This window comes from Battus philenor, unplaced genomic scaffold, assembly GCF_028537555.1.
Source record: "Battus philenor isolate CCGP_79_NKW_IND1 unplaced genomic scaffold, ilBatPhil1.0.hap1 SCAF_21, whole genome shotgun sequence".
In the NCBI taxonomy this organism is placed as follows: domain Eukaryota; kingdom Metazoa; phylum Arthropoda; class Insecta; order Lepidoptera; family Papilionidae; genus Battus; species Battus philenor.
This window is the reverse complement of record NW_027181684.1, coordinates 2,152,789-2,224,877: the sequence shown is the minus strand read 5'-3', so window position 1 is coordinate 2,224,877 and position 72,089 is coordinate 2,152,789. Positions and strand designations below refer to the sequence as shown.

At 35.0% G+C, this 72,089-nt stretch overlaps 1 non-coding gene across 1 annotated transcript; it reads left to right on the top strand.

The window, feature by feature from the left end:
• The first annotated feature begins 51,473 nt into the window (after positions 1 to 51,473).
• LOC137923526 (U4 spliceosomal RNA) lies at positions 51,474 to 51,599 on the top strand. The gene has a single exon (XR_011107559.1). It is a non-coding gene; the product is annotated as a U4 spliceosomal RNA (small nuclear RNA).
• The last annotated feature ends 20,490 nt before the right edge of the window (positions 51,600 to 72,089 follow it).

Below are 72,089 nucleotides of genomic sequence, written 5' to 3'. Positions count from 1 at the left end.
GGTCAAACTAAGTACGTGAGTAGTGGTAGCCCAACGGTGGACAACTGAGACTTGCGATCATAGGTCGCGAGTTCGATCCTCGCGATACAATGTTAAATAAATCACAATTTGTGCGCTGAATACGATTTCCACTGCCCACAGACTAGGTTCCAGAGGATATACAGCAGCAGACTTTTAAACACATTATTGTTTATATGACCATGTTCAGCTGAAATCAGTGGTAGGCTATTGATATACTGAAACTTGAAAATCGCAGGTTTGATTCTCCGGAAACAATTTACATAATTCACAATTTGTGCATAAATTATATAGGATTGCTATTGATCACTAACAAGTTTCCTGAGGTTTGGCAGAAGCATTCTCTCCATACCATAATACCATACTGCGACCGCCTGCAAAACGTGGTGATTATGGTAAATCCCCCCATAGATATCTTAGGAGGAAGCCTATACCTTGAAGGAAAGATGATATTGTAGTAAATAAAGTCAAATATGCCTTTGCTATTTTATTCCCTTGTTACAATAATTTATTTTAATTCATATACATTTTTACTGTAGAACAGTTGGAATATTGAAGGCTTAGACAAGAGTTAGCTGTGGTTTTCAAACTATAAATGGCAGAGCGATGATGGACAAAGCTCACTCGATGTTTGGCACTGGTCCGTCTAACATCTCCTGAGGATGCCCCATAGAGGGGTGAAACACGTGTAGAGTAGATTAACGGTGGTAGTTGTGTTTCGCATTGTTTACCGCACGCGCATTTATCAGCGGGCTAGCGGGCGGTCACTTTATTGCACGACTACTGCTGCATAGCGGAAGTAGCTATATATTAGATTCGTTCTTAGTTTCAAGACGTTTTAGTTTCTATTCTAAACCTTTAATAGAAGATTTAAGGCGAAATATGGATAGTATATAAAAAGTAATATAGTGAGAGAAAAGAGTAAATGATGGAAGAAGAAAAATAGTAGAAATGGAGAAGTTTTAAGGGTGAATACGAAAATAAAAGTCACCATCTTGTTCACGTTAGTTAAACGATAGAGCCAGTACTAGAGTCATAAAAAAACGTTAATGGTATTTACCCAAGTAGGATTTACAACTTCAAGCAAAGTTTACAATATTTTCACATTGAAGGAGAAGATAGAATAAATATATGATATAGAATCTTTGCCAGACGCTATCTAGATGCAAAGAATCGTCTAAAATTACAGGCAAGTAAACAAATTTAAAAAAAACTTTGAAATCATTAACATCACAATTTCATATTACTTTCAACTTAATGGTATAATACAAATAAGATTGATAATTCTTATCTTAGTTCAGACATCTTACTGAGTCCTTACTGATTCCATCTTAAGGTTTTCACAACCACTTTACCGTACCACAACCTCCTCAGTCACACAGAATACTACACACGCAAGCCTCGCCAAGACAAAATCACATCACCTGTGACACATCGAACATAAACACGCGTACGAAGCAATTGAATCAAGAACTATACTTCTCACAATTCACTTCGAACCCGGAGACGCCCGCCCGCCCTCCAATTGCCGAGTACTGGCATCTCAAGACACATACACACACTACTCTACTACACACTCATACCTATACAGTCTGCTACCTTCGTACGATTGTCATCATTCAACTGGCATACCATCTGGCCAGTAGATTTAGTTAAGTTCGAGGATCGTTCAGTTATGCAAACTTAACTCCGATGAAGCTACAAAAGCCCCCTGGGCTAGCAACTATATTAACAGAAACAATAAATGAATCTCTAGGCCCGTGTCTCTCCCGACCGCCAAGTAGTCCTCGCTTCGTGCTACATACTCTACACCCCACTCACTACACTATACACCTACACGGTTATAGTTCTCCGCGTGTGGACGTCTTCGTCTTAACCCATTCGAGACCGTCAGCACACCGTGTGTGCAATGCATTTTCGAGCCAAAACGACCGACTGCACACCGTGTGTGCAATGATATTGAATTGCAATTATCAGTCAGTCTGGAAAAAACAGCCGTATGGACAAGACTGTTTGAAACTAAAAATTATATTAGAACTGTGTAAGAATAAAATTTGATATTGGTTTCAATTTAACCCCTAAAATGAGTAACCCAAAGCCAGGACCATCTGCAGAAGATGAGCAGTGATAGTGAAAGTGATGATTTGTTGTTTGGAGAAAAGAGAAAAAAGAACCGAAATGTTATAATGAATAGTGACAGTGATTCGGAATATGAGAAAGACATCAATATGAATATAGAATAGTTAGATGATACACTAGATGATATTCTTGAGAATAGTGATTGGGATGATTTTAATGAAGATGAAAGAGAGATGATTATATTCTTTTATTCATTACTGAACTTACTCGTAAAATAAGGATTTCATGTTATCCTACTATTTTTAGAATAAATGTTATTCAATTTAATAAGTATTTAAAAATAAGTATTAAAATAAATTTTACATCGCAAACCTGGTGTTCAATCCGTCCCTCGTAATAAAAATATTCAGAGAAGCTACCTGCACACACGTTGTGCAAGCATCTTATTTGTACAAAGGGATTTACAAAGCGACTGATTTCTATTGCCAACATGTTTTTTTAATCAAAAATAGTCAATAAAATAAGAAAGGACCAATATCTAGCCACCTCTGCACATGCAGTGGTTGTCGTGCATGAAAGTGCACCGCCCGCCAGCCCGCTTGTAAATGCGCATGCGACAGACAATGCCAACTACACAACCGCCACCGTAAATTCACTCAACACGTGTTTCACCCCTCCACGGGGCATCTTCAGGAGTTGTTACACAGATTAGTGCTAAACACCGAGTGATCTCGTGTCTCACACGTGTTGAGTGAATTTACACGTGTTAAGTAGTTGGCATTGTCTGTCGCATGCGCATTTACGAGCGGGCTGGCGGGCGGTGCACTTTCATGCACGACAACCACTGCATGTGCGGAGGTGGCTAGATATTGGTCCTTTCTTATTTAGGATGGACTTCCGCAATGTAACGCCTGAATCCATAAAATAGTCAATATAACGCAAAAAAAAATTTTGGATTTTGGGGATGGTCTCCAAAAATATGTGCTGTCTCGAATGGGTTAACTGAGGTACGATCCCCAGCGTAAAATTTTTAGTCCGTGGACCTCTGTTTCCACGGGCTCAATTTCAATAAAGCTGTCCAAAGCCTAGACCTAGCTAGCATCACAACATCTAATACATCAAATAGCAATAGTGAATCTCTTTGTTATGTATAATATCTATATCTGTATCTATCTATACCTAGATGGTCTCTATATATATCTATCCATATCTTTGTTATGTATAATATATGTATATATCATGTATTTATAACCTAATTAATTTCCACGCACTAATTTACCATTTTCGGCAAAAAAAAATAGAGCAAAAACCTCGCGCGCTGTGCTCTGCAAATATGAGGCTCCGTCGAGATTTGTTACAGCGCCCGGAAACCAATTACTCTGATTCTTGAACCACGTCGGTCAATCAATCAATGTCTGCAAACGATTTTTCTTGCTTATTAAAGAGAAAATAACAAATGAAATTTTGTGATCTAAATTTTCTTTTAATTTATATGTAACATAATCTCTTCGGTCGACAAATTAATTTATTTGCTTAAACACTTCACACAATTTATGTATATCTTAATGTATACAGTTAAGCGGTGCATCGATAAATTAATAACAAAGACAACATAGTAATAAAACAAAGACATAAATATATGTATATATACATATATGTACATGTTTGTGTGTGTGTGTGCGTGTGTGCGTGTTTGTGCATATTAATGCACAAAATGTCAATTATATAAAATTGGATCCCGAGAATCGAACTCGCGACCAGCGATCTCCAGTCTGAGTCCTCTACCCCAGGGCTCACTGCTCTTATACTTCATGCTCTAAGTAAAACCTTCTGCTTATTTAAATATCTTTAAAGCCTTTAAAATGTCTTTACCTTTGTGCTATGAACAAAAAATAAGCTTTCTGTCTAAAAATTCGTTTCGAACAAATAATATTTTTTTATCGAACCACAAAATGGAGACTGACTTGTGATTTTCAAATAACAAACCTAAATTCTGTTTCCGTACTTTCGACAGTTATTTAAACTTTATTGAGTCGAAAGAGATATCGAAGAATGAGGTTGAAAGAATGAAATATAATTTATAAATTGAAACCATCAAATTAATAAGGATTCTAAATGAAAATTTCCAAAAATAGATATTGAGATATCGCAGCATTTAATGATTGGACAAAAGGATTCGTTCCCGGCAACCGAATTTTAATTATTTTCCTTCACCCCACAAAGCCTTCAGACGAGAACTTGAAATTCGTTAATGAAAAGCCGGATCAATTAGAAGTAGCAAATTTTTATATTTCGCGAAAAAAAAATCGTGTACAGATAAAAAATATTTTAAATTCATTAGTAGTATTAGATCATATCTTTTTATTTATTGCATAAAGATATACAAAATAAATATTAAATTCGTTTATTCAACATTGGAACAAGAGAACTCTTATTTCATCGTCATTTATTTTTTTAACTTATTTTATTTTTGTCTCTACTCTGCTTCGCAAGGTGCTACAGAGGAGAAGCAAAATAAAACTAAAAACTAAACTTAGACCATAGATCATAATGCACAAGTACAAAAACAGAAGACTGTTTGTTAAAACGTCCACGGCTGGTCAAAAGTCTCCCACAGATATTCCCAAAAGTTTCGGTTGGCAGCAACCTACGTCTAACGTCTTCCGACAAACTTAACAAACTTGTCCACCTTCTCTTTGCTTCTTTGCTAGCAGATCTATGCACTCCATTCCAGAACTTAAAGATCCCAGTACCTTCAACATTTTTGAGTGATTATTTTATATTTAAATGTAAATAAATTAAATAGGTGATTGATAAATCTAAAAACAGTGGGATAGGCACATCGCTCATGGAGGTTGTTGGTGAAGAAAGGTTTTCAGGGTAGACGCGGAGTGGGCAGGCTCCCCACTGGGTGGACCAATAACATAGTCAAGATCGTGGGAAGTAACTCGAAATGGGAAACGCGAGACCGCAATCAGCTAAAAAGAAGACTAAATCTGAAAACGCATAAACCTTTTGCAAAGTATTAAAAATCATGTCTACTGCATAAGTTGTATATATGTAAAATAAAATTCCACAATCAATTTCAGATCTCGTTCTGAAAAAATTTAAAAACCAATTTTAAAAAATTACTATTGATAAATGTATATTATTCTATTCAAGAATACTATACTGATGTTGATGTGTGGAATTATATGTTGTTGATGCTCGCTAAGGAAGCTAATTATTGTCATGGACTCTAAATAAAACTATATTTGTAAAGAGCAACTGTTGAGTTTCTCGGCTCTTAGCAAAATTGCATTCCGAGCTGGTGGTAGCTTCCTGTATGGATAATAATGCCGACCTTTCATGTCGATTGGTGATTTTGATGCAAATTTTGATGTATATTTTGTCTTGATTAAAAAACAAATATTTGTTTTTTTTAAACAATGTGTAATAATACGTTTTAATTACTTTTAGGTTTTTTTTTACATATTTTTATGTATTTCTTTGAATATTCATACGTGGTATTTATTTATAATTGTTAACATAGAAACTTATACAGGATGATTATAAATAGTATAGCTTAAAGGACTTTTTCAGACTAAAGAGCTTTATATTCACTCCATATATGATATTACTGCCTTTTTTTAATCACTCCGTTTAATATATAACCAATACAACATACCCATCTATGACAGTACACTGGTGTAATTCCTATCATATTTTTATTTTATTAAGGTGTATTTTATATTATGATTTGCAGAAAATGAAATTTTGCATTTCCTCTCTTAAAAAACCTTTTGTAATGAACGTGATATTAACACAGAAAACATTTTACATTATTCATTTAAACCGCGGCCATGTTATCGAAATATAAAATATCTCGGTTCATTGAGACGTAAATCTGTTTGTCGATTTAAACTTAATCACATAAATGTGTAATGTGTATCTGATGAGTATTGTATTGCGGGAATACGAATTTATATTTTAATGTAATATAATATTAATAAAATAAAATACAACATTTTATTTATAAATATAAAAAGTTGTATTTCAAAAACTTAATAAATAAGATTAAAATCTATCGTAACTTATAATTCCTAGATTATTAATTTTTTTTTTATTTTTGTTTGCCAGTCGTCAAAGGCTTTCTTAATTCGCTTCCACTTCATACAGTTTTGAGTCATTTGGTCACAGGTCACTCCTGCCACTTGTTTAATGTCATCCCACCGTTTTTGTGGTCCACCTCTAGTCCTTTTATCTTCCGTGTGTTACCATCTCATAACTATTTTGTTACTAAGGTACAAATTAGGAGATTATAGAACTAAAGGAAATAAAATTGTAAAAGTTTGAAGTAAATCCTGGAATGAAAAATAAACAAAACTAAGCACGAATATAAAAATGTGAATAGTACTTAGTATTCTAGAGGTGAAAGCAAAGAAAAGAAGTCAATGTGAGAAAGAAAAATAATGTATAGAAAGTAATGATAGACTACGTGAGGAATAAGAGAAAGATATGTGGAACATAATGATAAGGAGAAAAAATAAGGATGAAAATAGAATTATAAAGTGAAAAACTTAATATTAAAAATTAATTCCGTGTAGAGATAAGAGGTTCCTTATAACAGGAGACCATAAAAAACAAAAGCAATTATTTAGTACATTATCGTTGGCTAGTATTATTGACCCGCCCATCTCCATTTCAGTCCCCTTATTTTTAATGTACTTTTTTTTAGTACATATTTGCCTGTGCCTCTTATATACTGAGCATAATCCTTTTCTTTAGTCGTTGACAAACTTCAAGCTTGCTATTCATTTCCTGTGTGATAAAATATAAGCTTATTCTAATTACTCATAAAACAACTTTAAATTACATTAATCCAAGCAGTCGAAGTTCTACAGCTAATGAAACAGCAAATGATGATGATTACATTTCAAATTCGTATTTTAAATATAGTGATATATTTATTTTCGTTATACTTATATATCAGAAAATATTTACATAGAGCTGTAAAACTAGAACGAGAATTGTTTTTGTATACCACGGTTCGGAGTGTCAGCTCTAATAGATCCACACTGTTTGTTCCACTTCGCACACAGGTGACGGCAGAGATACAGTTGTCACAAAGAGAGCGTCACTTGAATAAACGAGTTACATCTATTGTCTGTTAGTTTAGATTTTCCTATATGTATATAACCTCAACGGTAACAACCTTTTTTCTGATTAAATTTCTTTTCTTACATTCTGTAGAATTGTTTGAAGAAGAGCGTACTATTTATTCATTGGCAAACAAAACATACAAAATTTCACAAAATAAACATCTTCCTAATTTATTTATTCGAGTCTTTGTTTTACGATAAAACTGGAATACAAAATACATATATGTAATATTAAACTGCAAATACACGCGCATTAAAACTCTCTTTCAATCATCACCTTTATTATCATCCTTTCAGCCATTCATACATGGTGAAAGCCTCCCGTATAGATTACCAATAGGACCGGTTGTAAGCAACTTCTAGATTAGCCTATAATTACGGGGCACGAAGGTTTATCTTAATAACAGGTTTAAACTCAAGGAAAATACTTTGTGCATCCATGACCAGAAGGTGAAGCAGGCCATGGTGCATCTTATCACAGACTGTCCCGTGTTTGTAAGGCTTCGCTCTGATGCCGATGTCGAGTTTAGAAAGAAGATAGAAGAAGATAGCATCGCCTGTCTTATGGGTGCTAATAACCAGCTTTCATTACTCCCACAGTTCTGATGAAAACTATTCCAGTCTGCAATAAATAACACAAGACTAGGATAAAATAAATAAAAATAGGATAAAAAGTAGACTAAGGCTCCGAGGAAATAGGAAATAAGATAAAAAGCCTTTAGAGACAAAAGAAAATGGATAAGGTGCTTCTCGTTTTTAAGATCCAAAAATTATTTAAAATCTCAATAATTTAAAGAATGTAAAAACTTTGATAACCCAATAAAAATTGTGATTTAGGAATGAAGATGAGGGAAGAAAGGCGAAGCATGGAAGAAGGTATGTAGGAGGAAAAGATGATTTTGCGAAGGAAGGAGGATGTGGAATAAAAATAACAAATATAAAGAACCTATTTACCCGAATCTTTTACGTTTCTTCCTCAGACATGACAGGGAGGAACGAGATGTCCCCAAAGTGGGGAACCATAGGCTACATCCAGCCATCCATTTGTGACCATGACAGAGTCCTCTTTTCGCCTAGTCCAGTATTTCCCAACCTTTTTATACTCACCTGTGCTTTTATAAAGTTCTTACATACTCCTAAGCAACATACAAAATTTTTATATTAAAGTATTAAACTCGTGTCGAATTTACTTTATGATTGCCCCCTGTGGGTTATGGGTCCAACGTTGGAAAACACTGGCCTAGTCTGTCCAGCGCCTCAAGTGCTGGTCTGTGGTCTCGACTCCAGGATCTTAAGGCTCCAGCGGCTGATCGACCTTTTCAACTATTTATATATTCTTTATTTATATTAGCAAAAAATATGTATATCTCTCTTGGAAGCTCCTGTTAACACGACAAATATATACATATATACAGATTCGTATTTTTTCAGCACTGAATTTTTATACCTAACAAAATAAGTATAATTGGACTACTTGTAACTAAGGGAAAGAATGAAATTTCTGCAAACAAGGGAAAAATGTCATTAGGGTCAACCGAAATTCTGAGCTCGCGGAGCAAAGAGAGCAAATACCCGTGAAAGAAATTACCTTTGATGAATTCAAACTGATTCGACAATTTTCCGTAGGGGCACGATCGATCATAAATCATTTAATTACAATTATTTTTACTGGCGAATTATTAATTTTTGTTTTTATTTTAATATACTATACTTCACAGTTTTAGATGCTAGGTACAATTTAAATATTGAATTTGCTAATAAGCTCGTGTATCTTTGTAATTCACACTTAGTACATTAATAATATGAGATTGCCACATGCTCGCGAACATGTTTTCAGAGGATGACGTCAACCCATCAACAACGTTTATCTTATATATATATATATATATATATATATAAGATAAACATATATAATATATATATATATAAGATATATATACATATATATATATATATATATACATAAATATGTATATATATATATATTAATATTTATAAATATCCTCTTGGGCGAACGCACTACCTGACTGTTCAAGCTGATGATGGATATAGAAAGGTCATTCACTTCCCGTATGTCACCAAGAACTCAATAACGATTCAATTCTCACCCGGGATACCAGTAGACATTGAAAATCATGATCATCAAGTGAAGAAATTGACAGCAAAAGCGCTTCCAAGTGGAGATTGATCAAGTAGAGGTCGTTAGCAGACGTTAGTCGGTTTTAATATATATAATACTTCAATGAAAATTGTAAATTTATCAGAATATTACGGAACAAAAAAGAAACTATTCATTTGGTTTTTTTTTTATTTTAACTATTCGCTTATTTATTTGAGTTTCATTATTGTTTAAAAATCAAAAGAGGGGTTTTAGTGACCTAATATTTCCTGGGAATACACAAAGGCGGGTTACGAAAAGCAAAATTTTAGATGATTTATTTAAAGGCACTTCTGAAATGATTTTGATGAGAGCTTGATCCTCGACTAGGCAATCCTCGTTCTAAATTCCTTTTAAAATTTTAAATAACAAAGGCTATTTTAATAAAAAATATGTGATATTATGACATTGAAAGAAAATAAATGGTTTTCCAGCTAACAAATTTTATAAGCGGAAAATAGGACACAAAGATAATACGTGACGTTTTTACTTAATGCACCCGCTTCCTGGTACACAGAGCGCATAGCTTCCTAACTCTGTTTCCAATTCTTCATCGTGTTTGCCAAACATGTGCCAAGTTTTGTGTAAAATTTGATCTTACGAATTCTCTACATTATGCTATTTGAAAATGTTTATGCTATATAGCGACTATGCTATTCGGTTCGCTTGTTTAGCATTTAAACGGATATTTATAACAAAGTTTGTTTTTGCCGACAATCGAAAAACAGGTCCTGATTCATGTTTGATAGTATTAACAAAAAAATTTTTTTTTTAATTTCCGTGACTTCCGCGTTTACATTAAAACCTATTTCTTCACATAATACTTTTCTACACTAGACGTAGCCTATCTCGAAGAGGAAAACGACATTTAAAGTAACCACTGGCCAGTATTGAAAGTTATGGGAAATAATAATGAAAAGGTTACGATATTATAAGCATTAAAAGCTTTATAGTAAATTTTCAACATTTAAACAGCACTAATTTTACAATATATAATAGTACAACAATATATAATAGTTATTCCTTGGTTCACCGTTTTTGATATACGTACATCAGACGTATATAAATAGTTACTAAAATATCGGAATTTTTAGTTAAATATCCACACATATGAAACACCATCATAAAAATCATATCTGTCAGTTTTTTAGTGTAACAAAACTGATGAGCAATAGACATCGATGAATTAAAGAGATAAGGGCATTTATAACTTCAACACGGTTATATTGCTTCCTATAAAAGAGCAATATGCGACGAGGGCCACTTCGAACGGCTATATTGTGGTATACTGTCGATAAAATCGCTTACATCCCGTGTATACAGCATAACCATAACTCACACACGCCTGTAAGTCAGTGTGTGTTAATAACGCAGTATTCGAAATTCAAATTTTATACAGGGTAGATAAAATATAAACTAAATAATGGCTTTATGCGATCATAATTAATATGTCAACCGGTAGAGGTCCACTGCAAGGTATAGGCCTTCACCGAAGATCAACTAGATGAATGTACTCGCATTGGATGCAGTCAAGCGAGTTACCACGACTTAGACAATGTTTGCGTGCGTACAGGCTTTTGTTCACCGCTTTCGGCCACACCAGTCAGTACAGCAATAATTATTCAAGCTACATCGTTGACCTTGGTTCGATCTCGCAGGGAAACTCCGAGTATAGCTTTCTCCATAGCTTTCTGGGACACCTTGAACCTTCTAGGGCCGACCGTAAGTGACCACTTTTCGGATCCGTATGTCATCACCGGTAATATACACTGGCTAAAGACCTTCGTCTTCAGATATTGAGGTATTTTTGACGAGATTTTTCATAGCTTATTATAGAGTTTGATTTGGAAAGTGAAGTTTTTAAACGGTTTTATTTAGTTCAACCCGTACAGAATTTATTTGGGTCAAAATTAGAAATTGAAATTTAAGCACCTTCCCGTTGTCAGATTGATCTGAAATTTAGTACACATTTAATTTAGATGACAATACAATATAATAATATCAATAACATTATAAATCTAAGATGGCCGCCGATACAAAATGGCGTATTACATATTTTTCCTTAACCCCCTCAATATGGGTATCAAATGAAAAGGCTACACTAGTAAAACACGATGATTATGTCAAAATTTAAAATTCAAGATGGATGCCGTTCCGGATATGGCGGACTAGGTACATATTTTTCCACAACCACCACATTATAGGTATCAAAAAACCGTTTAACTTAAAAGTTTTCTAAATGTATTTTAGTCTAGTTAGTGACCATATGTCAGATCCACAGTTCAAAGACATCACATACTGGTGAAAAACATAAAAAATCTTCTTATGAGCTGATGGACGCCTACTGCATAGCATACGCCTACCACATAGGTCGCCATGATGACTGGTTCTGCGCTGCACGCATTCAGTGACTTGACTGTATTGTCATTCCACCAAGTGTGGACCTGCCCACGCCACGTCTACCAACTCGTGGTCGCCACTCGAGAACCTTTCGACCCCAAGGGCCATCAGTTGCACGAGCTAGGAGCCCCGCACATAGACACAAAATATAATTTTTAAAATTAAGTTAAATTGGAGGCAGTAAAAAAGGCATGTAATACCAATGCGATGGAGTTTAACAGGTTAGGTAAGCAAATTTTTTTTATGGCCCCCGCTATTGGGGGCCTCTCGTACCCCTAATTTGTTGGGATCAGGGACTTTATTTACAAAATAAGTGTTTCATTTATTTTAACTTTATTCTTCACTCACTTTCATACTTCTCAATTTCTTTTATTCTTACCTTTTATCCTTCACAATATCATTCATTCTGTTCTTTTATTCCTTCTTGCTTTCATCGCCTTCCTTCCATCGTCTTATTACTCTTAGGTACATTTTTTATTCTTTATTTTATTACTTATCCTATTTTAATATCACAGTTTGCTTTTTTGGGTTTTACTTTTTTAATACATTTCTTATTCTATTTTTAGTCTATTTTCCTATTATTAAAGGTAGCCAATGTTAGAGTAAACACCTAACGAGCTGAAGCACAAAAATTAGAACGCTTGGATTAAAAATAAACAGTTTATTTTAAAAGTCATCCGCCTACAACTTTAGACACACCAACGCCGTTATAAATTATTTTACATAAAACTTTCACCGCTTATTTGTATTAAACATTGATTCAAAATTAATATAAGATAGTTTTTAATTCCATATACCATCACAGCACTAAAGATTTAATACAAATTCACAAACAACAACACATACGTCACTTGACGCCGTTCGCCATTATTATATTTCATAATATTTTTCGGCGTGAGACGCGGTTTTGACAACCGCCTACAAATCACACGCTGCGCGTCCTTACATTTTGCGCATGCGTAGATCGATGGATTGACAGATAAGCGAAAGCGTTTTGACAACTGTGATTATTTCGCTACAATAATGAGAAATTGTAAAAGATAAGAATCCTATACTCGGAGTGGCATTAACAGTCGAATAAATATGTAATAATTATATAATTATTTTATTTTATTTCCTAATAAGATCAAATCATAAGCAACTAATATATGAAATTTTTATTACTACCTATTCACTGGTAGGAAATTGTTACTCTTATTGTTACTCCGTGCTTAACACTGCTTGACCGAATAAATTAGAAAGCCGTGTTCACATAGCTAATGACATTACTTATTATTACATGTGTTGAGATGCAGGGTAAATCGTTACAGAGAGACCAGGTATCGTGCTGAAGGCTGACGGCCCGCGCAGGACATTTAAGAACCTATTCAAATTCTATAAAATTATATGCTATTTTGTGATTAAAATAGAAAAGAAATAAATTATGTAATAATGGATATAGACGAAATTGGAAAAAGCATAGAACAAAAAATTATAGTGTGTAAAAATGTTACAGGAACCAAATTTTTAATATACAAGAAAATAAAAACTGTAAAATTGCAGTATCCAGAAGGAATCGCGAAGAATGAGAGGTGATGTATGAAAAATAATGTCTACCCATGAATCCCTTATACTAGAGGCTCTAAATACGAGGGAATAAAACCAATGGTTTTCTTACAAGCTTAGCAAACAATTGACCGCTAATATGGCAGAATTTTTGTCATACGTATGGACATTCAAAGACATATAATGAAGGAAGGATATAAATGAAATAGCGTATTTTCTCCTTTTTTATCTATGCTCTAATGGAGCTATGCCAACTTTTTGGCAACAGATATTTATTCTACATTAAATAAAAAGACCGTAATAAGAAAACTTGGTATTGATTATTTAATATATTTAACTAAGCGTTATTGAAACACGTTATTTTTGCTTAATTTTTTTATTTAGTTTAGTAAAAGAGAGCAATGTCCTTATGATTAGCATTGGAAACGAAGATAAACTTGTTGTTATACCTTTCTCTATGTTTGTTACGTTACTAAACTAACATGAATTAAATATAAAATACGAAAAGGATCATGCGGCAAACAATGCGAATTACACAACTGCCACCGTTAATTCACTCTACACGTTGTGTAATTCGCATTGATTGTCGCATACGCATTTATCAGCGGGCTGGCGGGCGGTGCACTTTGTTTCACGACTACCACTGCATGTGCGGAAGTGGCTAAATATTGGTCCTTTTCTTACTTAGGATGGACTTCCGTAAGGTAACGCCTGATTCCATTAAATATTAAATATTTTTATATTTCGCACGGTTCGCGGTTTCGCACGGTCATCTATGAGAGGATATACTATAATCGCCACGCTTGGCAGACGGCTTGGCGATCATAGTGAGACATTATGGTACGCAGAGAATGCTGCTGCCCATCCTCTAGAAAATTGTTTCTGAACAGTGCCAATCTTATATAATTTATGCACATAATGTGAATTCTATATAAGATTGTACCAATTTTCAAGAAAATAGTTAAGAACCATTTACTAGACCTATAATTATATATCTCTTAATTCATTTCTTTTTCTTCTTCTGTTTCTTTCTGAGGCAAGTGCGATCGAACCAATACTGATCGAAGTCAGTTAGATGTTTTTATTTTTTATTGTATTATATTTATAATAGATATTAAACCTTATTTATTACAAGTACATATATATATAGTATGTATGTATGTTTATGTATGTCTATGTTCGTTTGTTTGTAAATATGAATTTTTTGTACACGTAAACTACCCATTATTAGTACTTTTACATTTTCCATACTATGGTTGTCTGTAAGAGATTGCGTTGTGTAATAAGACCGCCCATTGTACTTTTTTTGTATGTTACTGTAAAACTTATTAAATCTTAACGTGTGCAATAAAGAATATTAAATAAATTGTATTTTGGGCATCGTATACGTGACCTACGAACGCAAGTCTTATTCCTCCACCACTAGACTACTACTACTCTTCTAGATATATAATAACAAGATGTTGTTTTTCGAATTTTTGAATGTCTTTATTATTTTGTTATTATAATATTATTTATTATTGTTCAAAAAAAAATACAAGTGGAGTTATCAAAGTTCTTGGCACAAACGCAGGGGACGACCACGGGGGGGGGGAGTATGCTAGTGGGCATAAATTACACTTTCCCCCCCTTTCCCCCGAAGAGCTGGGTATCTAAAACATCAAGGATATTTTCCTCCATAATTATGAACTATACAACTTAGCTGATTTCCTTTCATCATCGTCATAATTTCAGCAGTTCGACATCCACTGCTGAACATAATCCGCCCAGATTCCAGCCTCTTCCAAGCGATTCCTTCTATAGAAGAACATTTAAATACATTTTTAAATTACCGTAATAATCAGTGCAATGAAACAAAGCAAAAAAAAAAGTATCAAAATTTAGTGCCGTCGTATATCAAATTTACCAGGTCTCTAAGCTCTGGTGAAAGTAATTAACCTAGTTTACGAGGCTTTATTGTCGGTACGAATATCCAGTGCTAGCCGATAAATTAAACACGAATAAAGCCACGCAAACCACCTTGAACGCCTCATATTTGGTAAAACATGTTTATAATTTTCTTCAATGATTTATTAATGACACTTTCTTTTATATATAGGGTGTCTGGTTATAAATGTAATAAATTTAAAGGTCTCTTAATATATTATACACCTTGTAATAATATTATCAGTTTCAAAAATAACAAATATAATGTCCATGGTAAATTAGAATAACTACATATTAAAATTAATTATTGTTTAGTATTTTTTCCATGTATTTAGAAACGCGGTGACTTATGATGGGCCTTGGGATGGGAAGGGTATGCCCGGGACTTCGAAGGAAAACAGAAATGAGGAGATCCAAATGAATCAACTTAGCTTTAAGTATAGCCTATCTTAAGTGACAGTGGGCGGGATAATCACTCGTACAACCAAATGTTCATAGGGCAGAAAGGTTCGTACTTTCACTACAATGTAAAACGCTGTCACATGTGATTTTAGGACAACGAATGACAGTGGGCGTCTATCGGCTGACATGACGATGATGATTATTGTAGTGGTGATGGAGATGATGATGATAATGATGATGAAATTAAGTCGATACTGCGGTTTTTATCTATCTAACTTTACACGTGAAACTATAGTAGTTTTACGGACATTTGTAAAAAAAACTCAATTTTATAAAATTGGTCTCTTCTATTATTGTTTTCATGACGTACAGTAGTGATCATTTTTAATCATCTTAAGTGGATGGATGAATGAATGAATGATTTTGCTCTTTCTATAATTACGCTAATCATTTTGTCATCATCATTTGAACTATAGACATTGTCCTCCCACATAGATAATCAAAAAGACGTCTGAAAGGACTTTTATACAGCGTGTTCCAAGCTTCACAAAATCATCTATACCCCTTGTGGCTGGTACATCCTTCATTGCTCATACCGGTACAAGATCTCCACTTCAAAAACTTATTGCACCAGAGGCTATATGTTCTTTGCTATATAGCCTGCGCACTGCTACAACTTGCCAATTCCTTGAAAATAGAACAATACAGCTTCTATATTTGAACTGTGAAAACATTGAGCTGTACAATGGAAAATGTAGGAGTTATTTTCATTCATGTCCCTATGTCGACTAATTTAAAATTGTGCTAAAATGTAAGCCCGCTGCACAAACTTTTGCGACAGCTGCGCTAGAAGTCGGGATCTTGACAAAGTTGTAATGAAAGCTCGCGTATCCGCCAACCGTGACGTCACTCGCTGTTTGTGTTAAGAACTCAAAGCTCGAAAGAGATAACACACCGTTGTGTTTTACATATTACGAATTGTAATGTATCTCTTGTGATATCCACTACCTGAAAGTGTAATGTTTTATTTTAATCAAACTGATTTTTGTAATAAAACTCTATAGAATTAAATTTGATAAGGCATTGTATGCATTTTTTAATGCAATCATATATATATATATATACACACATTAGTTTCAAAATCTCTTGAAGATTCTAGCTTATTTAGAGTGAACTTTTTTTCAGTTTCTATGTTATCAGTTTTTGCGAGGACTTTTCTATTACTAAACTCTTTTATATTTCTCGATAGACAGACATACAAGATCCTATCCATTATTATTTTCACAGATAACTTCGTCAATGATGTTCCAATTTTTAAAAAAATGCACAAAAAAATTAAACAAATTATAAAAACGCACAAAAAAAATACACACATAACACACATACAGCTTCCTCTATCATATGAGGAGCGGGCGCCCGCTACCTAACCACGAACAACTGAGGTTGAATCCAGATCCCTTCTTGACTCGCCTGTGGTTTACGCTGCCGTCCCATGCAAAACACAACATCAACACTACACAGCTCTACTCGGGTAGAGCATTTACAACTTATAAACGTCATCGTAGAACTGATATGCAGCTGTCCAGCTTCTGTTTTATTTTTAAGTTCACGGACCCTTCCGCTCCGTGAAGTTCCAATGAAGCTTTAAAAGCTTCCGGGCTGAAAGCACCAACTTCAACAAACCAAAACAAGCAAACTCTATCATATATGGGTACCTCCGAACGTAACGTTGAAGCGTTCAATAATTGATACGATGATTTACAGTATATGAAAAAAACTTTATTGGAAATAAGAGAATTTATCGAAATAATACCAGGGATAATGGCAATGTTCGATATTTAAAATTTCTGGTTATAAATATAAAAACGGTTGAGTGTAATACTGTGAACAAAAATTAAAGTGAATTTGTGTATAAAATGTAAATTCTTTATTTATTCTTCCAAATCAATTTCATTCCCTTTAAAGTAAACCTCGTCCGATAAAAAACACTTTAGTCAACACTTTTTCCGGTTCTTGAAACAGTCGAAATAGTCTCTTTCCGGTATAGCCATCCAGACTTTCTTCGCTTTTTATCTCATCAATAGTGTCAAAACGACTTCCCTATATTGGCTTTTTGAGTTTGCTGAACAACCAGAACTCGCACAGAGCTAAATCAGGTGAATGCGGTGGTTGTGGAGCAATATGAGTCGAGTTTTAGACGCTTGTTTTTCCAAAAATTTAAGCGATTTTGCACCAATAGAAACTTGACCTGTTTGACAAAATTTAAATATAAAACACGTGTAACTCGGAAATAACTAAAAACTAAAATAACTAAAAGACGCTTCATAAATGTTATAGACAATCCTACCAAAGTAGGAAAAAATACCGGCCTTCCATATTATTAGTTTTAAATGACAAATTGCTAACTTTTGGGAAAAGACAGAAACTAATTTTAGTCAAAGAGAAAAGCATTAAATATCAAAAATGTTATTTTAGGGCAAAGCAAAAGAATATAATGCAAGGTTTATTACGTTGCAAATGAGTTGGAAAAAATTACGGCAACAAGAAGCGTGCGCCGGAGTGTAGCTAACAATGGCGAACGACGGCCGGAGATAGCCGAAGTTGATCGATGCGCCAGCGCAGCCAATAAACGCTCGCGTAATGTAGGTGCGATCTTTGCGTTGAAGGTCGCCATAACTTCATGACTTTTTTGGAATGGTATATTTTTTATTAGGAAAAGTGCATATAACAAACAAAATTATGGATATAAATTTTAAGTTATAAAAATGCAATCTAAAACTAAAAAGCATAGTCAGCGAATCCGCGGCGATATATTTTACTTTTAAATCTCAATAAAACGCCACAATTTGTTCCCGCTTGCTAACGAAGTCGCGTATGTGCGAAATACGACCTTTGACATTTTTATAGCATTCAAAATGGCGTCATCATAATAAAAATTTAAATTGTGTATTTTATTTATAACATTTTTTTATTTGGACATGAAAAATCTTTTTTAATTTAATTTATTTTAACACTTTTTATTGTACACGCTGGAAAATATATACATAGTTGCGTAATAATAAAGAAAGATGTTTAATGGGCGGTCTTATCACACGAGGCAATAGTAGGCTGTTAAGGAATAATACTATTTGTATATTAACAGTTAACATTAGGTAGTAAAATATATCTTATATGTCTAAATTATCTATCTCCATTAAATATATTTTTAAGTCTTTAAATAACTTACGACATCCTTAAAAGAAGTAATCTTTCATAAGATATTTCGGAAAATATAACCTAAGTTATTTATTTGCAATTTTCCTTAAAAAACTGATGTATACTTTGTTAATTTTCTTAGAAAATCAAAATGTTCAACCAGCGTTCAACTTATAAAAGTTTTACAGCTTAACCAAGCTAGTTTCGAACTTGGAAAGTTTTCAGCTATACGTCTAAGCTGTTCGAGTTAGAACTTAATTCGTGAAAGGAGAAAATAGCAAAGTTAAACTGCTTTTTTAAGTTATTTTTGTATCGTTGGAACAAAATTTTATAGATATTAGTTTAAAATATAAAGCTTATTATTATAAACGTTATGTTATTTATAATCTGTGGTAGTGTATCGAGTCTTAAGAAAACTAAAATGCCTAAAGAAAAATGGTAGCAAAACCAAATCCAAGAAGGATTTAATTTATAAAATTTAAAAATTGTTCCTTACGCTTTTCTCTTTATGTTTGTATGACATGATACGTTTTGGTTAACTTGTGTAATACATATTTAATGTAATCAGGCGTTACCTCGCGGAAGTCCATCCTGAGTAAGAAAAGGACCAATATTTAGCCACTTCCGCACATGCAGTGGTAGTTGTGCAATAAAGTGCACCGCCCGCCAGCCCGCTGATAAATGCGTATGCGGCAAACAATGCGAATCACACAACCGCCACCGCCAAATTACTCAACACGTGTTTCACCCCTCCACGGGGCATCTTCAGGAGTTATGTTACACCGATTAGTGTAACTTCACGGAAGTGGCTAATAATTTCTTTTTCTTACTTGTGTAATACAAACATAGCAGAAATGCGGTAAGTATCATCGTCATCATTTCAGTCAAGTCGTCCACTGCTGGGCACACAAAATCCCACCAGCGAACGCAGTGTCCACTACCGCAAGTCCACCTTCAAAGTGAACAGATGACTTTGTTAAGTTCTTTGTAAGATAATGGATTCTGGCTGCTTCCAACTGGTCAATAATTTAGCTTGAAACTCGTATCCCAAATAACAAGATAAAGATTTTTCATTTCAAATGATTGAATATATTTTTATTTAATAATGACAACACTTTAAACGGCGAAAGCGATAATGCCTACCATTCAAGAAAATCCTCTCGGGCTCTGTAATTTCACGCGGTTTGCTCTGTATCAAAGCGCTTCCCGCTGTCGAGTACAAAAAGTTTATTAGTACAATACACAATGCCTTTTAGAGATTTCTTTAAGATAACCCGACTCGCGGTCGGTGTTATTCTTATAAAGAAATTTTACCGTTTATATTTGGTTTCTTAAAAGTATTTTCAACAATTAACTTTAAAATTATGTAATACTTTTCATATTATAATCAACAAAAATATATATTATATATTGAGTGAAATTTTCAATAGAATACCCCATAGTCTATGGGATATGAATATTTCTTGCCACATTCACTATTGTACGACTTATTGTTTTGATACCATAAAAATAAATGCTTTATTTCACATATATTTATGAAAAGATAAAAATCATTTACTTTCCTAGCTATATTCATTATATTTTATAAAAATTCTTTTAAACTTGTGGTATTTGAGTAACTCAGGGGCATTACTACGGACTTTATTTTGAAAAACGTTTCCTTAAAAAATGTTTATATTAAACCAAGAAAAAGGCTTAACGATTTCGTCTTTATTACCAGAACTATTCGTGATTATGTCGCCACTATTACTATGTATGATTAAAACCTTCCGTAGTGTTTATAAAAAGAGTTATGTTAGCTATATTCATACCAATAAAATAATCAGTCTTATTGGATATATATAGGGAAGACATGCCCAGCAGTGGAAAACATTATTGTGCTACCATTTACAGGATTCAAACAGACATTAAAAGTAAATTGAGGGAAAATGCTTATTATTACATATACGAATATTTAAATGACAAGAATCCTTGGCAGTGATGTAGCTTGATTATTTTGATTTAATTTAGGCAATATCTGTTAAAGTGTATAAGTATAAATTTGTATTGTTAAACTATTAAAACTTGTGTTGTGATGTTTCTTCCTACTTCTCCACAACTATATCACCTTGCGAAGCAAAGTAGAGTCAAAAATAAAATATAGATTAAAAAGAAAAAAGTTGACGATCAATAAGAGTTCCGTTAAAAGTTAAAATATTGAATAAATTAATTTTATCTTTATCTTTATCTTTTGTCGGCGTTCTATAATTGAAAATATGATGATAATGTTGAAATACATTTTACGTAACTACGTAATCTATAGTAGTCTAAACAAACAGAATGAGCTATAATTATGAGTATGGAATGAAGAACTAAACAAAATAAAATAGTAAAAATGTGAAGTAAAAACTGGAATGCAAAAATGAATAACAGTAAATATAAAAATAATGACGAATAGATGACGGAGATATATGAAAGGCGATTTAAGATAGTAAAATAAAGTATGGAAAAGAATGATAGATTATGTGACGAATAAAAGAAAAAGAAATCAGATGTATGAATATTGAGAAGGACAAGAGATCAGAGTGAAAATAAAATAATTAAATGAAAAACTAATTAAGAAACATAATGTCCCTGTGTGGGATGTAACAAAAGCCTTTAAATAATTAGAGTAATATAAAAATAAAAAAGTGTATACCAACAATCGAATCTGTGATAATAACAAGTTACGAAGACCACTGAACTAACTTTCCAATTTATTTACGCAAACGAACATTAAAATTATTTTAACCTGATTTTTTTCCCAACAAACTTTCCTCTCCTCTTAATGAAATAACTTTTGATTAATCACTCCACCGTTCCAGAGTCCGCCTCGGCGCTATAAACTGGCTTCACTTCTGATATTTAATAGGACGACAACCTTTTTAAGATATATTAAATACTTCTCTTGGAATTTTAAAATTATTAATTTTTCAGCGTCTAAGGACATTTTTTTCTGTCTCTTTACGTACCTTAATAATAGACGCTGATCATCTTAAACCACTTTGTCTTCTTCATTTGATTTTAAAATTATAATTATAATTTAGTTAATATATAATACAATCAGGCGTTACCTCGCGGAAGTCCATTCTAACTAAGAAAGAGACTAATATATAGCTACTTCCGCTATGCAGCAGTGAGAATCACTCACTCGGTGTTTGGCACTGGTCGGTCTTACATCTCCTGAGGATGCCCCAGTGGAGGGGTGAAACACGTGTAAAGAAGTTTTACGGTGAGAAAGGGCCAATATTTAGCCACTTCCGCACATGCAGTGGTAGTCGTGCAACAAAATGCACCGCCCGCCTGCCCGATGATAAATGCGTATGCGGCAAACAAAGCGAATCACACAACCGCCACCGCCAAATTACTCAACACGTGTTTCACCTCTCCACGGGACATCTTCAGGAGTAATGTTACACCGATTAGTGCCAAACACAGAGTCAGCCCCCTTAGGATAATTACTTACTTAGGATGAACTTCCGCAAGGTAACGCCTGATTCCATTAAATAGATTTACGGTGGTAGCTGTGTTTCGCATTGTTTGCCGCACGCGTATTTATCACACACACAATTTTTAAATCGCTTCTTTGAATAAACAAAAAAATTTGATTGAAACAAACTTTTAAATGGAAATATCCAATCTCTCTCATTGAAATACCTTTGAATTAGAATCTTGTATAAACGAATCCGAAATTGTATAAACTCTGACAATATCTATCGTCTACAAAGTTTTAAAATCTTCTGATAAAGCTTATATGATTTAAGATATTGTTTTCTTAACTGATTTAATACAATCAAAATTTTAAATTTTTTATAGAACTTTTCTATGTGAATATTCTGCTTGTGCAGATACGTATGTATTTTGTAATGTTCAGAGTTTGTGAATGGTCGAAAATCTTTTATTTTACCTACAGACAAATCTAAGACATTTCATATTTAATATCTTTGACCACTAGGTTAGCAATATAGATATTTTAACACCACATACAAATAAAATACTAACAGAAAAATCATACGTATATAAAAGCTTCTAAGATTAAAATATTTATGAATAAAAATGTTTACCGATTACTAGTCTGCCTTTGACTATAATTCGCTCGCCGTAAAGCGACAATGTGGTCGAAGATGTAGCCCATAGATCCGGTAAATACCAGTTAACTTTGACCCTGAAGAAACCCGGGTTATATTTCTCAGGAGATAAGGAAGATTAGTGACTCGGTGTTTGGCACTAATCGGAGTAACATTACTCCTGAGGATGCCCCGTCACGGGGTGAAACACATGTCGAGTGATTTAACAGTGGTAGTTGTGTAATTCGCATTGTTTGCCGTATGCGCATTTATCAGCGGTCTGGCTGGCAGTGCACTTTATTGCACGGCTACTGCTACATAGCGGAAGTAGCTATATATTAGTACATCTCGAAAAGAACTCTACCATGTAAGAGTGGTAGCGCGTCGACCATCTACTCGTTGTATAGAGAAATGGGGATGGTGGAATAAGGTTTTTGTGTTCTGCAGCGCATTCCCCAAAATATATCCCAGAATGACCGCGTTATACTTTCTGTTATAAAACGTAATAACAAACGATACGAAACCAAAAGCTATCGCTTGAACCGAAGCGTTCAGATCTATGAAAAGATCACAATTTTTAAAACAACTACTAATGCAATTTTCCTAACATATATAATACTGTGATCAGAAAGCAATCTGAATTTGTTTGTAAAATTTAAATTCTTTATTTACTCTTCCAAATCAAATCATAAAACGCACTTATTCTGTTTTTTTCTGGTAAACATTCAAGACCTTCGATTTGGTTATGTCAAAGCGACAAATCAGACAAATACGGTGATTGCGGATTGATATGTGTTGGATTTTAGAAGCTTTTTCTTAAAAAAAAATCATTGACAAAAGATTAGATATACTCTAGTTTTTATAGTACAATAGATATAACACAGCTTCTGTAATAAATTAAATATTGCTCGTAAGAAAATGCTCCACGAAAAACATTGTTCTAAAGCAATATTAAAATTTGTACGGATTCCTAGATAATTATAAGTCATCTCATAATTCATTCTAATAACTAATGCTTCTGTATTTTAGTTAATTAAGCAATAAGTCATTAAGTTTAACAAGATTTGACCTTAACGCTTAATAACGGCTATCCTACGAGACAAAGGAGTGAGTTATGCGTTCCGAGATAAATGAGATTTTGCTATTAACAATTTATTTCTAAAAATCTAACTCTATTGTTCAATGCACTCGTAGTATATTTATAGCTGTGAACGGATATATACGGATAATACTTGAAATATTTCTTATGGGTGTATATAGATATTACATTAGTACCTTATTTTTTAAGAAACTCTGACATAGACCTACAAGGTGGTATAGAGTTTTTTTTATATTGACGTAAAATGCTCGATGCGATGAAAATTTATGGAGCCCTATACCCAGCAGTGGGCGTCCAATTGTTAAAATAATAATAAAGAATGAATATTCCTCATAAAAATATTTATAAGAAAAACCACTGAAACGTAATGTATTAGGCAACTTAAATATAAGTTGAGAGCTTAAAAAATATACAAAATATAACAAAACGTTCAACGAAAAGCTGCTGAAAAATTCGCCGGAAAATGGTTGTATGTGTGACATTCAACCAACACGGATGTCATTACCACATTTGAATAAGCTGAAAAAACGAAACTAAGCCAGTGTAAGTTACAATAATTATATATATATATACATATAAATGAATGATTGTATGCATGTCCTTTACAAAAGAAATAATCATTCATTTTGTTGTGTGATAATCTTTAACAAAGTTGTGTATTAGCTCTCAAGTTTTTGAGTTGGTATGACCAATTTTGTATAGATGGCGCCACTACCATTCCAATTTACTTCAAATATTGCCATAAGAGTTCATGCGTTACTATGTAATCTTAATACAAACAGACAATGCATTTTTGTAACGAAACGTTTTAAAGTGGTAAATGTAATACTGTGATCAAAAAGTAAGTTGAAACTCCCAAACGGACGGAAAGGAAAGTGAATAAATTTTTATTTCTAGGTTTGTTGGGTTTGCCAAGCGACTGTTTATAAGAAGGTTTAATTATATCCGTGTTTGTACACGTGTTTTTGTCAAATGTTTAAATTTTATCAAACGCGTCAAATCCGTGTCTAAGTCATCATTTGCTCTTAATTTATATATGGTACACCTTATTCTAAAATCAATGACTTCTGAAATATTAAATACTCCAGTAAAATAAAAAATGTTTTCAAAATACGGATCCTACATATTGAAATGAATTATTGTTTACTGTTTCTGCAGAAATTATATATTTAGGAGTATTTGGTCTGTCGCATTCTAATACAAAAAAGAAATTATTCTTTTATATATCATAGTGATCACGTTTTAAAACGTGATAAGAAATAAATGTAGAAGCTTGAAAACTAACACTCATAACTTTATAGCTTTTACTTATTTATTTATCACTTTTTATACCATATATGTATAACAGTGAACTTAATGCTGAAGGCATTTTCTACCAGTTAATAATTTGGGTGGTAACAAATTAATGAAGGTAGGGGCGAACAAGATAAATCTTAAAAGACAAAACAAATAAATAAAAAAATTAAAACAAGCTGAAAAGGAAAATAATCAATCGCTAACATAAAAAAACACCTTTTATAAATATATTTATGGATACTACTTACTATTATTATATATAAATATATTAAATATCTGCATATCCTGTTTATATAAATATAATAAATAGTAAAATCCAATTGTCTTACAGCTTTTCAAGCAGGAGCTTTCAAACCCTGGCTTCAAATGCGCAACGATTCCTGATCGTCCTGATATCGAGGGGGAGCGCGTCCCAGAGAAGAATAGGTTGTATAGCGAAGAAGTGAGTAAAATCGGTACTATGGGGAGGACATCTAAGTAAACAAGTCCTCGAGGAGCAAAATGTTTTTTCGTGTGTACTAGCTACAAACTATAAGATGTCAAGTAAGCCGGTGAAGTTTACACCTTCAACCAATCAGCTTGTATATTAATAGAAACGAATAAATGTAAACATCAATGTACGTGTAATTTTAAATTAACATTGGACTAATTAAAAAGAATATTAAATATATACCTTTCAATATTTTACAGGTAATATATGAAATGTTCAAAATAATTAAAACGTAAAGTTATTGGTATCAAGAGAGAATTAAACATGTTCATGTATTTTAAGCAACTTTGGGTGTAGTGTTACCACGTATTTAGAGATGTTGGGAACATATTTGTTTTTATATAAAATTTAATTGGTTAAAAATAGCTCATTTATTAGTTCGAAAGCCAATCATTCTGTATAAACTGTTCGATTTGAAACTGTATATAAATGCGACAGAACAACATCTAGTAGTAAAAAGTCTGCACACACAGATAGTATTTTGATTTTACGATGTAATAATCAGAATAAATAAAATGCTTTTTCTTCCTCTACAATAATTACGTTATTTATTTATTCTGTAATAATTTTTTTGGAATATGGTGTACTTATAAATATATACCAAAACATACGTATAGCAAAAGGTTGCGGCGAAGGAAAAGGCGAGGTGTGAATGGAATGAAAATAAATGTTAAGAGAACGAAAGAAGAGTAATAGAGAGAAAAGAACAGAAAAAAACAGGGCTATTATAAAACAATCACGGAAACTGCAAATCTCACAAATATAGTAGACAGATAGTAGTCTAGTATATTATATTTTTGATTTGATTTGGCTGTTTTATAATAGCCCTGTTTTTATGATCTCTCATACCCATCCCCACACACATCCCCTTTTATATTGAAAACAGGGACTTTTTATTTTAATTATTTTTCACTTTTTATTATCTTTTCACTCTCCTCTTCCGTTCTTTTTTCTCTATTCCTTTGCCGCAACCTAGTAGTATGTTTGCATATATACCACCACAACTCAGAACTATCCTCACCTTCATCTCCATCCAAAGCTTGTCTGGTATAGATAGATCATTGTTTCATTTTTTATTATTATCTATGTTATATTATTATATTTCCTTTTTGTTTTTTACACAGAGTTTTCGTGTACATAAGCAATTGGTTGAAAATGCATTCAACAGACAATTAAATATATCAACCATAACTACGAAGACAATGTTTATTTTAATTTCTCTGTCCACGTGTACGCTTTTATGGTCACCCTATCGAAAACCTCTTATTATATGGTCGAACAATTTTATTACAACAATAAATTATAAATGTGACTAATTAAACATTTCAATTTGAATTTGCATATCTGTACTGTTTATGATCACATAACGCGTAGAACTGTTGACCAGTGGGCTTAATGTTCTGGAGTAGACATGATGGAACAGCTTGCGCTGGACGTCCACCACCATGGTAGACAGAGGATTTGAGGTCGAAAGATGCCAGATCTAGGCCGCTTCCAACTGATATTATTTTCAATCAATGGGGGAAACTTATGACCAGCTGTGGACTTCCTAGATATGGAACAGTGATGATGATAACTGATAATGAACTCTGAGTCCTTATGGTTCCTGGAGTGAAAGGCATGGAACGCCAAGAGTGGAATAAATCTCCACTCACAAGATAGAAAGCTGAGTTATAGTGAGAAACCCTGAATGTAAATATCTTCCAACAAGTCATTTTGGACATCTAGACACCGCAATCGAGCAGTGGACTACATACAGCTGAAACGGCGATGGTGATGGCTTATGCTAATAATGAAGTAAATAAATTGAAAATAAATTAATAGATACTTCTACTCGCAGGATATGAGTAGCGCTAGACTGGTCACCGTGCCGTCGCGTGTTTTCCGAAAACCGACTAGGTAACAATTAGCTATACTATACTATTACTGTATAGTACATAATATATATAGTCATATATATATATATAACGTATATATAATACGTTAGGTGACGCATCTGACGTAGATTTTTTTTTAGTTCTTTAGCTCACGGATTTCGGTTCCGCGAGCCCTGAGTCCGATGAAGCTGTAAAAGCCAAAACGGCTAACCGCGCGCATCAACATTCGAATATAGTCAGTGTTTGTTTTGTTTAATGGCCACCGTATTACGGGACCTCTCGTAGACTCCCCTGTATTAGGTGCGCACTCACAATATGTTCTAAATAAAATTTTAACAGATTATTTTATTTTTTCGTCATCTGTTATCTTTCATAGTATCTTTCAAAAACTTTTCTTTTATTCCTCATATTTTCTATCATTCCTTTCCATACTTTATTTTCTTTTCTTACTTCGCCTTTCTTACTTCTCTTTAATCTCCAGTATACAACTTTTACATTTTTATTTTCGTTATTTTGTTTAATTTTTTTTATTCCAATTTTTAAAATTACATTTTTCTATTTTACTTTTTATAATACCTTGTCACATACTAGTCTTACTCCACTAGGATATGTTTCTTTTAATTATCTTAGCTATAATCTTTTTACAATACTCTAAAAAAAGTGGTGCCTTTTATCTTCTTCAGACAGTTTGGCTATTTTGCCCTCCTCTATTTTCTCTTGCAAACTGGTAATCAATGTGAACAGTGCAAAATACGGGACAGTCGGTGATCAGATACCCCACGGTAGGATCATAGGTGCACGAGGAATACTCCTTAACTTTAAATCCTGTCCCATGAACATGTAGACCAGAACTGTGTCCAGCTCAGACCGGTGATGCAGAATGATGAGATGATGTTCGGGAAAAATCATGATTAGGGTAGATCATGCCACATAACGTCATTGTTACTAGAATATAATCTACCATAGTAAAGTTTTTAGCTTACAGACCTTTGCTTCCATGGGCTTGATTTGTAAGCTGTACACAGCCTAAAATGTCTAAAAACATAACATCATTCACACCACGTAGTAGTTAGGGGAGGCGTATGCTTTCCAGTGAACATCTATCAGCTGAAAAGAAGAGAACGCTTCTGTTTTTTTTAATTTTACTTTCATAAAACTTTATAGTGAAACACAAGATTTATGCCACTGAACTTCTGTAACACTTTAAGCGCTCCGTAAATGTGAATATTGCCATTTGAGCTTTTTTTTCTCAAACTTTTAATTGGAGTTAAACTAACTATAGAAGTTTCATCGGTACAGAATATATTTTTTAAAACTATGTTTTGATATAGGAAATTGTTTTGAGTTTTGAAACATTTTTAAATACCAATGGTTTTCTATGGGACATGTATTTGCTTATACCATACCATATAATCTTCAGGCTACCAGATAATATTCAGAATGACTCTATGTTTTTTTAAGTGGCCCCCACTATTGCGGACTTCACATTCTACCCCCTATTTTGTTGGTAACGCGGATTTATTTTCTGTATTAAATTTTCGCTCCTTTTTATTATTTATATACTCTTCATCCATTCTTCGCAATCTCTATTATTTTGTTCTTCATTGCATAATTCAGTCATTTTTCTCTTTCGCACTAATATACTTTCGTCCATCCTCAATTACTGCAGTGTTGTTTATTTATACAATTTATATATATCACAGTTTTTTTTTTAATTAATTTTACATTTATTTCTCTTATATTTAATTTTAGTATTTACATATTCAATTTATTTCTTTTATAATTAGTTCTAATATACATTTTTGTATTGCACTGTTTTAATTTGTTCCTATTTATTACAGTTTTGACTACTGTTCTGCAGAAGTAAGGAAGGTTTATCTGCCTTCTTTCTCTATTATAATGGAGGCCATAGAAAGACTCTATTGCGGTACTTATAAAAAATGTCTAATGCAAATAACTTTATTAAAGATAGGACACATCGTGAATCGAATATTCGCCTACAAGCTATTTCCATATTAAATTTGTAATGTTATGTTCTTCTAAACGTATATATAATTCCTTTGAGTCTCTATGAGCATGTTATTCTTAAATCAGAGGCATTTATCAACTATTACTATAGTAGAACCATCTCGACATCATTAAAAGATATAATCTTTTATATGAATTGGCAGCAAAACTCTGGTATTTTTTGTTTGTGTTTTGTTTACAATGTGTTTTTATTTCGCGTACTGAGGTCAGGCAGTTGCAAAAGGAATTGCCGTTCATTTTCATTATTTATCTTTCTTCTCCTAGCTGCGAATAACGACTGCGTTTTATAATTATTTACAATTTTATTTTTTTCTTATAGGGAAGCTCTGAAAAACGTTATTATTCAAAATGCCGCAGTTTCTGAAATTAAACGTCTTTGATTAATGTGTGGTCTGTGACGTGGTCATTAACGATGGACCTTAAGGCCAATGACCAATAAAAATGGCTATACTTGGATTTATATACGGTTTTGTTGCGAGATTGAATGAGAAATGAGATGTGCAGAAGGACCAAGATCACCGACGTCGCTTCAAGAATTTCTCATCCGAAGTGACTCCGATCGTTGAGGCAATAAACTTCTCGGGAGGCGAATGAAAAGCCGTTGGTGGATCGATGACATAGTTACGGGAAGGCGCTGTGAATGAACATCAACATGTCAACCTTTGTGCGAGACCTATGTGTTGTAGTTGGCATCTATCGTCTGATATGATGCCGATTATATTGTATTAATTTGAATTTGAATCAAATTAATACAACTATTATACAAGACAGTCGACATTGTCTAATACAATTAAATCATTTAGGCACTGTATATGATACGATACTATTTCGCATCTGAAATAGGAAGCACGCTGTATTACAAAAGTCGTATAGTTACATTTTTACACTTGGTTTTTACCGTTTCTGTTATGTGTAATGTCTACAATGAATATTTCGAACTATATAATTATATATGACATTATAATTATTAATACTAACAATAACATATTTCGTTGTTAAAACATAAAACTTGTTATTATATTCATATCGCAGTCAGACAGGGTAAAAGTTACTTGTTTAATCTTATCAATTTTGTACCTTTTAAAATTAATTATGTGATTTAAACGTGTTACATTTAAAATTTCTCACGTATTTCACAACGCCGATTTCATGGCCCCAAAAACCGCAGAGCCAACAACACGAGCGTTACTTATCTCCACCGGACGTGCGGTCGTTTAACGTTCGCAGTCGTACATCCCGTGAACAAGCGTTAAAATGAGTATATTATTTAACTATACTATCTTTTATCTTCGTGTTGTTTGCGTGAAATTTATTTTTTTCTAGCTTTCATCTTACTGTATTTTATACATTATTACATTAATCTGATAGTCAATAAATGTTTTTTTTAACTAGAATCTATATTTCATAGACATTAGCGATTTTTATGCTCACCTTTTTGCATGTTACAATGTTTAAATTATAAAATATGACTCTTAATCTATCTTAACAATGTCATATGTCTAGTTTTTAGTTCAATTTCAAATTAAATTTAAGTCAATGCTTACATTGAAGATTATTTTGACGTATGTCATTCCATCTGTCTTCTATGACTTCGCTCTTTTAAAAAAAGTTTCCCAGATTGAAAGACGATATCAAGGTAACAGCAGATAAAAATGGAGTATAATCTCTCAAGGTAATAATATCTCGAAGGTACCTAATTATGTCATTCAATATAAGGTCCAAAACATCTTTTAAATCTAGTTCATCACGTCGTCTGTTGCACATATGCCTGACCATAGATTTCCAATAGGACCAATAGAAAACAGCCAGAGTTTTCTAATGACTGTAACAAGTTCGTCTGTAGTTCTAGTTGTAAAAACTTTTATTAATTATTGTAAACTTTATATATATATAAGTTCTACAATTAATAAAAATTATTTGTACTAGCACGGGTTAGACAAAAAAATAAAACACTTGTTATTTTGTTCTATGGTATTCCTACGTTTGCGACACTATATATATATATATATATGTGTGTGTGTGTGTGTGTTTGTGTGTTGTGATACAATTATAAAGTTTTGATTGCACATACGTGCAAAATTATAAAAAAAACAGTGATAGCCAGGGTCATCATATAAAAAATAAGCCGATTTCTCTTACTTTTCGTCTTCAAAATGAAATAGATAATTTATGGCACTGGAGAAATAAAAAATCAACAATTAAAACCGATTTTTTTTTTTAAAAGTATATTATTCTATCCAAGAGAAGATATCTAAAAACGCAAAATCTTTTGCAAGGTATTAGGATTCATGTATAAACACAAGAGGGACCTACGAGTATATGCAATAAATTCTACAATCAATTTCAGATCTGCCACAGGAAAGATTTTTAAAAAAAATTAAAAACACATTATTACCAAAAATGTATATTATTCTACCCAAGTACACTGTACTGATGTTAATGTGTGGAATTAAATGTCGTTGATGCTCGCTCAGCTAATTTCTGTCGTGTATTCATTATGAAGCTATATTTGTAATGAACAACTGTTGAATTTTTCGCCGACTTCAGCTGAACAGCCTTCCGAGCCGGTGGTAGCTTCGATTTGCAATTCGAAAATGCTTTTGACAGCCATTTAAAAAAGGAATATTGATTTTTATGTTCCTATAAGTTAGATTATAGTCATAAAAGCTACACGTTATGAGATTGTATTTTAATTTTTAAGTAATTACAATTTAAATGATATCTATTACGTCATTTTTAGAAACGAATATATAATATTTCTCGTTAATATAATTACCATTTTTATACTGGAACCAAGCACATCTCTAATGTCTAACAAGATAGCTAAAACTGTGAACAAGCCTGCCATCAAAATAAGCCGAAATACAAATAAGAATTCAATGTTAACATTTTAATCCTAAACAGCGCCATCTATTGTGAATTAATTAAAATTAAGCCACTATTAATTAACGTTTAAATACGTTTTATTGATATAATTATTCAATTTGACGACAATATACCAAACTGTACAGAGAGTTCGTTAAAAACCTTGGCTACATCGTCAATGATCAAGGTGATCACAGCGTCGAAACAAATAGTTGTTAAGAGGAGTCTTATCACCTGTTTCTGCTTCACTACCAACGTGTGATTTATCACGATGCCATGTTTTCATTTCTTCTGTATCATGCAGAGTTATTGACACTCTTTGAAACCAGACTTACAGAGCTATTTCAAATGTGAATAAACAATATTGTAGATGGATTTTGTTTACAGTGACATTCACACAGTCTATAAAATAGATCGCGTTCTTAACCTTGCAATTATATGTAAAATTAATACAGGTTTCATTTAAAGTGCTAGTACAAGGTGTGAATTTTAATTCACTACTCTGTTGCGATTGATTTTTCACGAGACTTATTTACACATATTAGATCTTTAATAATAAACAAATTGCAATGCAATTTATCACTCGCGATCAGGTGTTTTCACTTTCACCAACAGCATATTATATCACTTTCTAATATAAATACAATGACTTGTCTAAAAGTGATTCTTTTTTCTCTTCGTTTTTTAAACAACTCGTATTTCTTCTCTATCTTTCTGCAATAAATTCTAGAAAGTTCCTAGTCCGAATTCTGGGCACAATTACCGTCTACGCCCCCCAGGGAGAAGTTTGATAATTAAGAGGGGCAATACGAGAGTTGACTCGATACGATTTAAACTCTTTTGCTTTGATACATAAATTATGTTTGTTACATGTTAAGTATTTTAAAAATGCTTAATTGGGACATGGCATAAAAAAGGTTGAAAAATACTTTGATATGCACTCTCCTAGACCCGTTAAAATTATCGTCAATTAAGAATCTTTTTGAAAAGTCATGTATTCCCGTAACATATTTAAATTACTAGACCTTTTAAATGTGCACATGAAAAGAAAAATAACACAAATATACAATATAACGCATCAAATAAATAAACTTAGAACTCCATTATAGTTTTCCGGAACGGAGAAGGTATAATAAAATCAAACAACTCGTAACTTTTGGGTCTACAGGACAAACACGAGACCACAATGCAATTTATCTCGATTGTAAAGAAGAAAAAGATTTCACTCGGTTTGTTTTTAGAGTATAGAATGCCGTCTTGAATCTAAATTGTAACAACTTATTCTTACTTTACTTAAAGCCGTCGTGAGTATTATTAAAACTTTATCGAGTTATATTTTTTACTTATTTTGTTTTTTTTTTTACTTTTGATCTTTAACTTCTATTGGAATGTTCCCATAACGTTACTCTATCATCGGTATATGGCGCTGACATGGGAATGTTTTCACGTTGACTTATACAAGGAGATTGGATATAAACTTGAAAAGGGTGAATGTACTCACACGCCCTGTATATACCCTAATATGTAAATAGCGTTTTCGAAATTCAAAGTAGCATGTTATAAAATTATTTATTGATTATTATCTATCTCTGCAGACTTTGTGGTGTCTAAATGAACTATGTTGTCATGATCCTCTAGAAAAATAATTTAATATAACATATTTCAGAGTGATCACTTTATAAAGGTTAATTGTAAATAGGTTTTTAAAGGTTAAATAGGTTTTAAAAAAAATGATCTGTATATTTACCTATTTCCAATTATATTGTATTTTAAAAAATAGATTAAAATAGCTCTACCACAGTCACAGATCTCCAGAAAAGTTTTACAATGAATTATATATATATATATATATATATATATATATATACACCTTAAAGCATAGTTAATAATATAACCCTAAACTCTTTGAGTTCTCTAGGGAATAGGGTATTAAATAGGGGACCAAATAATTTAAAGTATATATATTGATTTTTAATGTTTTAACTTCGATAGAACAGCTGTGAATGAATATGAAAGAAGTTTATACCTCAGTGATTATATTTACTTCTACCTCTTCACCTCTATCTCGGGAAGAACAGGGTTTATGACAATTCAATCATTTTTTCACTTCTAATTTTTTTACTCTCCTTTTTCGGTCACAATCAGTCATACGTTCTTCCATTTTTCTTCACAACTTCTCACGTTCCTTTGACTTACTAGTCCTCTTCTAGACATCACCTTTCTTGCTTCTCTTTCGCTCCCAAAATATCACAGTGAATTTCTTTTTATATCTCAGTACAATATTCATTTGTAGACATTACATTTTTGTCTATTTAATTACATTCTTTTACAATTTTTATATTTTTTTTAGTTATTATATAATACCTGTATTCACATTTTATATATTTCTGATTCTACTTGTCCCTCACTGCCTAGTTTTACTTCTCACTATTACCTATATGATCTCTTTGCTAAATTCCAGGAACGAAGGGCGAAGTTTTTCGTCAGCCATCAGGAAGACGATGTTCTTTACCTCAATCCTCTCTCCTATTTCGATCTACTGCGTTCCCTGTCTTCTGAATGACAGACAACGTTCGATCAAGACCACCACGGCCTAATCCACCGCTGGGCTACAGGTGCATAAGGGACTCTCCCTGAGGTTAAACGTATGTAGGTATTCAGCTTATCCCTCGTGCCAATCCATTTGGGACATTACCGTGTTTAGCTCCTCTGTATGCAGTGTCACAGAAATTGCAATTTTAATATATTTTTATGTTATTTATGTAACAGTAAAACATTATGAATGTTGTAGTCGAACCAAATTAAAGATAATTAAACAAAAGAAGAGTCCATGTGAACCTCTCTTGTGAAGAAAATATATAAACGATATAATACATTACCCCCTTCCAAACAAACGATGTATTTCATCGCAAGCTGTGACGAGCAATGTTAATATATATATTTTGAAACTTCCTCTCAGAAATCTTAGTCTTGAACATCTGATACCGGGCCAGTTCGAAATAGTTTGCGACATGCTATTACGCCCCGAGGATTAAGCTTGTTAGTGGCCGTTAATTTTCGTGAATAATGCATCATATATACGCAATACGTTGAATTTTCATAATATGAAACCAAGCAATGGTACTTCTTAGAACTTTCTAGTAAAAGACTGTATAAATTCAAAATATCTTTATTCAATTGTTTATTTATACGGACTTTTGCATCGTCATTTATTTTAACATTGTAAGTAAGTAAACACTGACTTGAATAAAAGCCTAACAGTTGCTCTTCTGAATGGTAATTAAAGTTTAATGTATACACATAATCATAGAATAAACTTCCATACATTTGAATCAACTCTTGAATGATATAATAATGTATATTTAATATTTTAAAACATTAAAAAACTAAAATAAAAAGAGTTAAGTTTTTATGTATCACTCTTAAGTTATATACGATATATTGCATAGTATGTACTATATACTTTATACTATATATACAAGGAGTCATTAATCAAACACACACCACATACTCTACCCCAGTACTTCGCAACCAGTGTGTCGTAGATCGGATACAAGAGTGCCACGGTTAAAAATAATAAATGAAAATTTTACAATTTTTCATTATACATATTTTGTATTTAAGACACATTGACATGTCACGTTCCCTCGTCTTCCAAATTCAACCCTCGGGTATGCCGCGAAAGTCTAGAAAAGATTTTAGCCATAGATAAGAAAAGGTTGCGGAGCACTGCTCTGTACACACACTCGAGTACTAAATATAATACACAATTAGTTTTTTTTCTACTTCTTTTATCTCTACTTTCGTAATTTTAAATTGAGAATGATATGTACTCCGTTATAGGCGTAGTTTATTTAGTATTATTTATATATTTATTTTGGAATAAATACATAAACGCTTTTAAATTTTGATTCGAAATTTAAAAAGTAATGTCTGTGATATCTTGTGGAACTTTATTATATAAATCTATATGCATTTAGACCCGTGAAATATTTACTATTCTTAGAAAATTAATAAATTTTATGAACAAAATTATTAATCGTTTTTATGATAGTCCGCTAGGAAGACGAAAAACATAGTCTTACCTTTCCTATGTATAATCAATTTAAACTTTAATAAATAAAAAAGTTGTAACAAAAATACATATTTTATTGTAATATAACTTTTAAGTCAAATTCTTCATCATCATCAATTTATTCATCTTTTTCCGAAGGTTCTACTCCAGAGTTCTTCAAACTTTTTTGTGTCGTAGACCCCTTGGCATGTTTTTCCGTGTTGGGTAGACCCCCTACTTACCTGATATTGATTTCCTGTAAATTTCTAACTGTAGTGAAGTTTAGTGTTAAAAAATTGAAGTAAAAACACATGTTAATTTATACATTTATTAATTGAATTTAACTTATTTTTAATTTTACAAGTTCAAAATTTATTGCGACCAAAAAGCGAATACCAACATCCTACAACTTACAGTTTTATAAACATATATAATAATTTTTTTACTTCATAGGTACGTTTATAAATAATGTAAATGTTTTGTAAGATAGTATGATGTAAGTAAATAGGTCAATCAGTGTATGTGTTGAGATTCACTATCGAGGACCCCCATTTTCATTTCATGGACCCCCAAATTTTTTTTCGCCGACGTAGACCTCTTGTAGGTTGTCATAGACCCCTAGGGGTCGATATAGATCACTTTGGGAATCACTGATCTACTCAAATAAAATTAATGTAATCTTGAGATTTATATAACAGAGTTCTTGTTGAAATTTCTATCACGTACAAATATATAATTATATTCGAATGGCAAAGTTTTAATGGATCGGAAAGGGAAAGCGCGGAAACGTACACATTAGACTTAGATATATTTGTTTAATTACGGCAAAACCGTTTGCCGAATCGATTGCAATTTTACTACGTACATACAGATCGACTGTCTGTTTTAGTGATATATTTTCAATAGTTCCACAGTAGAAACTTACACGTGTATAAAATAAAACGAAAAAAGTAGTTCTATATTTATGATATTACTATAATTCATCACCATAATCATCATCTTCATCACCATATCATCCATGAGAGACTGGATACGAAGCGAATTGCAACAAGTGTTTTTGAACAACCTAAACAAGTTCATCTGTCTACCTAGTGCATGGTTGCACAGACTTATTAAGACTAGGGCCCACACGGGCAAAACATGAACTGATGGCAGGCCGGCCGCCAGAAGTATAGGTAATTAAATTTTTTTGATTTTATTCTGGAATAGACTTCAATATTTTTCGAAAGTACGAGAGTATTATTTTTGCTGTCGGCGGGCCACCAATATTCGACCGGCGGGCCGCTGTCTGTGCATCCATGATCTAGTGTGTAGACATCTTACAGTGTGTTTACCGGTTCGTAGTCTACTCCTTCTTCCCTTTATCTGATAGACGCCCACAGGTGGGCATAGGTGTTTCCAAATTGAAAATTCTGATTGCATTAGACCAGTTAAAAAAGCAGTTTTAAAATCGTGTAAACTTTATCAATCGATTTTAAAAGTATATACACAATAGATATCGTCATATTTATACATTTTCTGAATTATTAATAAATAAATTCTAACTCAAAAATATTTCAATAAGAGAGTTTGGATATATCTATTCATTTCAAAGTTTGTATGAATGTAGTCATTTTTTTTTATAATTCATAGAATCGATGTAAAAAATTGTTGAACAAAGTTGAAAGCTTCAGTTTAAATTTTGAATTTTGATGTAAAATTCTTTTGTCCTCGTTTCTAGCAGAAACGAACCTGCAACCTACTAATTCAACTTTTACAATTAATAACAATTGGATCTGGAATATTTTTTTTTTTAAAGAAAGATGCATATTGAAGTTATTTTAAAAGACTTGTTTCTGATATACGAAAAGTTAAACTAATATTTTAATACTTTGTTCCACGCTTCTGCATCACAAATGGAAGCTACTAAAATTTATATCGGCGAGTATTCTAAGGAGGGTAAACAGCTGCGGCAAGCTATATTTTAAAAGTTAAGTTGCAAGATGTGAGGAAGTATACTTCGAAACTTATATATCGAATAGAGCTATATGTTATAGCATATATCGCACGCTTTTTTAAAGGCTAAATAAAGCTGGCCGGTAATGGAATGGAAAAGGTTGATTGGATATAGGTGTGAAAGCTTTAAAGCTTTTTTCTGTCAAACGAACTATGCTTTCACGCTATTAAGGCTTCTATATCTATAACCAATCCTACATAGAGTACATAATAAAATACAGCCTTAGTACAATAACAAAATTAAAAAATCTTCATTTAATTTCATTAATAAAAATGTTTATTAATTCAAATTTTTGTTAAATAAAGTTATTTAAATTAAGGGTGGCTTATTCAAATATATATTAAATTCTCGTGTCACAGTGTGCGTAATTGAACTCCGAAACGGCTCGACCAATTTTCGTGAATCTTAGCGTGCATGTCGGCCAGGGCGGAGAATCGGACAACATCCATTTTTCATCCCTCTAAATGTTAAGGGTAGTCAACCCCTATTTTTTTTATTTTTTAGACAAAATTTTTGGTTTTTATTTTTTTATGATACAGCATACAAAAACATACACAACTCTAAATTTTCATCCTTCTACGATCAACACGTATTTTTTATTTGTATTTTAATGTTTTCTTGAAATAACATAGCAAAACAACGTTTGCGGGATCAGCTAGTTATGTATAAAATTCAAAATATCTTTATTCAAGCATTACATATGCTTTTGAATCAATTATTTATTATAAGTAGTAAGCTACCACCAGCTTGGAACGTTGATCTGATGAGAAGATAGTACCAGAAACCCAACAGTTGCTCTTTTAAATGAAATTTAACAATTTTTAATGTACACATTACAATATCAATCATGTAGTGTCAACAAAGTTCCACACGTTTCGATAGACTAAAAACTCCTGAATGCTATAATAATATTTATTTAGTAATATACATATTAAATTTAAAACTCGGAAAAGAAGAATCTAGTATGAAAGGGACCAATATTTAGCCACTTCCGCACATGCAGTGGTAGTCGTGCAACAAAGTGCACCGCCCGCGCTGATAAAGGCGTAAACATATATACAATACGGAAGTGGCTAAATAATGGTCCTTTTCTTATTTAGGATGGACTTCCGCAAGGTAACGCCTGATTCCATTAAATATAGAAGAATCTAGGAAATCTTTTGAAACTTTATTATATATAAGTATATTAACATTGGGAAACTTTAAGGATTTGTTAACTTTTTAAAAACAAATTTTGGCGTTACGAGTTTATTTTTATTTCCTGTCAAGTGTCTGTCACTATTTTTTATTAAAGATTTCAAAGTGTGGCAGCGTGGTGCGTAAATAAAATGTTTTTAAAAAAGTCTTGCAAACTATCAACAACTATGTTCTGTAACAAGAACGAACTACGATTGTAGATGACACTTATGTTAAATAACTTTGATAATTCTGTTTTAGTTATAGGAATAAAATATATATATATACAATAAATAATAAAAAACCGGCGATAAAGGAGAAACACAAGACATTATTTCATACATTATACCATCCATCATCATTTCAACTCTGACGTTTAATTGAATCAGGCGTTACCTCGCGGAAGTCCATCCTAAGTAAGAAAAGGACCAATATTTAGCCACTTCCGCACATGCAGTGGTAGTCGTGCAATAAAATGCACCGCCCGCCAGCCCGCTGATAAATGCGTATGCGGCAAACAATGCGAATCACACAACCCCCACCGCCAAATTACTCAACACGTGTTTCACCCCTCCACGGAGCATCTTCAGGAGTTATGTTTACACCGATTAGTGCCAAACACAGAGTCAACTCTTTTTCTCTCTTTGACTCTGTGTGCGGCACTAATCGGTGTAATCGTTCACTAAATCTACTCCTTCCACATAAATATAATTCTTCCACTAAATATAATCCTTCCACATAAATTTCTCATAGTACCGGTTGGAAGCGGCCTGAATCCGTCTTTTCCGATGATCTTAACAACGACGTCTGTCTTTATGTGTGGACATCTTATACTGCTCTTGCCTATCTGTGTTCTACTCTCCAGAAACCTAAAACCCCAACGGCCATCAGTTTGTATATCTTTATTTATGATTCCATCTAAAAAAAATCCCGAACTTAGCTATCTCTATATCTCGTTGAGACTGTAATTAGAAATGGGCACATTTAGAACCCTTGAAAACTAGATATCGCAGCGGCTAATTACACAAAAGAAATTAACTCTCCTATAACAAAGCATCGGCCACCCCACACTTCACCACCACTCGTCGCACCGACCTCTAAATAGACCAAACCAGGCAGAGCCAAGAGGCAATAATACAACACAAACAATATGTCTATTCCAGCATGTCCAAGCAAGATGGCCGCCAGAATAAGAAAAATAAGAAAAAATTAAAGTTCAACACTGAAAGCTACTGAAGCAGCCAAATCGATGCCAGACGCTACGGAACGAACACTGCTCTCTCATATTTTGATTACTTACAATTGAATAAATAAGTTTCATTGTTTAATTTTTTTATTATAATTATGCAATCGCTTCTATGTTTGTGACAGTAATTGATTTTGCGTTAGTTCCTAATCAAAGCCAGTCAAGTTGAAATCAGTTTAAACAATGCATTGTAATTGCCGGTAGCGTGTTAGAGACTACGTCACAGATAACATAATTACGAATTACATAGCGGCTGTTACAGATTGAGAAGTGGTGGCGAATCTACAAGAATCATATCAGTACTGACATGCCTTATTTAGTGACATCGCATTTTCTTACATTAAAAATTTAAAAATCCATCTTGATTGTTATTATTAATATTATTCCAAAATCAAAAATTATGTGCAACTAATATATATAATATGGCATATATATAGATGTTTTGTTAGGTAGTTACATGGTTTATATACAAAGTGTAAAAGGTAGTGAGTTGGGTAAGTGAATTGTACACCCTTTCTAGAAGTCAATGTTTACAGAAAGAATAAATACCCTAATGATAATAAGACAAGAAAGAACCATTACAAAATTCGGATTACTGCATATAACAAATGATTTATTTATTATTGTTAACTAATGGTTTCTTTAGAGTTTTTACTACCAGAACTTATAGGCCTGTAGTGTTTCGATATAAAAAAAATTCATAGTAATCTCTTTATTATTATCATAATTATATATATATTGTATGTAAGAAAAGGACCAATATTTAGCCACTTCCGCACATGCAGTGGTAGTCGTGCAATAAAGTGCACCGCCCGCCGGCCCGCTGATAAATACGTATGCGGCAAACAATGCGATCACACAACCGCCACCGCCAAATTACTCAACACGTGTTTCACCCCTCCACGGGGCATCTTCAGGAGTTATGTTACACCGATTAGTGCCAAACACAGAGTGAGCACTCTCCCCTGATGGGCCACCAAGGCTCACTATTGGTGGCTAAATATTGGTCCTTTTCTTACTTAGGATAGACTTCCGCGAGGTAACGCCTGATTCCATTAAATATATATATTGTATGTTATTATTGAAGGGTCGACGTTCTCTAATAGATGCCACTACACTTAAATATATTTGTACTGACCAAGTTAACTGTTCGGAACTGTTGTCCGAGGTAAACTTTCGAATTCCTGCAGCAAGAACGCTTTATAGATCTCTCTTCTTTCTTCTTCTAACTTTTGTAATTTCTTACTGCCTTTTGTTTCTGTTTATCTTCAATAAAGTAAAATAAAATGATCATCATTTCAGCAGTTGAATTTCCACTGCTGGACAGGTACTTCTCTCATGGAATTCCAATGACACTGATTGGAAACGGCATGAACTTTAGATCTTTCGTAGGCTTTAAAAAGGTAGTATCTCCACCTTAAGAGCTGGCGTCCTAAGTTGCGCTAGCGATGGTCTTTGGTCTGTACACCAGATTCTTAATGCCAGCTGCCGTCTATTCTACGATATGTGATCTGCCAAGTCGTTTATACGCCCATTACAAGGCAAAGGTTTTGATTAAAGATATCTGTGGGTGATATACCATCGCCACGCTTGAAAGGCAGCTTGGCGATTGCATTGTGGTATTATGAAACACAAAGGACAATGTTACCCGTCCTCTGGAAACTTGTTTATAAGCAGTGGTAATCCTTGAGTGTGTTTAGTGCATAAAGTGTGTATTACATAAGGCTGTATTTCAAGAATTGAACACGTGATCTACGATCGCTGTCCTTTACCACTGAGCTACCACTGCTCGCTGTGGCATACCTACTGTCACTAGAAATACAGTGATCGCTCTGAATTATACTACATTAATATATCTTTCCAATTGGAATATCGTAAGTAGTCCAATAACTACTGACAGCAGAGAATATCGGAATATTATACTAGTCCAATTTATGTTATGAAAGTGACTTGCTCTGATATTATAGAATGATATAACTGATCGAAATATCGAAGTTAATTATCTTCCCCGTACAAAGATAAATAAACGCACAATGTTATAATTAATTAAACGGAGAAAACTACGAAATTCGACCACAAAGGGATCGCACCCTTGTTAGCAAGATTCCACTCCCCCGAAGAGCTCTTCTCTCTAATTAACTGACGTACCGTAACGCATTACAAGTTTTACGGATCAAATATATCTCTATTGTCGGTTGAAGCTTTTTTTACGTAATAAATGTAAACTTTTGTTTTATATTTACTTATACATACATATAAATAATTACACACACATATATATATATATATATATATATATATATATATATATATATACATGCGTGCGTGCGTGCGTGCGAGCGAGCGTGCTCGCGCGCGCGCGAATTTGTGTGTGTGTGTGTGTGTGTGTGCCTTTATTATATGAAAATGTACACACACACAAACACACATATGTATATTATCATAAAGTCCTTATGAACTTCTTTTCATCGAAAAGGATTGTCGGGAATGTTTTGTTTTTAAATATTTAATGGAATCAGGCGTTACCTCGCGGAAGTCCATCCTAAGTAAGAAAAGGACCAATATTTAGCCACTACCGCACATGCAGTGGTAGTCGTGCAATGAAATGCACCGAATGCGAATCACACAACCGCCACCACCAAATTACTCAACACGTGTTTCACCCTTCCACGGGGCATCTTCAGGAGGTATGTTACACCGATTAGTGCCAAACACAGAGATCGCATTGTTTGCCGCATACGCATTTGTCAGTGAGCTGGCGGGCGGTGCATTTCATTGCACGACTACCACTGCATGTGCGGAAGTGGCTAAATATTGGTCCTTTTCTTACTTGTTTTGTTTTTGGTTTTTTATGAAACCTAAAATATTGCAAGAGGTAGTAACCTATGGCCTATGTCATTTAAGTTAGAATTATAGAGGTTGAAATATTGAAATCAAGCGAACTTGAAAAATGCAAGTTTGTATATTGCGTTTGTGCGTGTGTGCGTGTGCGCGCGCGCGCTCTTATTGGTGTGTGCGTGCGTGTGTGTGTGTGTGTGTGTGTGTTTTTTTTTTTTATAGAGGTTTAAAAATACGTTTACGTATCATAGGGCCTGATGTTGGTGCCCCGTATGTCGGACTCGATCTAGATCAATACCGACTAAAAACAATCCTCTCTCTTCGGTATCCCTGGTCCCCACGGCATGGCCGTTAGGCATTACTTCGCGGGGGGGATTTAGCCGCAGCTTTCTCTGATAGAGTGGCTGTTCAGGCCAACTTCCTCCGGTCTTGCTCTATTTTACGCAACTCCTTTAGCACCGTCGTACAGTACGCGCTCGTAAGTTCCCAGGCCGAAGGCGAGGATAGCATTGTAGCTATCAGAGTTTCAGGATAGATTTTGCATCCTACACCTTCTTCCCAAGACCTCCTGGCTTCATTAAATCGGGGGCAGACGAAAAAGACATGCTCTGCATCTTCAATCATTCCGACACAATTAGGACAGTCAGGGGAATCTTCGTATTTGAACCTATGGAGATACGCTCGATAACAGCCGTGGCCGGATATCATCTGAGTCAGGTAGTAGTTCAACTCTCCATGATCTCGGTTCACCCATGGCTCTAGGTTTGGTATAAGCTTACGCGTCCATTTTCCTTTCGTCGACTTATCCCAGGACGATTGCCACTGTTGCAAGCTTTTCAGTCTTCCCCGAATTCTAAGCTCAGCTGAAGTTGGGTCTGATTTGCTTTTTTTGCTACGGTACAGATCAGTTCTTTCGTCTGCAAGAAGCGCAACAGGAACCATACCTGCTATCACGCATGCTGCATCCTCCGATACTGTACGAAAGGCGCTAGCTACCCGTAGAGTGCTGACTCTATAAACAGAGGCGATTTTCCGTCGGGACTCCTGTTTGCTCAGTGCGTCGGACCATATGGGTACTCCGTACATAAGCACTGACGTAGTCACCGACGCTAATAACTTCCTTCTGTTTTGCTTGGGCGAATGATAAGAGCACTCGGACGCGTTACTACTTTTTTCTTGGGTTGCTTTTTCTTTTTTACCTCTTTCCACTCCGAGTGATCGTGTGGAAGTGGCGGCTTTGGCTTCAGCTCTGACCTTACCGTAACTGCAAAGTCCGTTGTATTAGCTTTTCGCAGTTTCGGTGCCTGGCTGATCTCCAAGGGTGAAGAGCGTTCCGTCCTTTTGACTTTTCGCGTTTTTCGGCTCTTCGGTGTTGCCGATTTGCTTTCTTCTTCGGTTTCTTTTACAGTCGTGTCCGAATACAATCTGTATAGAGACGGTGACGTTTGCACTTCTCCTACAGATGTGGTGGCGTTTGATTTTCCGACGCTTCCAATTTCCCTGGTGATCTTTGCAAACGATGTACCTAGCGCGGCCACATGTTTGCGGATCTCTCCATGAACGTTTAATTTGCCCTTTATGTACTCCGCCAGGGCAGTGATTGTATTTTCGTGGAGCTGTAATGCCTTCTTCAGCTCCATATTACTTTCGTTTTCGTTTGTTTTTTTGATTAATTTATCCATGCTGTTCCCACGAGAACCTAGGGAAATATACAGTCCGCTTCGGCAGAGCCCCGGTTACCGAAGTAAGGCCACTTAAGTACGCCTGAGGTGGGACCTGGTACCCTCAGGGGAGCGCTTGCGACGACCATTCCCTGTCGCCTTCCAGTCCTGGGCACGCTAGACCACTGACATCGGGTTGTGTTTTGTCCGCGAGGGCTATTTTATTTCACCCCTACCCTGTTTCGCAAATTGCGACTCTCGGGCTTTCCCCTATCCGCAACCTTGGGGACGCGCCACGTAGCAGTACACCTCAGCCCGTGGTGTGTGTGTGTGTGTGTGTGTGTGTGTGTGTGCACGCGTGTGTGTGCGTGTGTGCGTGCGTGTGTGCGTGCGTGCGTTAGCGTCACACAGACGCGAACGCACGCACGTTTGTCTGTGTGTGTCCATTGTGAAATATCACAGGTAATTCTATGTACATTTCCTAAACTTATAGTATTATTATCTTTGTGATTTCAAAATTTTATTTCACTTTCGTTAAGTAAGAAATATAGTTTTGTTGAAGTTAATATAATTCGTATAATATAACATTTTTACTTCGGCTGTAATAAAAGACTGTTAGTTAGACATAAAAGTAAATTGTTTCTATAAAACTTTGTTTGTTTTAACACATACATACACAGCTATAATATTATACATAAGTAATTTATATATATATATATATATATATATATGTGTGTGTGTGTGTGTGTGTGTGTGTATAAATATAAACATAATCCTTCTACTTTCGTGCTATTTGGCGCAGGTATAAGAAGGTTAATAATAACAAATATGTAAATCATACAACGCGGAAAGCTTGTATAACATGCGTAGTTTGCATACCGTGAATAGCATGTTTGGCGTACATACGCTGCAATGAGCATAGCGTAGTAAGTTTCACAGAGTGCGGTGTTTACCGTTTTGAAAGCGACTTATATCTAGGAATGAATCCGTTATCGTAATTTAATATGTAAATTGTTAGATGATATTGAAATTTAATGTCTACGAGACAGACTGCGTGAACCGTTTCAGTTTAGTCCTTTTATAAATTTACTAATCGGTGTAACATAACACCTGTAAATGCCCCGTGGAGGGGTAAAACACGTGTTGAGTGATTTGACGGTGGCAGTTGTGTAATTCACATTGCTTGTCGCATACACATTTATCAGCGGGCTGACGGGCGGTGCATGTGCGGAAGTGGCTAAATATTGGTCCTTTTCTTACTTAGGATGGACTTCCGCAAGATAAAGCCTGAATCCATTAAATATTTAAAAGCATTTCTTCTTTTTAGGCATAGGCCTCCTCAAAAATCATCAATCAAGGTAAGGCGTGATTCTATTAAACTTTTATAAATTTATTTGAGAGGCTTATGTTCAGCAGTGAACGTCTTGTGTCTACGTGTTGAATCGATAATTGCTTTTTCCTTCTCCCGCTTCCTAATAGAAAACAGCTATTAAATCTGTATATAACTTTGATATAGCCCTGAAAATGTTAAGAAAATAAAATGTAGAAAATAAAAAAATAAATATATATTTTTAATAGAAAGTAAAATGACAAAAATAAAGTAATACAGAAAATGTAATACTCGTAAAATTCGGTGAAGTAAGACGAAGAAATATGGTGAGGTTGAAAGGAACAAAGAACGAAAGAATACCTGAGGAATAAAAGAAGAATGAACAATTTATAGTAAGATGAAATAAAGATGTTATAAGTAATAGAACTCTGTGAAGAAATTATTATTACCCAAGGCAGGGGAAGTACGAAAGGCTCCCAAAATGGCGGCCTTCATCTAGAATATCGATTGGTCGACGTTACCTTTTAAAGCCTTACACGACACGTTACATATCTACACGCCTAGAGCTGCCACTTTCGTACGAATGTCATTATGCAGCTAGATATCAACTGCCCAGTTAAATCACGAATACTTCCACTTCATGAACTCATTACCGATGAAGTTGTAAAAGCCTCCGGACTAACAGCGTTATCGCACAGCGCGAACGACACCCAAATCAGTTTTAAAACACGCCGCCCTCGTGTCCGTGTGCAACGTTGTGCCGTATATACTGGTGACTACAACCGATGCCCTCTCAACTCCGATATCCATTCAATTAAAATGTCTTAGAAGGAAAGGATCACATTTTTCTCCCAGAACTGAGTAGATAACAATTCGCAAATATATATTCAGGCGACGCATCTCACGTAAATTTCTTTTAGTTTATAAGCTCGCGAATCCGAAATACGCCTGAGTCCAACGAAGCTATAAAAGCCAAAACGGCTAACAGCGTCCTGCACCAATCAGATATAACCATAGCATTTACATCGACCATGAAAAATGTGCGATAAAGATAACGCTCTACAAAACCGAAGCTAGCCATCATTTGCCGTGAATTTTACTCGATCCCGATATTTCAGATCAAATGCTAAGTTCTGTACATGAATAAGTCACCTTTAAGCCACATAGCAATATATACGCATCACTATTTCTCTATATCTAATGGATTCAGGTGTTACTTTGCGGAAATCCAACCTAAGTAAGAAAAGGACTAATATATAGCTACTTCCGCTATGTAGCAGTAGTCGTGCAATAAAGTGCACCACCCGCCAGCCCGCTGATAAATGCGCATTTACAGTATAGAGTATAGGAGTAGCTATATATTAGTTCTTTTGTTACTATTTTTTTGCAATAATTCAACTATTTCTAATATAATTATAACAATAATCTTTATTTCCAATTCCCTGTAATTATTTACAACGGTAAAACAAAAATAAACCAATTTCTTGACGCTAAATTGACAATTACGTCTCTTTGAGCGGACTTAGTTATGATTATCTTCATCTAAGTAATGACACGAAAGCCTTAAGGGTAGGCTTGGACTTTGTAACTGACAACGCGCCTACTTCATAATTAGAGAACCGCCTGCGGCTATTGGAGTGTTCTTCAGTAGTCTTTAAATCAATTAAACCTACCTGTTCTATTCGTATCTATCTTTATTGAGTTTTTATTCGGATAACAAGGTAATTAAACACGTTCGTACATTTTTAATTTATATCTCTCAATTTTGGGAACCTTTCGTATATCCCTAGTTTTATATATTATGCTATTCATTTCACAAGCTTTATTATGAGCGTCCTCGTCTTTTTTCCTATTCAATGTCATTCACTCATTCTATTTTGATAGTTCACAAATTGTTTCATTCGTTCTATTTTTTCTATTTCTTTCATTCATCACCTCACTTTCATATTATTTCTACCAGAATTATATTTTCATACTTTTATATACACTATGGCTTAAAATACTTTGGAACTATAAACAAAAAGATTGACCAACTTTATTTTTTTCAATCAATTTTATTTTGTACTCTGCTGCGCATGGTGTTTTAGTTGTGGTGAAGAAGCAGTACGAAACTCCATAACACACATCTTTTAATAAAGTTTAACACAGACGCACATACACATTTTATCAGATATATCCCAAATGAAATCAGATAATAAAGCGACAACACTGCTAAGAGTTCTCGTGTTTTAAATATTAGTTAATTGGATAACAAGCCTTGTCCATCAATTTAATTTTAATATGCGTTATGAATTTTGTTAATGGTAGTCCAATAATGTTAGCTGAACGTTCTCTGTAACTGTACTGTATTGTTGGTAAATTTTAAATACCAACATGTTAGTGATGATAGAATTGCTTACGTCACGCTTTTTTACCAACATGTGCTATTCTTGTCACATCATTTTATGATTCAAATAAATACATTTAAAAAACTTTTAAGTGAAACGATTTTTAAACGTTTTTTTTATACCCATATTGTGGTGACTGTGGAGGAATATGTACCTAGTCCGCTATATTGGAACGGCGTCCATCTTGAATTTTAAATTTCTACATAATCATCGTGTTTTACTAGTGTAGCCCTTTCATTTGATACCCATATTGGGGGGTTAAGGAAAAATATGTAATCCGCCAATTTGTATCGGCGGCCATCTTAGATTTATAATGTTATTGATTTTATTATATTGTATTGTCATCTAAATTAAATGTGTGTACCAAATTTCAGATCAATCTGACAACGGGAAGGTGCTTGAATTTCAATTTCTAATTTTGACTCAAATAAACAAATTCCGTACGGGTGGAACTAAATAAAACCGTTTAAAAACGTTAACCAATCTTCTAGCAGCTAGCAGCAAATGATCACAGTTTACTCTGTGTGTACTGTGTGTTCCTAAATATTCTACACACCCATACGAGTGTATACTTTCTATATTTAGTTTGCATATAATTTTCTTCATTTCATTACTATCACTGCTTTGTTAGTTTCAACTTTGTGATGTTATTTGCACCAAATAACAGTAGTGGCAATCTTACAAACACTGCACACGGCTTTGTAAAGATCTTTATTATCATTATGTTAATTATTATTTCAGAAATCCTTGATTTTTGAATAGGGTGCATCATACTTCACATCTCTTAAAGTTTTTACACCTACACCCATCATCCTGTATCTTGTTTCATTCTCACTGAAAATAAGACTACAAGAAATCTAAAAACAAGAATATATGTTATATTATTCCAGTGAAACAGATGCGGTTTCTTTAAACGAATTGCATACGAAATGCGAATTTAGATACGAACTCAACTATTCGCAGCACGACACGAAAACGTGAGATTTCAAAAGTCACTGTAAAATATGTGTCACGGATCATACACATTCGAGAAAAAAAAATTTGTTTCAAAATTCAGATGTACACGACCATTTAAACACTATTCTAGCTATTTATAGTTACTTAAAACTATCTCATTAGTGTGTTGTATCGTGTGTTGTGCTGTACTTACTACTACCGCACAGAGATCACCAAACCATCTCCCAATCGTGGCCAGCAATTCTCCAAGATTTACAGCAAATGCTTCATGAACATCATGCATTGGTCAGGCTGTTCAAGACTGCTTTACAGCGCATGCCAAGTAATGACTATAAAGTTGTGATCAGAGCAGATAAAAGACTAGCTGGAACACATGAAGGCACATTTAATGCCCCAACAAACGATGAAGTGACAATCCTGAATGTTGTTGAAAACTTGGAAACTCGTGATATTATACTTACATGACACTTGGTACTTACATGTACTTACATAATACATCTCCCGTATAGATATGTTTGGAGAAAGCCCATTCTTTGAAGTTGGCGTTTATGAACTTAAACGCAGGCATACTTAGAAATAAAAAATTTAGGCATACTTAGAAGACTAAATTTTTGACTGTAACAAATGCGACTACACTTTTTAATAAAGATATATTTATTTCATACTACTTTCTATCTAATCTGTTACGGTTTTGATAAAGATTTATTAACAATTAGGATATAAAATAGTCTTTTTATACAAGTCATAGATATAGTTTAGTTTTTGTTTCATATAAGACTACTTATATAAAAGAAACACTAGAAATAAGTTTGCGTGGCCTCCCTGGTTCTTTGAGAGACACCTTTTAATCCCTTTCGTATTTTTATGGTCAGGTTCTTTTCTGATATGGCCACTTGAGCCAACAGGTGGTTCAAGTGATATCTACTATTTGAGGAGCTGTTTGAAGTGGCGTGGGTAGGCATGCCACTACATGAAAGCGCAAGATCGGTCATTGTAGCTATACCTTGAAGTGTGTATCTATCACCTGAAATGATAACTTAGTAATTTACTTACATGACTTTAAACAAGAGAAATCATACGATAATAAAGTGTTGGCGACTGACTGGGTCATTAGAACATCTTTATATTTTTATCTGTTTTTATACTTTTAATGGAATCAAGCGTTACCTTGCGGAAGTTCATCCTAAGTAAGAAAAGGACCAATATTTAGCCACTTCCGCACATGCCTTTGCGCAGAGGCAATATCGTAACCAATGAGGTTAATCCAAGGTGCGATTATTGCTAGTTGTAAAAGAGTGCATTAACGGTGGCAGTTGTGTAATTCGCATTGTTTGCCGCATACGCATTTATCAGCGGGCTGGCGGGCGGTGCACTTTATTGCACGACTACCACTGTATGTACAGAAGTGGCTAAATATCGGTCCTTTTCTTACTTTTATACTTTTTATATTGACAGTATGTGTTGGTATACAGTTTTTGGCTGATTCATTTCTTCTGTCAGTCTATTGTTACGTATTATTTTACTTAAATCATCACCATCATTTGCATTTGTTTAATCCGTTTATACAGTCCACACATTCGCCAACATTGTCTATCTTGAACAAAAAGGAAAAGGATATAGTTATACCTTGAACTATGACCTTCATGTAAACACTTTAAAGACTATGCTCATATGATGATAATTTAAAAATTCATTTATTAATATATAAGAGTAAATATTTGTAGAATTCACGCTCACAGAAGCCTATTAGAATGTACCTAAAGATATTGATATTTATTTTTTCAATTAACTAAGGTTTAATTAAACTCAATATAGCCATTGTCGGTGAGATATAAAGCCTTTTCGTCCTTACCTTTTATTGAAAATGAACCGTTTAAGAACCCAATAAGATTACTCGTAAAACTGCCATCGAGAATTTAGCTCGCCCGACTTCTATATTCTCTGTGCAAAAATTTAATTAAATCTCCTAGTACTCCTGATTAGCAATCCTTTGGGATGTCTCGTTGATGAAAATTCTAACAAATTTTCAATAAATTAACTTACTTTATCTTTACAATTACATATCGCGGGGTTTTGTCAATTTTATTTTTTATGAAAACTACTATCTGGCTTTAAATATGTTTATCATATTTTCATTAGTGCATGTCAACCAAATCACCCCCACTACAAGGGATAGGCCTCCCTTAAAGACATACAATGACCGGTCTAGGGCTGCCTACATCTAGCGGCTTTTATTATATCGTCGGTCAACCTAAAAAAGGGACCACCCGAGTCTTCGGCAGGTATATATCATAACACTATTGCATAAGTAAACATAAAAAAATTAAATTAATATTGTAAACTTTTTTATCGCATCATTTCATATGTATGACGTCCACTACAATATAGATATCCCTCGTCAATTTTTAATAGAAACGATTGAAAGTTAGTTACATTCTGCGCCTTATACTTCAACAAAGTCAAGGCCATCTAGCCTGCTAGCTGTCACTTAGACTTACCATTCCACTAGGCTATGTCGTATACGTAAGAAAAGGACTAATATATAGCTACTTCCGCTATGTAGCAGTAGTCGTGCAATAAAGTGCACCACCCGCCAGTTCGCTGGTAAATGCGCACGCGTATTGCCAAGGCACTAATCGGTGTAACAATACTCCTGAGGATGCTCCGTAGAGGGGTGAAACACGTGTTAAGTTATTTAACAGTAGTAGTTGTGTAATTCGCATTGTTTACCGCACGCGCATTTATCAGCGGGCTGGCGGGCGGTGCACTTTATTGCACGACTACTGCTACATAGCGGAAGTAGCTATATATTAGTCCTTTTCTTACTTAGGATAGACTTCCGCAAAGTAACGCCTAAATCCATTAGATATGTCGTATACCTTCGTTCCTTTACAAATCTCCATATTGATCACACAGATAAATCCCGAGCATAACCCACATAAAAAATCACTATTTTAATGTTTTTTAATTAAAGTAATAGCTTCTATTGCCGTAGCACTAATCACTGTTATATCAATAATTATCAGATGTTTCCTAACAGTGATTATGTCCACTAGCACATTGGTACGATAGGAGATATCTGCTATCAGAACTTGTCCGAAATATTATTGACTTTAAATTTTATTTTAGTGAAACGAAATACGAAAATATTTTTAACTATTGGTGATTAATGCCGATTTTGTATACCACAGCAATAAGTGCTTATAAATTATATTTTATAATAAATTAATTCATGAGTCCCCGTTACATATTTAGAGTGATATAAGAAATTTTAATCTTTTAAGTTTTTTTTACCTATATGTTGTTTTTTTGGAATACAGAAATACTAGAATAATTGAACATAAATATAAGATTTAAAGAGGTCCATCCTAAGTAAGAAAAGGACCAATATTTAGCCACTTCCACACATGCAGTGGTAGTCGTGCAACAAAGTGCACCGCCCGCCAGCCCGCTGATAAATGCGCATGCGGCAAACAATGCGAATTACACAACTGCCACCGGTTAATCACTGAACACGTGTTTCGCCCCTCCACGGGGCATCTTCAGGAGTTATGTTACACCGATTAGTGCCAAACATAAAGTACTAATCGTTGCATGTGCGGAAGTGGCTAAATAATATATAAATAATAATGGTCCGTTTTTTACGTAAATATAAGAGTGTTAACTGTGTGATAGCTAATTTTTTGTCGCTTAAAGTGTGGTAAACCTTATCCATAAATCAATGATTTTATAAATAACAAATACGGTCTTGATTACGTGGTATCTAAATTCTGATATTAAGACATATTGAAATTAATTTTTATTTACTCTATGTCCCTGTAGACTTACAACCATAGTTCATTGGACATATTGTAACTTTGCATGTTAACATTCCACAAATCTAAATTAAAATTTTAATAAAAAATATAAACGCAAGTAATGTCACATCATATGTAAGACAGTAAAAAAATTTTTGGACACTGAGAGGCGTGGTACATTTCAAGTGACGTGGGATCATGGAAGCGTGCTATCAGCTCAGCTGACCTTTGTTTTTATAACAAACATTTCTATGCGCCGGCGCACCAGCCACAGGAGTTTAGATCTATTGCCCGGGAGAAGGACCCTGGCCTCGGTCGCGTTTATTAAACAGATGAGTTTTACGCGCCGGGGCTAATTCGAATTTACTTTACAACATGCTACGAGCATCTTTAAATTCACACCACAATCTTTATATCGCTTCGCAACCCAACGGAGTAAGTGTTGAACAAATATTATGAAAACATTAATATTAAGTAGCGTCTAGCTATAAGTCAGAGCTCAACATTTTCTCTGTGTTCATAGTTCCATTATTATGTATTCTTTGTTATTTTTATGTTCTGTCTTTTTGTTTCACAAAGCTTTTTATTTAGTAACTCCTTTCTGACAGTAAACAATCACATCAACTGCTTTCGACTGCTCCTTTCTTCATCGTCAGGACATGAGCATTTACTTTTTAAAGTTTTTATAACCTATTTTCAATCATCCTGTATATCTACAGAATCTGTTAAAATATTTGAAGAATGAATTTCAAAGAGACACCCGTTGATAGTGGACATATAAAAATTAATTAAGACCATAAAATTTTAATGCTAGGTTAAAGTGGATACCTCGTTATTGGTTTAAATACATTTTAAGCTAGAGCATAAAAGTCAAAGCGGATTTAATTTAATTAGAAAGGAAATATAAAAGAAGTTGCGAAGGGAGAATTAGAAAAAAAAATAATTAGACGCGACCCAGTTTAACTAAGTATATCCAATTATAGGAACGAACTGAGAACATCAATAAACTGAATATTTTGTTGTAAATTAAACAGAGATACCAGTTTTCCCGCGTTTTTTCGTTTTTTTTTTTAATCTTACAGAATACAGGCCAGTTTCTGCACAGATTATAAAAGCAACAATCTTGTAATATTAATTTTAAAATGATCAACCATTAAACTAGTTAATTCGCTTTCGTTTTCTGAAGTTTGTGCAAGAATTATTTAATCATTGTTTTAAAAGCGATTTACATTTCAGTCATATTTTTTATTAATGAATATTAATATTTCATCTCTCGTTTTCTTTCTTCTTGAGTTGTGGTAATCCGGCGGGTGAAGACTCAAACTTACAACTGTAAGTCTATAGTTCTATTCCCTGGATGCAATCCTATATATCACTGCGCACAAGTAAGTTTCCAGGTGGACAGTATTGTTCTCTGCGTACCATAATACCAGACTGCGATAAACAACCTGTCTGCCAAGTTATATCTTCCTGTAGATCTTTGAAGGAAGCCCATACCTTGCTTATTATTCTATATTTACTTATAATATTAAATACGTAAGAAAAGGACCAATATTATACAATGATACAATGGTACACTGTGTTTGTCACTAATCAGTGTAACATAACTCCTGAAGATGCCCCGTGGAGGGGTGAAACACGTGTTGAGTGGTTTAACAGTGAGAGTTGTGTAATTCGCATTGTTTGCAGCATAAGAATTTATCAGCGGGCTGGCGGGCGATGCACTTTGTTGCACGACTACCACTGCATGTGCGGAAGTGGCTAAATATTGGTCCTTTGCTTACTTAGGATGGACTTCCGCAAGGTAACGCCTGATTTAATTAAATATTAAATAATTTTATTATAATAATACCAAAGATGCAAGTTTCTTAATAAAGGTTTTCGATGCCCTTAAAATTATTTCCAGATATTTCAACGAAAAATAGCCATTTCAAATCATATTTGACAATAGAAGCTATCCATTAATATACAGGATGATTGTACACACAAACCAAATAAAATTGTTGCAAAAATAATAATTTACGTAATGATAATGTAGTAAGAAAAATCATTTTTGAATTTCGAATTCTTTTTTTAGCCGATGGACACCCTCAACAAAGTATTGGCCCAGTCCCAAGGGCCTATATATATATATATATATATAAATATATATGTATGTATATTTATATATGTATATATATATATATATCATCGGTCGAACTAGTAGGGGACCTAACCAAGCCGCTCTGTGTCGGAAGTAAGGAAAAGAATATATATATATATATATATACATAAGAATGAATGAAGATCTCAACACGCATGGAAGAAGAGTCCGAAAATAAAATAATATATGTGAAAAAATTAATTAAAAGAAAAATTAAAGTCCCTACCCCAAACTAGTTATGGGTACTAGAGATCTTCAATTGTGGTGGCCATAAAAAAACCATGCTGCCCTACCGACACTTGTTCGTCACTCGAAAAGCTTTCGAACCCAACGGCCACTAGTTGTTCACTTGTCCTTGCAGGATTTGTACAGCATGAAGTAATTGCATTAAAATATAAAAAAAATTATGTAACAATTCACATTGTAACTAAGTATATACAGTGTAATTGGAAATTTATGCTGACAAATTCACTTCTTTAAATCCTTTAGACATATAATAAGAAAGGACCAATATCTAGCCACCTCCGCACATGCAGTGGTTGTCGTGCATGAAAGTGCACCGCCCGCCAGCCCGCTCGTAAATGCGCATGCGACAGACAATGCCAACTACACAACCGCCACCGTAAATTCACTCAACACGTGTTTCACCCCTCCACGGGGCATCTTCAGGAGTTGTTACACAGATTAGTGCTAAACACCGAGTGACTTTCATGCACGACAACCACTGCATGTGCGGAGGTGGCTAGATATTGGTCCTTTCTTATTCAGGATGGACTTCCGCAATGTAACGCCTGAATCCATTAAACCTTTAGACATATAACCAATGGCAATACATATAGATAAAGAGAATATTGTTGTTGTAAGTAATTTATTAAGAAGTGTTATAATTACGTCGAATTCCAAATAAATAAAATCTTTCTCTCCCTCCATTTTTTCTATTACTCTTCATTAGAATTCAACTTTCATAATTTAAAAATAGAACGTTTTGTTTCGTTCACCGTTATCATTAATAGGCAATTATCTATTCACATACAGCAGTTAAAAGCCTTCCGACGGCTGATAATCCGCCGTATAAGCCTTTTCTCGTCAAATAGCGAGCCCCTCGTCCAACTCCTGTCCCCGTTTGTTAAATGAAAGGGAATCCATTTGAGCAGAGACATACAGCGGTGCCAATTCAAACGACGCACAATGGACCGATAGTGGATTTAATTGAAGTAAATTGATGACGTCATCGATTCGTTTTCAACTTGAATTATTTAACAAAGATTATAACATTAATTGAAAATAGTAAACAGACAAAACTGTATATATGTATACTGATTGTAAATATATAATAAAACGCATACATAAAATTAAAATTACATAATGTATAAGATATAAGGAAGTGTTTACACATATAAAATTATTTGATTATATATAAAACAGGGAATAGTTGTCGTTTCAGCCTATAAACGACCGATATATCGTGCGTAAGGGTGATTTTAAAAACTGTGTTTGACGTCATGTCTACTTTGTGCAATGCATTATGTGAAAACCTTAATATACCTCCGTTCAACTTACAGGACCTTCTCAAGAAAAAATCTACAGCAGAATCTTTTGATGAGTTGGCCCGGCACATTATCCTAAATCTCAAGGCATTTAACGGTCTGTAGTGCTTGGGCAGCGACGTCAAATAAAATAATGTAGCAACTAATATATAATTGAGTATTCCAAATTGTATTGTTAATATATATAAATTTTAGCTGTATTTACCCATAAGAAAAAATAGTGTAAGAAAAATTATAAAACGCTCTCGTGCCTCGCAGCTGGGAGAAGAAAGATCCGTATCAAATAGCGGCAAACCTCTCCCAACTGTCTGCGTTTAGTTTAAGCGAAAAATAAATATTGTATAAAAAACTAGCGATACCAATTAGAATTAATAAAAAAAGTCTAACGCATTATTTCAAATATCATTCATTCCACGATTCAGGCAGCGCAGGCATATTGGAATTTCGAAATTGAATTATTTATTTACAAAGCCTTAAATTAATAAGTAATTAGCAATTGTCCTTAACGGCCGGAGAGCACGCAAATGGGTACGAGAAGCCTTATAGATACATACCAGAACTGAAGTACAAATAATATTGTAACCCGGTAATCGAATCTGCGACCTAGGATCGCAAGTCCCAGTTCATACTACCACTACCACTGCTTGTACAGTTTACTTTCACAAAACATTACTTAAGTTTTTTTATAACAAAAATATAATATCCTTAACATTTATGGTAGAGAAAGTAGCGAAAAATTATGATACGACTCCATTGCTGAAGTTATATAAAGTCATTATCCCTGACAGTTTTATGATCATACCTCCATTTTCCTGGTCAAGAATAAAAATGATATAACATTGGTTGACTCGTCCATAAATCTTTCTATAAACAAATATTTATACTTTGGAAAAGGCTTACCTAAACATTTTTAAAAAATCAAAATATTGACATTATTTAAATTTATATTTACACATAGTATTATAGGTTGCAATTTTATCTACATACTGCCAAGTTGGCAATATTTTATTAAAAAGAAGTTGGCAAAAGGAATAGAATAAATACATTTAAAAAACTTTTAAGTTAAACGGTTTTGTGATACCTATATTGTGGTGGCTGTGGAAAAATATGTACCTAGTCCGCCATATTGGAACGGCATCCATCTTGAATTTTAAATTATGACATAATCATCGTGTTTTACTAGTGTAGCCCTTTCATTTGATACCCATATTGAGGGGGTTAAGGAAAAATATGTAATCCGCCATTTTATTTTGGCGGCCATCTTAGATTTATAATGTTATTGATTTTATTATATTGTATTGTCATCTAAATTAAATGTGTGCACCAAATTTCAGATCAATCTGACAACGGGAAGGTGCTTAAATTTCAATTTATAATTTTGACCCAAATAAATAAACAAATATTCCGTACGGGTCGAACTAAATAAAACCGTTTAATAGAAATAATAACATCCAACTCGATGAACGAAAAAAAAATGAAAAAAAAACGTAATTGTTTTTATTTATTTCATTAAGTAAAGCAAGGAAGAATAAAAAACATTAATAATTATATATTGCTACAAATATTATGAATCTATTAAATCAATTTAACTAAATGGCACAATTACGCAGCTGTCATCTGTGCTATCTGTGTGCATATGTTAAAGAGGGCCTATATTTATCAAATAATTTATATAAAATTCTGCGTGGAATTATAATAAACAAATCATATACATATCTTACTGGAAACACATTTTTAAATTACGCACTATTTAGTTGTTTATGAATTTGCAATTAAATCCGCACAAACTTGAACTGGGTTGAAATTTGTAATGTCAATGTTATGTACATCACGTCAAATAAATGAACATATATTATTCATTTTTTATCATTATTATTTTAAGGGTATTTATTATTATTTTAATTATTAGCTCATGTTGAACGCATGCCTGCGTCAGATGCATCGGTTATTTAACAGTATTTATCTTTATTATTAGCTCAAGTTCAACGCATGCTTGCGTCAGATGCATCGGCATATATTCTTGGACGTGACTGCGAGGAAGTCAGTGATATTCGGTCGTTCACTGCGCTTCGTTATCTGAAGATGTTTGCAAATGGGTCGAGTGCCTCTGTCGGCATGTTCCGTAGTGGCAACTTTTAAAAATTCGACTGCATTTAAGTTGTATTTGTGTATTTACTTTCATATTTATTTCTTCGAAGTATTGTACAAAATGTACTATTATTACAGTATAATACACGTATAGTAGACTTACACGTACAAGTTGAGAGTTGCTATATACATATACACATATATATATATATATATATATATATATGTGTGTGTGTGTGTGTGTGTGTGTATATTTATATATATATATATATTACTATATATATGACACTTTATCAGGGAAAGCTGCGGCTAAATCCCCGCCACGAAGTAATGCCAAGCGGCCATGCCGTGGGGACCAGGGATACCGAAGAAGGAGGATTGTTTTAGTCGGTATTGACACACACACACACACATACAAATGTGTGTGTGTGTTTCTGTGTGTCTGTTTTTTTTCGAAGAGGTTTAAAAATACGTTTACGTATCATAGGGCCTCATGGTAATGCCCCGTATGACTCGATCTAGGCATTCCCCTATCCGCAATCTTGGGGACACGCCACGTCTGCTACGTGGTGTGTCTGTGTGTATGTGAGTTTGTGTCTGTGTGTTTTTTTTTTTTTTTTTTTATAGAGGTTTAAAAATACCTTTACGTATCATAGGGCCTGATGTTGGTGCCCCGTATGTCGGACTCGATCTAGATCAATACCGACTAAAAACAATCCTCTCTCTTCGGTATCCCTGGTCCCCACGGCATGGCCGTTAGGCATTACTTCGCGGGGGGGATTTAGCCGCAGCTTTCTCTGATAGAGTGGCTGTTCAGGCCAACTTCCTCCGCTCTTGCTCTATTTTACGCAACTCCTTTAGCACCGTCGTACAGTACGCGCTCGTAAGTTCCCAGGCCGAAGGCGAGGATAGCATTGTAGCTATCAGAGTTTCAGGATAGATTTTGCATCCTACACCTTCTTCCCAAGACCTCCTGGCTTCGTTAAATCGGGGGCAGACGAAAAAGACATGCTCTGCATCTTCAATCATTCCGACACAATTAGGACAGTCAGGGGAATCTTCGTATTTGAACCTATGGAGATACGCTCGGTAACAGCCATGGCCGGATATCATCTGAGTCAGGTAGTAGTTCAACTCTCCATGATCTCGGTTCACCCATGACTCTAGGTTTGGTATAAGCTTACGCGTCCATTTTCCTTTCGTCGACTTATCCCAGGACGATTGCCACTGTTGCAAGCTTTTCAGTCTTCCCCGAATTCTAAGTTCAGCTGAAGTTGGGTCTGATTTGCTTTTTTTGCTACGGTACAGATCAGTTCTTTCGTCTGCAAGAAGCGCAACAGGAACCATACCTGCTATCACGCATGCTGCATCCTCCGATACTGTACGAAAGGCGCTAGCTACCCGTAGAGTGCTGACTCTATAAACAGAGGCGATTTTCCGTCGGGACTCCTGTTTGCTCAGTGCGTCGGACCATATGGGTACTCCGTACATAAGCACTGACGTAGTCACCGACGCTAATAACTTCCTTCTATTTTGCTTGGGACCTCCGACATTAGGCATGAGTCGGCAGAGTTTAGCTGTCACCAGAGACGCCTTCGCTGCTGCTCTCTCAGCCTGATCTTTAAAGTTTAGCCTATGGTCGATCATTACTCCTAGGTACCGTATAGCTGGTTGAGTTGCGATTTCACAGCTGCCGACATTGAGTGTGATGGTCTCCGCAACTCTCCTGCCAGTAATGAGCACTGCTTCCGTCTTCTGCTCAGCCAGTTCTAGTCCGACTGACCTCATCCACAGGGTGATTACTTGGAAGGATCTTTCAAATGCCCACTTCACTTCCTCCACGTGTTTCGCTACTATAACGACTGCTAGATCATCAGCGAATGCGACGAGTTTAGTTTCGCTGGGTAGATGTTTCTTTAGGAGTCCATCGTACATAGCGTTCCACAAAAGTGGCCCTAGTACTGACCCCTGTGGGACGCCTCCGGTGACTTTGTACTCCTCCGTCCCGATTTCCGTAGTGTATGTGAGGACCCTATCAGAGAAGTAACTAGCGACTATTTTACGTAGGTATAGAGGTACATTCAGTGAGCTAAGTGCCCCCATGATAACCTCCCATTTTGCTGAGTTAAAGGCGTTTTTAATGTCCAAGGTGGCAACCAGGCAGTATTTTATCGAGCCTCTCTTCCATCTTTTCCCAGACACTGCTAGTTTTGCTATATTGACTACTTGCTCTATAGCGTCCAGCGTAGACCGGCCTTTTCTGAACCCATACTGTGAGTTAGCTAGGTGGGGTTCAACTGCTGCTTCGATCCTGCTGTGGATAATACGTTCTAGTATTTTCCCCGCAGTATCCAGCATACAGAGGGGCCGGTATGACGATGGCTCGTCTGGTGGCTTCTTACCTTTAGGGAGAAGTACCAGTCTCTGTCGTTTCCACGCGGTAGGAAAGGTGCCTTCCAGTAAGCAGCTATTGTAGGCCTCCAAGAAGACTCCTGGTGTTGCTACAATAGCTTGCTTAAGAGCTACGTTGGGGATCCCATCCGGTCCCGGAGCTTTGTTGTTTCCAACCCTACCGCATGCTACCATTAGCTCCTTCTCGGTAATAGGGGGGATTTCATTCGGATCCACAATCCCTAGTTGAAAGGAGGATTTTGGTTGCGTGGGGAACAGAGCTCTGACAATTCTTCCTAGTAGAATAGGACAAGTGGGCGTTGTATTCTCATGTCTCAGTTGTTTAACTACAACCTGGTACGGCTTGCCCCATGGATTCTTTTCAACCTCTTCCAACAATATTTTCCACGCGTTTCTCTTGCTCTCTTTAATGGATTTATTTAATTTTAATCGCGCTTCCTTATATTTGTCGTAGAGCTGCTCGAATTGTGGTGTTTTCCGAGCCCGTTGGGAGGTTCTACGCGCCTTAACACATATTTTCCTAAGCTCAGCAATGTTATCATTCCACCAGTACACCGGTGGGGTTCGGTTGTTGTTGCGTCGCCTTGGCATTGTTGCATCGCAGGCCTCGGTCAGCCTCCTTATGATTTCAGCCGCCTTTTCACTGGCACTTTTGGAAAGCAGTGGTCGATCCTCGAGTGCTATCTTGAACAGGCCGGGATCATACATGCTAGTCCTCCAACCCACTGAGCCAGTTCTTGTGTGTGGTACTCTATTTGTATTTGGCTTACATGATACCTCCCAGTATATGGCACAGTGGTCGCTAGCGGTGTAAGTATCCGAGATCTCCCAACTGTTATTTCCTCTTGCCAGTGTACTGCTGACGAAAGTGAGATCCACAATTGAGCTCGCCTCGCCTCTTGTGAACGTGGGTTTATCGCCTGTATTAAGTAAGGCGACGTCCAACAGTGACATCGCTTCCAGAAGCTGGCAACCTCTAGTGTTAGTAGCTTTACTACCCCAGTCCACTGCCCAAGCGTTAAAATCTCCAGCTATAGCTACCGGGGAGTACATTCGGGCATCCTCCACTAATTTGGCCAGGAACCGGACGAACTCATCGTGTGTTAGGCTAGGTGGTGCATAGCAACTGTAGAAATGTACTCCATTAAATTTGGCTCTTACAAATCCAGAACAATTATTTTGATTACTCTGGAGAGGTTTAGTGCCACATGCCCAGATGACAGCTTTTCCTTCCTTATCGGTGATCCAGTTTAGGCCACTGATGTGCTTATAGGGTTCCGAAATTAGTACTATGTCTAATTTTAGCTCCCGTACGGTCTGCATGAGTAGGTCTTGGGCAACCTCACAATGATTAAGATTAATTTGTAGTACCTTGATCATTTTTGAGGCTGTCTTAACATCTGAAGTGCTTTTTTAAATACAGGGCAATGACCACATCCTGCAATGTGAGCACAGTCTTCGGAATTCCCAATGTCAACACAGAGGACACATCGGGCTTCCTTACCGCACTCTTTGGCTTTGTGGCCTATTTCCCCACATTTGATGCAGCTCTTCGATCTGTCATGTTTGTTGCTGCATTTGTTTGCAACATGACCATAGTGCCAGCACCTGAAGCATTTTATAGGCCTTTGAGTAGCTCTTATTCTACAATTGACCCAACCTATCTTGACGTTTTGCCGCTCTGTTAAGGTTCTGGCCAATTCTGCTGCTACTCTAATAGAAGCCGTAAGTGTTCCTCCGTATGCTTTGCGAAGGGACTTGACGCAGTGTTCAGAAATATGGCTTCCTCCGCCAGTTATTTTCTGTAGGGCTTCTACGATTTCAGGCACCGTCGTGGTTTCGTCTAGGTCCTTAATCTCTAATTCCTGTTCAGGTACTTTGCATACTACCGTAGCATCTTTTCCAAGAACTGTGGAAATGGTGTTTCTTATCTCCTGCGTTTTATCTTTTTGATTTTTCGCTAGGATAAGAAGCATATCGCCCGTAGCCGTCCTTCTAATTTTATCAACACATTTGCCTATATGATCCGCGGAAGCATCTTTTTTGACCCGCTTAAGGATCTCGGCGTACTGATCCTTCTGGCTTGGGCGAATGATAAGAGCACTCGGACGCGTTACTACTTTTTTCTTGGGTTGCTTTTTCTTTTTTACCTCTTTCCACTCCGAGTGATCGTGTGGAAGTGGCGGCTTTGGCTTCAGCTCTGACCTTACCGTAACTGCTAAGTCCGTTGTATTAGCTTTTCGCAGTTTCGGTGCCTGGCTGATCTCCAAGGGTGAAGAGCGTTCCGTCCTTTTGACTTTTCGCGTTTTTCGGCTCTTCGGTGTTGCCGATTTGCTTTCTTCTTCGGTTTCTTTTACAGTCGTGTCCGAATACAATCTGTATAGAGACGGTGACGTTTGCACTTCTCCTACGGATGTGGTGGCGTTTGATTTTCCGACGCTTCCAATTTCCCTGGTGATCTTTGCAAACGATGTACCTAGCGCGGCCACATGTTTGCGGATCTCTCCATGAACGTTTAATTTGCCCTTTATGTACTCCGCCAGGGCAGTGATTGTATTTTCGTGGAGCTGTAATGCCTTCTTCAGCTCCATATTACTTTCATTTTCGTTTGTTTTTTTTATTAATTTATCCATTCTGTTCCCACGAGAACCTAGGGAAATATACGGTCCGCTCATATTCGGTCCCACGTAGCAGTACACCACGGGCTGAGGTGTACTGCTACGTGGCGCGTCCCCAAGGTTGCGGATAGGGGAAAGCCCGAGAGTCGCAATTTGCGAAACAGGGTAGGGGTGAAATAAAATAGCCCTCGCGGACAAAACACAACCCGATGTCAGTGGTCTAGCGTGCCCAGGACTGGAAGGCGACAGGGAATGGTCGTCGCAAGCGCTCCCCTGAGGGTACCAGGTCCCACCTCAGGCGTACTTAAGTGGCCTTACTTCGGTAACCGGGGCTCTGCCGAAGCGGACCGTATATTTGTGTCTGTGTGTGAGTGGGTGTGAGTGTGTGTATGTGTATGTTGTTATGTTTGCATTTAGGGCTATTTTTCCAATGCTTAATAAAAATAATTTTGTTATTTCGTTTATTATTTATTTAACTTGTAACTTTAAAAGCTTAATGTTTTTATAATATTTTTGTAACACTTAAATTCTATCTTTAAGTTTTTACAAATCAGTAGACGGGGCGAGAAGATCGTATACATTTTCAAAATACACCCCTATGAACGTTCCAAAATATAACGAGTTGAAATATAAGCGGCGTAACACTAACGAGATATGTCGTGAATAACTCCATCGTGAACCGGAATAGACCCCGTCGGACCCGAAAACTAGACGAAAATAACTTCCGCGGGTATACGGTCGACGGCACACAACTAGAACTATGAACCACGGGAACAGATATAGCTGCTTTTAACACAACTTGTATATTTGAATTAATTCATTTGTGGCACGTCTTTGAATGTATGTGTTACTTATCTATCTTCATTAAATAGTTTAATTTCATCACCATTAAATCAGCCAATCGATGCCCTTCCCTTGAACTTGACTATGTCGTCGATCGAGCTAGTGTGGGGCCTTCACCCACTGCCTCTATTAGCACTTGATCATCACACTTTCGAACCGTTTAGTCTAAACGGCCAGCGATTGCCATAGTGATAGGCCCCGCGCACGTCTTTGAATGTATGTGTCACTTATCTATGAAGACTTCATTAAATAGTTTAATTTCATCACCATCAAATCAGCCAATCAATGCCCTTCCCGTGAACTTGACTATATCCTCGATCGAGCTAGTGTGGGTCCTTCACCCACTGCCTCTACTAGCACGTGATCATCACACTTTCGAACCGTTTGGTCTAAACGGCCAGCTGTTGCAAGAGTGATGTGATGTGATGTGATGTGATGAGTGTCCCGCCCATCACCGCTTCAGACGATTAATTCTTCGAACTTCATCAATAACTCAGTTCTTGAACAGATCTCCCCATTTCTAATTCGATATCGACATCTAAACTCCGAGCATAGCTCTATCAATTGCTCTCTTTAATGACATGAAAAATGATAGATGTAAAATACAAACATACGAAAATAAAAATATGTAATTTGTTTAATAAAAATTAACGAAATCAATTAGTTTTTATTCAAAACCTGAACTAACTAAAATATATTTACAACGCGATAAAACATTTTAGACCAGTGTTTCCCAACATGGGTGCAATTCAAACGTGAACTCGACACGTGTTTAAGCCTTTTACTTTTATATAAAAATTATGTATGTTACATAGACGTAAAAATTTTAGAAAGCATAAGATGGGACATGACACAAAAAAATTAATACTGTTTAAGACGTTAAATAAAACTTTTTTTTAATAATGTATATATTTCAATTCACCCCCTATTTACATTTGGACTTTTTAAGAGGATATGATCTACACCAGTGATTCCCAAAGTGGTCTATACCGACCCCTAGAGGTCTATGACAACCTGCAAAGGGTCTACGTCAGCGAAAAAAAATTGGGGGTCCATTAAATGAAAATGGGGGTCCACGATAGTGGATCTCAATACATACACTGATAGTTCCTATTTACTTACATCACACTATCTTATAATATCAAAACATTTACATTATTTATAAAAGTACCTATGAAGTAAAAAATTATTAATTTGTTACGTATTCTTTACATAACAGATACAAAATTTTATTTTGAGTAGTTTTAATTTAAATTCAATTAATAAATGTGTAAATTAACATGTGTTTTTACTTTAAGTTTTTAACACTAAACTTCACTACAGTTAAAAATTTACAGGAAATCAATATCAGGTAATTAGGGTGTCTACCCAACACGGACAAACATGGCAAGGGGTCTACGGCACAAAAAAGTTTGGGGAACTCTGATCTGCACCTTTAAATATCTTCTTCTCACTCGCGCACTCTTGTCAGAGTGGTCCAGGCCACGCTCCAGTCGGTTCTGGTGGCCCTTGATTAACGTCACCATAAAGCTCGGTGTTCGGCGCACCGTTAAATATAAACATATATTAAATATATACATATATATATATATATATTCATGTTAATGTCCATTTGCGGCGACCCCTATAGATATGTAATGGAATCAGTCCATCCTAAGTAAGAAAAGGACCAATATTTACCCCTTCCGCACATGCAGTGGTAACCGTGCAACAAAGTGCACCGCCCGCCAGCCCGCTGATAAATGCGTATGCGGCAAACAATACGAATTACACAACTGCCACCGTCAAATCACTCAACACGTGTTTCACCCCTCTACGGGGCATCTTCAGGAGTTATGTTACACCGATTAGTGCCAAACACAGAGTCTCTCTGTGCACTTTGTTGCACGACTACCACTGCATGTGAGGAAATGGCTAAATATTGGTCCTTTTATTACTCCTATAGATGTACCGACGACAGTTGCGAAATATATCATAATACACGCAGTTCTGTTCGTTTGTTAACGATTTATTCGGTAAAGTCATCGTGTAAGAACATTAAAATAACTATTTTGCACTTGAACGCTCCCTACGGGTTGATTTTACGAATAAATCTATACAGACGATAAACTGAGGTCACTGTCAAGGACACCAAGGTGCTGTTAAATTTTGATAAGGTTCTATAAGTGGGTCCAAGTCGAATCCGTAACTGGCACGGAACTGGTTCTCCTACGTCCCCAACGATATCCACATCTCTCCCTTAAACAATAGAGTATCGGATCTGTTTAATTTAAAAACAACACGCGTCATCCATACTTTTATTATAATGAAAGTATAAGAATGAAAAACATTGAGAAGGACGAAAGATGTATAAGGAAATTTATTAAAATTTTTTGTGTAATTCTAATGTAAATATAGATAACAGAAATTGAACTAGATGCGAATAATAAAGATGAAGTTTCGACTTTAGTTACCTTAATTTGATTTATATGTGTTCTTTAACTAAAGTTTTAGTTGTATGTCTAACAAAAAAAATTATGAGTACACACTTTTATTTATTTTGTTGATAAATATAATTTGTATATTATAATATATATAAAGTGCATATTTTAATTTCACGCGAAAAATGAAATCTCTTGAATAATGATTCGGATTATTAAATAGCTTGGCCACCAGCAATAAACTATAAAAGATATCTATCTCAATAGTTAAAAATGAAAACTTTTTAACCAATATCTTTGAATTGAGCAATGCTTCAAACGATCCAGACAAGTTTTATCTAAGTTCAAGTTTCTCACTTGTGCATCAGTCTTGTATTGCGGTACGATGAGTTAGCCAAATAGTTTTTAACTTTGTAACTTGACTAACAATCTTGGCTTAAGTCGAAATCTTCGATCAGTAGTTTTGGTTTACGGTCCTTAACTTGTCTTGATTAAAGTGTTTCAAAGTTTTAAAAAAAATCAGCATCTTTTTTGAGTGCAGTCTGCCAGACAGGTTTTATATATTTATTTACTTTACTTATAATTTATTTTATTCACTTACGATAATTTACACTAACCACTTGTGTACAATTGGCTATTACTACTGCTACTACTATTGCTGCTACTAATACTAATACTACTACTTCTACCACCACCACTACCACTACTACCACTACTACTATAGCCACCATCACTACCACTATTAATTAATATATATACTAGTATTACAGACAATTATATATATATATATATATATATATATAAATATATATAGCAATTGGTTGTAATATAAGCACAGCTTGATAGGTATAATACGCCAAGTATTTTAGTTATTTTCAAGAATTTTGTAGAATTTTAATAAAATATTATCAAACTACCATTTAATAAATTCAAAACGCATACTTAAACTAAAGATCCAAGGCAGTGTGTATGTACATAAATCTGTATTGTTAAACTAATTTAAAAGATGTGGTATTGTGGAGGTTCTTCTTGCTTTTCTACAACTATAACACCTTAGCAGAGTAGAGTCAAAAATAAAATAGATAAAAAATTTATTATCAATACGAGTCCTATCTTTGGATTGGTCGCCATTCCAGAATTTTAAGGCCACAGACATTTGTTCTGCCCTCTTTATGATCAGGTCATTCCCATATACAATCATATAAATGCATAATAATGAAAAAAAAGTTCTTACAAAATATATCATAAAGTCGGGTACAGATTAAAAATAAGGTCTCTTAGATTCTACACAGACAAAAAAGTATGGTATAAGTTTAAGAATGTAAGTGTAATGTAATATATTTAATCTGTGCCTCGAGAAAGATATAGAATGCGATCTCGTCGCAAGAGAGCCCGGGGGTACAACAGAATTCTGAATGTGTCTCACGCGTCTAGTCGCAGAGCCGACAAAATGGCAATAACCGCTGAAGACAACTTGCTATCTTTTTTTTTTCGGAGGCAAAGACATTTTTCGCGAACTTGCCACATAGATACATGCATAAAGTTTTTATTAAATACCTATTATTTTTAGATGAGTGACTATGACTTTGATGTCAATGCTGGTTCATGACGAACCAGAAAAAGCAGTAAATTTGAATATTGTACATTTGGATAGATGTAAAATAGATTATTCATATGAAATTGACTTTCTTCTTCATATTATCATCACAACCTTAAGCCAAAGCAAAAAAGATCTATTGACAAATTATTCGTTTAGCAAAGTATATAATTCGAAAAGTCAATTTTTTTTAAAAGTAAGTTACTTCTCAGGACATCCTTGTTGGGTTATGCAGATGCTTAGAGTCATCTACTAACCAGTGCCCCTCGATTGGGTTCGTATGCCTGTCATCATCGTTATCACCATCTATGATATGTCCGCTGTTGGACATCAGCACCCTGGATAGATTTTGATGAGGACCGATTGGAAGTGGTCAAATTTTTAACGACTCTCAACGATCTTAACAAGACCATCTGTGCACCTTATGGGCGAACTTTTAAAGCTGCAGGTGCTGGTGTATGCTCTCCTCTCTTTAAGGGTAGTAGGGGATAATTTATCCAACATTTCGAAGTACCACAGCAACGATTGTTTTTTTTTTTGTTTTGAGGTGAAAATTTTTTATTTTTCCTAAAGGCTGCAGTGGATCATTATCTCCCACACCTCAAGCTGGCAACGGCCTTATAGCTGTGACTAAACTATGGTTAATGATCATGCTCGACATACCACGGCAAATTAGATCATAGGGGCGGCAGGACATTCTACTTTAAAGAAGAAAAGAGAGCTAAAGAGAAGAGCTATGCTTTAAAATCCTCTAAGGTCCTTCTTAATATATCTATGAGTAGGTAGTATCTCCGACCAACCATTGTTCCTTGTTTATGTTCCTGGTATGACCAAAGAAAGGCATTTGTCATCAAGACCGCTGAATAATTCTGTAGGAAAATTTTGGAGAAATTCCACATGGGAAATGCTTCTTAAAAGCAACGAAAGAGTTATACCGGACTCCTTATAAAAGTCCCACAGTCTTCTTATATTACATACTACCGTAGTTTTAACGACATCGGCTTCTACGGTTCAGGGTAGAGCTGGACCTATCCATCCGTAATCATGAAGTTCCATGGTGGAAAATTATCTCATTTTGTAATTGGTGAGCCACAGCGATACTGAGATATATGTGTGATGGACCACTGTGTATCTACCGCTGAGGCCATGCTAAAGGAGTTAGAGAAGAACGTTGTAGAGCCTCCTTCAATTTCCGATTCTCCATCCTTCTATTTTTTCGGGGGGAAAATCTTCCGGATGTTCAATACCCTGCGTCTGGAGGGAGGACAGGGTTATCTGGGATTTCGACGTACTAAAACCCCCGAAACCCTCGTGAAGCTATCAGGGTGGGTCGAGACCACATCGATCCATCGTCCACCTCAGAGTCACTAGTGGGAGTTTAGGGCTCCCACCCTAAACACCTGAAAATCCGAAGGTTCCGTTTCTGGTAAGGAAACACCATTACGGAGGACCGTCGCGCATCCCTGCGCTGTTGGCGTCGATTTCGAGCGGGATCTGTTCTCTGCTGATCCCATTCCCGCTGCCTCTTTCTGGACCATGACGGTCTCATAGAATGAGGCCACAGCGCGCCTAGCATCGCTGTTATGACTGCTGTCAATGCAAGATCCTGTGTGATCTCGTTCACCAAAATCCACTGCTCCGACTGCTCATCATCCTTCCTGATCCAACCTTTCATGTTTCTCGTATGTTAGAATAACAAACCAGCATTTTTATGTATGTTTATATTACAAGGTTATACCAACAAACAAGTGAAAGGTGTTCCGACCTATAATGGGTAGCACTGACATGAGCGCTCATAAATCTTCCGACATAAGGCTGACTCACGGGTACAGCCATTAATAACCCACGTTAATATATTCTCATATTATCTCTGAGCAAAAACACCGCGTTTCAATGTAAACTAATTCGACACCTGATTTTATAATAATATTTAGTTTTTAACATCCAAAATTTAAATTTTAAAGTACTAAAATTTTTGTACCGAATTTAGCGCTCTTTCGTAAGCAAGTGAAAGTGACAAATGATTGTACTGAGCGTCAATAATGGTTCTAAAATATAAAGATGCGTTCATTCCATTATGATCCATTAATTCTGGAACATTTTACAATTCTATAGTTTCTGGTGGCAGACGTGATAGTAGATGTCTACCGCGTGAAAAGAAGGGGGTCCATGTTTTGTAAATTTTTTTTATTGAAGGTGGAGAATTATAAATAATTTGTTTGTAATTGATTATATACAACTACCCATCAACAATAAAAGAGAAGAGTATCCTATTGATCTCTGAAGACGTTCTTGCGCTGTTAACATTAGAGGGGCTGGAAAATAATGTCGCTTTAAGTTAAATTCACACGACTGCATTTTTAAAAAGTTTTTAT